Below are 70,612 nucleotides of genomic sequence, written 5' to 3'. Positions count from 1 at the left end.
GATGAGAATGCAGGTTTATCTTTCTTCTCATCTCAGTGTATTTTCTATAATTTAAAGAAGAGAAAAAATCTATTTATAAGGCTCACTACAAGAAAAATGAGTATTTGTGGTGGATTATTTGCGATGAACATTGAGAATGACTATTTGTAATGAAAACAGACTCGTTTTAACAGGAAATAAAACAATTTTTTTGTATTACCTTATTTTCACACACCCAACATAGTACTGCTGATGTGGAAGTTTTTCAAATCAAATATGCTAAAAACTAAGTAGTGTTTTGATTTTTTTTTTTTTAAATTACAATAGATCTCATTATAAATCTTTTATTAACACACCGACTTATGCGTAGAAAAATACATAAAAAAAAAAAAAAAATTAACATCTTATAGGTAAATGATACACTGACAACACTTTAACAACTATTTTTTATAATCTAACCTACAATCAACTAATGCAAGCATACCCCTTCATTAAAAATGAATCTCAACTTCACAAAATAAAGTTGTTATAATTTTATCATTTTCCATTAGGTATATAATTATTATTCCAAATTATTTTGAGAGTCATGGTCTTGAGAAATGACAGAGGATGAGATCAGACATCCATGACATAATTTCCTTTTCATAAGACATTAATTCTAATTCCATCCCTTATCTAGTCATGACAAAAATTTATCTACAAATTATTTTAATGGTAGTGCTTCCACTTGCTAGTCAATTTCAAAACTATTTCTTATCCATCACTTACACATGCATCCATCATGTAGACTTTGTTGCACATACAAAACTTATTAAATTGGGATAGATAAAGATTTTTTTTTTTTTTAAGGCTTAGTTTGGATACAGGAACGGTTTCATCTCATCTTTACAATTTTTTCAAATTTTCACGTAAAATATAATAAACAATTTAACTTTTTTAAATCTTAAAACAATAATAATATTAAAAAATAATATTCTATAATATTTTATTTAACTTTTATTTAAATTATCTCATCTCATCTCATTATCTAAACTATACAAAAATTCTTACCAAAACTTGAGAGTATTGAGTGAGCCCTATTATATTATTTATTGCTCATTTAATACTATTTAATATATATATATATATATATATCATATATGTGTGTTTGCCAGTAATAAATGTTGTAGGGTCTACTTGATATGTTTTTTCTATCCTATTTCAAACTTATAAATGGAATTGAATATATAATGGTTGTAATCATTGAGTTTCCATTCGTTTCTTGATAAGTTTGTGGAATAATAAGAGAGTTTTTCTAGTGCTTTTATAAAAAAATATATTGGTGCAAGAGGGCACTTTGACTTGAGAGAACACCATTTCATAATTTTCCTTTTGATATCGCACGAAATGTACACGTGTATCAATCGGGAGAGCCAAAAATTCAATTTTTGAGAGGTCAGATTATTATCACGATGGGTGTGATTCACATCCATAAACGTGTAATTGTACATGCGAAAAAGATAAAAACATGGGCCATGATCATTGAAAAAAATCCCTTACTTATTTATTTATTTATTTTATTTTTTTAAACTTCTAGCCTTCTAAGTTACGTGCATTTCTATCCAAAATAAATTTAAGAATTGTTTGGATTGAGAGGATCTCTCAACTCATTTCATTTCATTTTATCTTATTTAATTATTATAATTTTTTCAAATTCCTATATATACAAAATATAATAAATAATTTAATTTTTTTAAATTCTAAAATAAAAATAATATCAAAAAATAATATTTTATTTAACTTTCATCTTATTTCAACTCATTATCCAAATCTCCCCGTTCTTAAATTATTTTTGAATTTAAAGACTTAAAATAAGAGAAAAATAGACACATTCAAGTGAGTCATATATCATTCATTGATATCTGTATAAATATTTTGAGCAGTATTAAATGGTAATAAATGTCATAAAACTCATTTGATATGTCTATCACTCTACCACTCTAAGACTCTCTAAGTTTAGACAACAACTTAGAAAATCTTTTGTCATAGCAATACTCTTATATTTATACCATTTCAATAATGCTACTGAAGAGTCAGACAGAATTAAGGGTTTGTTTGGGAAGTGAGATAATTTCATCACATCTTAAAATTTCTCATAATTTTCTTTCTAAATATTACTTAAACAAAAATTCTTTTTAATTTGAAATTTTCAACTTTTTCATCTAATTATTACAACTTTTCCAAACTTCCAAACAAAATATAAAAAGTAATACTACTTTTTAAATTTTCAAATAAGAATATTATTAAAAAATTATATTTTAATAATATTTTAATTTTATAATATTTTTATTGAACTTTTTCTAATCTCTTCTTTCCCAAAACTCAATAAAACATCTTAACTCAAACTATTTCACTAATACTCACAAACAATTTCGCTTCTATTTACAAAGTTCTCATCCCATCTTACTTCCAAGCCTTAATCTTCTTTAAGTTGATTTTCGTACATAATTTCATCTAATTTAAAAGCCTTTCATTTCCTTCATTTTAATTTGGAGTTATCCAAGTATGGTGCATCTAATACATCATTATTTGAGATCCATTATAATTATGAAAAAAAATTAAAATCAAAACACAAAAAATTCTTCATCAGTAGTACATTGGGTGTGCCAAAAAAAATAAAGAAAAAAATACCATGAAGGAACAGGGGAAATTTAAATAGTTAGTGAGACGATTGTGATCAAATTTCTGCCAAAAACATATTGAGATCAAATGATTCGTGCTTTGTGTTGGAATCTTACAAAATGTGATTGTTGTTGACTTTATTTTTTGCATGAAATCTCAGCTTCGAAAGGAGAATCCATGTGGGGCAATTCCACCAGCAGTGAAAGTGCAAGAAACAGAGGAGATAACAGAGGAAGCAGTGACAATTACACTGAGAAGAGCACTAAGCTCCCTCTCCTCCCTTCAGGCCCATGATGGCCACTGGCCTGCTGAATTTGGTGGACCCTTGTTTTATCTTCCACCCTTGGTACTTTTTTTTCCCACCATTACTTCAATACAATGTTTGTTATTCTTTGTTTTTTTCTCTCATTTCGTTTAGGATAAGCATGTATGCATAAACTCTTAAACTATTTAAATACAAGACATATGCTTTCTTTATATAATTATTAAATACTTTTGAAATAAAAGTTAACTGATACTCGCATCTTATAATAAAATGTTATGTTATATAAACAACATTTTTTAAGGCTATGACAATTGTGATTGGACGAGAGTAGCATGTGCCTGTATGCAGGACTACCTAAAAAAGTTACTCGCTTTCTATGTCCCCTTTACCTATGTTAAAACATCTTGCATGGTAAACCAAAAAAGAAAAGAAAAAGGGGACAAAGTTTTTATTATTTGTTAAGAAATAAGCTTATTAACAGATGCAACTACACCTGTATATTTTTACAGCTATTTTTCTTGTATGTTGCTTGACGTACAAATCAACCTGCTGAATTATTTGTAATGCCTAACTTATATTGAAGTTATTACAATATGTAGGTATTTGTTTTGTACATTACTGGAGATCTCCGCAATATTTGGTCTTCAGAACACCGGAAGGAAATTATTCGATACTTTTATAATACTCAGGTGTTGTTTTTTTTTTTTAATATTGAACAATGCTTTGTGTTGAAATATTCAACCAACCAAGATGGCCTAGGAAACTGAAATTGTGGCTGGAAAATCAATATACATTTTTTCTTGTTTGTTTGTTGGACAGAATGAAGATGGAGGATGGAGTTTCCATATAGTAAGTAGAAGCACAATGTTTGGCTCTGCTTTGTGCTATATTGCCTTGAGAATACTTGGAGAGGGACCTGAAGATGGTGAAGACGGGGCCATGGCTAGAGCCCGAAAATGGATCCTTGACCATGGTGGTTTAGTGGCGATGCCATCATGGGGAAAGTTTTGGATCTCGGTATGAACAATTTCTGGGTGTTACCATAAATTCTTAGGAGCCAAATCTGATCAATCAGTATTAAATAAGAATTAGTTTCAATGATTTTAGCAAATTATATCAGATTCTAACTTATTAGTAAATCAAAATAAGTTTCCATCATTTTAGCAAATTGAAACCTTGACTCTAGAGATTTCATGACAACATGTATATGTGGCTAGCAAGACAAAAGTAGGACATATCTCTGATGTCTAGGAAAAAGTATGACAGCTTTGGTTTTGAAAATATGCATTGAAAGGAATTATTTTACAGGTTGTTCTTATACGGAAATAAACTGATGAAATTTAATAAGATTTTTACCATGATATCTAAATCAATCTTTATTGTTCTATCTGTGTAGTGAGCACTCAAATGTCTCTCATGTATAGGTACTAGGAGCATATGAGTGGTCAGGCTGCCAACCATTACCCCCAGAGTTCTGGCTTATTCCTAAATCCGTCCCTCTTAATCCAGGTTTTTGTCCTTACAACATCATTTTGGTTTAAGAAAGTGTGTTATAATGAACATTACTCAAACATTTATGCAGCATTCGGTCTTGTGAATCTGTTGTATATACTCATGGCCTTTCAATATATGAAATGCAGGCATAATGTTATGTTACTCTCGCTTGGTTTACATGCCAATGTCTTATATATATGGAAAGAGGTTTGTCGGTCCAATCACTGAGTTGGTTCTATCAATAAGAGAAGAGCTTTACAACGAGCCTTACTCTCTGGTTAATTGGAATAAAGCCAGGGATATAATTGCAAAGGTGGGCAGAATCTTCATCTTTTTGCCTTTCTTTTCCGTTATGTTCAACTCAGATAATTTCACTGTGCTAACTTAATGAATAGGAGGATCTATACTATCCGCATCCTCTCATACAAGATATGCTGTGGGGATTTCTTTACCATGTAGCAGAGCCTTTCCTGGCACGTTGGCCCTTTTCAATGTTGAGAGAGAAAGCACTAAAAGCTGCTATTGGTCATGTGCGTTATGAGGACGAGACCAGCAGATATCTATGCCTTGGATGCGTAGAAAAGGTCAGTAACTATTCTTGCATTTAAATCATAATGAAAGAAAAAATTATAATTCAATGTGTCCTCAAAGAAATAAATTTGTAGGTGTTATGCATGATGGCTCGTTGGGTTGAAGATCCAAATTCGGAGGCGTACAAGCTTCATTTAGCCAGACTTCCAGACTACTACTGGGTTGCTGAAGATGGCTTAAAATTTCAGGTTTTATGATCATCCCTATCCTCTTTTAGGTACTGGTCCTTTGTGGAACAAGAACTACAAAAGCATAAATCAGCACTTCCATAAATAAGGGGCTATGTTCATGCAGTCATGTATACTCAATTGTCAAGCCTAAAGAACTGAAAAATCTTGGTACATTTGAAATTTAATCTTTTATTGAAATTTCACTTAACAATGCCTGATATATTTGATGTAGAGTTTGGGCTGTCAGACATGGATTGCAGTCTTTGCTATTCAAGCAATTCTATCTTGTAATCTAAATGAACCTTATAGTTCAACTCTTCGAAAAGCACATGATTTTATGAAGGCTTCACAGGTAAGAATATATGTCAAATATCCTTTGCATGGAATGTGGAAGACATGCATCTAATTTGATCATGTTATTTTCTAGGTCAAAGAAAACCCTTCTGGGGACTTCAGAGCTATGTATCGGCACATATCTAAAGGATCATGGACATTCTCAATGGAGGACTACGGCTGGCAAGTCTCTGATGTCACAGGAGAGGGGTTGAAGGTAATGCTTCAATTCTGTCACGATACGTGCACATACTAAAATCCCACATTCTCAAGGTTTATTCCAAAGGAAGAATTCAACTTTTGGCTAAACCTTCTCGTTTGCAGGTTACACTTTTGCTCTCACAAATATCAGAGGACCTAGTTGGGGAAAAACTTGAGACTGAGAGGTTTTATGATGCTGTCAATATCATTCTTTCTCTACAAGTAAGAATTCATCCTATCAATACCCATGCTTCTCTTTTGACACAGTTAATAAAACTAAAAGATCAATTATACTCCACATCTTTGATTTTATAGTCTTTAATCGCACTTGCTCATAATATGATAATTAAGTGGCTTCATAGGAAATGAAAAGTCACGAAAAAACATGACACATCAGCTGCTGTGATTTAGGATAACAAAATTGAGGATGAAGAACAATATTTCTCAAACTAAAAACCTGTTTCTAGTTAGATAATTCATCTCGCTTCTGTAACTTCATTATGTTGCATTTCTAAAATGGTTCACCAGAATAATTAAATTTCTTTCAATTGCCAATGTAGAGTAGCAATGGTGGTTTCCCAGCATGGGAGCCTCGGAGAGCAACCCCATGGATGCAGGTAACTTCTCCAACAATTATAATTAACTCCTCCCCTAACTCGTTTCGACATCTCAAATTTTGCATAAGTAGAGAGGTTTGTTCATACTTATGACAAGAAATCATTGTGCTAGCTCAATTGCACTTGTTAACATAAATTTTGTACATCTTTTTCTTGCAGAAGTTCAACCCCACGGAGTTCTTTGAGGATCCTCTGTTTGAGAAAGAGTAAGATAACTTCACGACAACAGCAATTGCCATGTTAGTGGTCTGTTTGCTTCCTCACAGGAAAAAATGTGTCATCTTATAGGTACATAGAGTGCACTTCGTCAGCATTACAAGGTCTCGCACTCTTTAGGAAATTCTACCCCAAACACCGAAGGAAGGAGATAGACAGTGGCATTTCCAAGGCACTTCAATTCATTGAGAACATACAACAACCTGATGGATCATGGTAATATGTTATTTTCACACATTGTATTCTTGAAAGCAATATTGCTCTTTATGTTACTGTGAACTTTTTCCTCTAATCTCACTCTATCTAGACACTGAAATAAAAGAACCTATTAACGTTATAACAGTAGGAGCTGCATAAGATGTTTCTTTCTTTTGGTTAGAGTTAGTATTATTAAAGGTGGAAACATGAGTATTTACAGAAACTGGCATTTATACAGGTATGGTGATTGGGGAATTTGCTACACCTATGGTACATGGTTTGGTGTAGGGGCATTGGCAGCCTGTGGAAGAAACTACCAAAGCTGTCCCGCTTTGCGCAAAGCTTGTGAGTTTTTGCTATCAAAGCAGCTACCCAATGGTGGATGGGGAGAGAGTTACCTTTCAAGCCACAACAAGGTATTTTTTATTTGTTTCAATTTGAATATGAAAAGAGATAGAGGAACGTGAAAAGAGAGAAATCAAGTGAGTTTCTTTGGGAAACAGGTGTGGACAAATTTAGAAGGTAACCGAGCAAATGTAGTCCAAACCGCATGGGCTGTGTTATCCCTCATCGAGGCAGGACAGGTGATTCTATCATTTTCTGCTTGATTATTTGAGTGATTGCATGTTAAAATTGCTGCATTTACAACTTTGTTATGATTGAGGGTACCAATGTGTCGTCGATAGTGTAGAGTTAGCTATATATAAGTTGGGGAGTATCACGACAAGGTCAGGAATCCAGCAACAATATTGTATGACAGTTACATTCTTGAATAATGCATGTTAATGGAGAAAATAGAACCGTAGTTTCATTTTAGAGCTTGAAAAACGAGTGATTCAAAAGTTTTGTTCATGAATTACTTTATAGTTACAGTCATTGCAACTTACACAGTAAGAATCAAGTTAAACAGAAGCCAAAAGCCACTGGCATGTCAACCTTCTTTTTCTGCATAATTCTGCATGTACTCTAATTTTGGATGAACTTTTGCGACTTCGTGTAGATGCAGTACATTTTAAAGTTGTAGTCTTTATTGTCTGATCTGATTAACAGACGTCTATCTAAAGCAAGTCTCCCATAGAAGACTAAATGAGTTATAGAAAGAAGAGGCGTCATTTCAAAAAACTAAACCAGCATATAAACAAAAAAAAAAAAAAAATACGATTTAAACAATCAGGCTAAGTCAAGGAAGTCAGAACTTAATTGCATGGTCTCAAAATTTTAAAGGCGGATTTTTTATGATTGGTTCGGTTCCGCATGAAATGTTTAGACAACAACTTATAAATAGTACAACTCCACACCTATTATGTAAGTTCTGAATGTTTTTCCTAATTTAGGCTAAGATAGATCCAACACCAATCCACCGCGGAGTAAGATTATTGATCAACTCACAAACGAAAGATGGTGACTTCCCTCAAGAGGTAATTCATGTTTATTCAAAACCCAGCACACTTTAAGTGTTCATCTTAGTTATTTTCTTCCTTTTCTCCATATAAAAAACAGTTCTCTACACACAAAGGTATCATTTTCAAGCATAAAATGACGAATGATTACTTTCAACAGGAAATCACAGGGGTGTTTTTTAGGTATTGTGGACTAAACTACGCAGCATATAGAGACATTTTCCCCCTGTGGGCTCTGGGTGAATATCGAAATCGAGTTCTGCTTCCTTAGTATGTACCTCAATCCGCAATTGCAGAGGCTTGCATATTGAAGTTCACCACCCGAAATAGTTACAGCTTCAAAGGCCATGCTGCCTCTCTTCAATACGCATATAAAATCTCATACCAGCAAGAAACATGGATAATACTTGCCACAAATAATATTATGTATATATATAGACATTCTCTACTGCTTGAAAGATATAAAAGCCTATCAGCAGAAGATGTAAAATGTCATGATGCAGTTCGTTCCTTGTGTAAGCAACTCTTATAAATTACTTCCTCTTCTCAATAACGTAAAGGTAATCGAGTTAGATGGAAAGATAAATAATATTATTTTCTTTTATCTAATTTTGTGAATTATTTTTTGTTTCTAGTTTTATGTCTATAACTGTTTTAGTTAATTTAGTGTGTTTTAGTGTATTATTTTCTAAATTTGTTTAGTTTAGTTTTTACATTTCTTGTTTTTTAAATTTATTTTTTGTTTTTTAGTTTCCAAATTTAGGTCTTGATCTTGATCTTACAACAATGGAAACCGGACCTTGGCTTAGATGAAATCGACTTAGAGCACACTGCTTTCTGGCAGCAAATTCATGGCCTTTCTCTTTAACAAATGAACTCTGATACCCTGATAAAATAGGAAGGGTGCTTGGATCTATAATCGAGATTGATTATTCCTCGTGTGGACCACACTTCTAGTGTAGGAGCCCCCCCCCCCCCCCCCCCCAAAAAAAAATGCCATCGTTTGAAAATTAGAGTCAAAACTTTTGACCCTTGTAGAGGGATTCCTTTTCCCTCCACCAAATCAACAACCAGCAAAAATCTCCTTCAAATTATATGAGTGTCTTTCACACTTCTGTTATCACTGTGGTCATCTAGGTCAAACACATCGTCAATGTCCTTGGGCACAAATCAATCCAATGTCTTTCAATTTTGCCGCAAGATGCATGCTGACTCTCCAGCCCCTCAAAAATCTGAGTTCCCCACTCAAAGATCCCCGACACGCCCAAATCCCTACATGTCTCCACAAAAGACTCCTCTCCATGGAGTAATCCCGAACCACCAATAACCTTCCCACCACAACTTAGAAGTCTCTGAATCTCTCTCCCCTCACTTGTTCTCTGGAATCAAATCAAAAAAAGGTAAAGAGATCATGGATTATCCTTCCAATGTTTAAGTTGCTCACAATTTCCTGACCCAAACACTACTTGAAAACCCTCACCTCAATGATAGCCACCTTATAGACACTATAGCAAATGCCCCATACCTCCCATGCATGCAAGAAAAAACTTCAAATTTCACCGTCTTCCAACGTGACCACCTAATGTCAGAACCCCCAAAACAGACACTTGCATTAAAAAAAAAAAAAAAAATGTCAGCTTTTTCCCCTTTACCCTAACCCAACCTCTCTCTGGCCCACTCACAGAAACACCTTGTCTCTACCTAGTGCAGATTGTCCAAATCCCCCCCCCCAACCAACCTGATCAAAAAAATCTTTTTGAAATATCTCCCAACCCCCATATCTCTACTCTAACCCAGCCCCTAGATTACACATTAAATCCTAAAACACTTAACCCATCGAACTCACCCCCTATTCTCCTGGATCATACCCAAACTGGGCCCACAATCTTCAAGTCTATTATCTCTCAGTTCGACAACCTCCTCAACCCATCTGAGCTAACCCATTCCAATCATAAAGTGTCTATACTTCTTAGCCCATCAGGAAAAGCCATCCTTTCCCTAAGCCCACTGACCAACGACCCCCCACACCAAATAGATCCTCTCTCACCAAAACACTCATCCTCAAATCAGATCCCCATCGAATCCCACATAAACATACCTGAACCCACTCAAACACAGCCTCCCTCACTTACCCACAAAAACTCAACTTCCCTAACTATCCTCCATGAACTGTGACTATCTATCACTGGCAAGCCACCAAACCAAAAAAACAGGACTCTTCTCATCACCAAATATGCTCCAATTTATTGTGTCTCCCTTTCTAAACTCATCAACACCCAAGAATTTGAAGGAGGACTGCAAAAGAACACCTCACAAACACTCTCAAGCTCTACAAAGGTCTCAGAAGAGAACATTACCTTGTCTGCTTACATCTCCTCTTAGAAGAGTAAACCCAACTTCAAGCAACACACCCCTTCAAAGAGGACCAGATTGAACCCGTATCCTAAGCATGGCAAGCCCAAGTCTAATAGTTGCCCATCCAATCCAACAATTCAGTTTTTCTCTATAAATCCAGAGGTCAAAGTGGTAGGCCAGAAGCTACCACCTCCAAAGCCATGAAGCTCCTATCCTGGAATTGCAAGGGTATTGCCCGACCTCGTGCTATAAGAAGTCTTAGGAAAACCATTAGATCTCATCAACCTGATGGTGTATTTCTTGCTGAAACACTTTTGCAATCTATAAATAACCTTGATGTAGTTAACAGATTACGATTTCCTTTTTATGTTCATATCCCCCTTATAGGTAGATGGGATGGCCTTTTGTTCATGTGGAAAGTAGGACTTGATGTGGAAGTTGTAAACATTTCAAGTAATGCAATTGCTCTTCTTGTGTACTCGGATCCTGTGCATCATCCCTAATTTCTAACTCTTGTGTACTGCCCTGCCCAATATAAGCATAAACAAACCTTTTGGGATTTGTTAAACTCTATAATCCATTCTTTTGCTGGTATATGGTTAGGTCTAAGGGATTTCAAATCTATTATTAACCAATCTAAGAAGTGTGGTGACCTTCCTTATTCTTTTTCCTCTAACCCCTCGGTAGGGCTATACACTGACATATCGGCGTCGGTTTGGCTGTAAAACTGAGACCTCACCGACGTGGGAGAAATCTGTTTAGAGTTGGCCAAAATCGGTCAATTGTGGGAGAGAAACCGATCCCATCAGTCTTGACGTGGGTCGGCGTGGTCTTCGGTCTGCCGTCAGCATCTCTATGATGGAGGGATGCCGCGAAGAAAAAGAACGGTGTCTCTGTGAAGGAGGGTTGTAGAAGATTCAGACACAGTGCGCAAAACAAGATGACGCGAGGAGGAAGAAGAAGAGGAGGGTTATTAAACCAAGTTCAAAACGGCAAAGCCAAATGGCGCCTTTCTATATGTTTTTTTTTTTTTTTTAACCTCCAGGTCCCAAAATGACACTGTTTCACTCATTTAAGTGAAACAGTGCCATTTTATAAACATATATTTGAAAAATAAAAAAGTAAAATAGGATCGGCCAGTTCAGCAGTTTCCCAAGGGTTCGAACCGGTGCCAAACTGCCGATATCTATTTTCTCAATTATTCTCTCGCCTGCCGACCTGTTCCTTGCCGGTTCTGTGCTCCAGTGGTCGATCTGATCAGTTACCTGCCGGTTCCGGCAGTTCTTGTACAACCCTACCCCTCGGGTATGTCCTCTTCTATAGACCAAAATGGGCTCATTGATCTAGGTGCTTCTAGCCCCACTTTTACCTAGTCAAATAGAAGACATGGAAGAGCAAACATAAGAGAGAGATTGGATAGAGGTTTAGCAAATAACCAATGGAGAACCTTATTCCCGAATGCTCACCTCACAAACCTTCATTTGGCCTCCTCTGACCCTGCCCCAATCATCCTATCCTCGACAGGAAATAACAACCAAAAGAAACCCTTCAAATTTGAAGAATTTTGGACAATAGATCCTTCTAGCTTTGGATTTGTTAATAGAGCCTGAACCCAATTCTTCTTGGGTACACCTACCTACAAAGTTTGCAGAAAAGTTAGGGTCACAAAACATGCTTTAAAGACTTGGAACAGAGAGACTTATGGCCATATCCAACGGGAATTACCACTCCTAATGAAGCCCTATCCCATTTGCAATCATCCACAGTTGATGTATTTGATAGAACCCTTGAAGTGTACCTCCAAGAAAATCTCAATAAGCTCTTGAGAAGAGAAGAACAACTTTGGAAACAAAAATCTAGACTGATCTAGTTCACCACCACTGACCTCAACACAAAGTTTTTCAACCTTTAAACTATCATCAAAAGGAGAAGCAATTCTATTGACAGCATCAAAACAACCCAAGGTACATGAACAACTGACTCAAATATCATTCATAATTCTTTCATAAATCATTTCAGGACTTTATTCACCACTTCCAATCCCAACATACCTTAAAATTTTGACCTTTTGTTCTCAAACAGAATATCACAAACTCAAAATGATCTCTTAAACTTTTATCCTTGATGAGTTAGAAATCACAAAGGCCATTCAAAGTACACCATCCTCAAAGGCTCCTAGGCCTGATGGATTCACTGACCTTTTCTACAAATTTTATTAGAATGTTGTTCAGCATGATATGATTAAAGCAATCAGGGATTTTTTTTTTCCTAAAAGGCAAGCTCCTCAAGGAAATGAATCACACCCATATTGCTTTAATCCTCAAGCAAATCCCCTAGCTCAGTCCACCATTTCAGACTCATCAGTTTAACCAATGTTTGCTATAAAGTCATTTCAAAAACTTTAGCAAACCGTCTTAAACTAATTCTCACATCTTTCATCTCACCATTCCAATCAACTTTTGTCCCAGGGTGCATTATCCAAGAAAACACAATCATAGCCCTGGAGATCTTTTCCCTTATGAGAAAAAAAAAAACTTAAAAAAAAAAAAAAAGAAAAACTGGACTAATGGCCATCAAAATTGACATTGAAAAAGCCTTTGACTCAATGGAATGGCCTTTCATTTTCTCAGTTCTAAAAATCATGGGATTCAGACAAAATTGGATCACTTGTATTTCTGAATGTATTTCCTCAGTCTCGTACTCTATCCTCATAAATAGTTCCCCCCATGGCCTCATCAAACCATCTAGAAGACTTAGACAAGGGGACCCATTATCCCCCTTTCTCTTCATTTTGGGAAGCAAAGTCCTATCGAGACTAATAATCAAAAATATCAATTCCAATCTTATTGAATGAATCAGATTCAGTAAAGATGGTCCCACCATTTCTCACTTGCTTTTTACTGATGATCTTATCATCTTCAATAAAGCCACCTCTCAATCTGTCCAGGCCATCCTCCATTGCCTCACAACTTACTCAAACTGGTCCAGTTCAAAAATCTATAATAGAAAATTAACCACCCAATTCAATGGCAACACCAATCCATCCCTCAAAGCTGAAATTAAAGCCCTTCTCCCCTTTAGAGCATCTTCTAAACCTAATAAACATCTAGGTCTCCCTTTCAAAATAGGTAGATCCAAGATCTCTCTAGCTATTGGCATTATTGAAATGATCCAAACCAGACTGAATGCTTGGAGCTCTAAGCTCCTTTCCCAAGCAGGTCGCACTACTCTCATAAATAAGTAGTTGCTTCATTACCAACGTACTTCATGTCCTTGAATACAATTCCCAAATCTGTTTGTAGAAAAATTGATTCTCAAATAAAAAAAAATTTAGGTGGGGCTTTAATCCAAACAAAAGATACGATTATACTTCAAAAGCATGGAAAGACCTTTGCCGACCAAAATATCAAGGAGGACTTGGTATTAGAAGAACCTCTGATTTTAATCATGCTCTCATCTCCAAAATTGGTTGGAACCTGGTCATAAAAAATAAAAAATAAATAAAAAGAACCTTGCCTCTGCATTCATTTTTTCCCTCTAAGTATTTGAAGAACTCAATATTTTTGGATGTCTCACCCAAACACTCAGACTCTTGGTTTTGGAAATGTGCCCTAAAGTCAAAATCTCACATAGTTGCAAACTTGTGCTATCAGATAGTGATTGGTGCAAACACAAACGTATAGTCAAACCCTTGGATTCCCTCCCTTTCCTCTTTTAAACATGCCCCAAAAGATCAAAGTATACCAATTGTTCCAGATCTCACAATCTCGACCCTGATGCTAGAACAACCAAGAAGATGGAATGAGATTCTTCTCCATGCTCTCTTCACTCTAGTGACTGTGAATGAAATTCTAAAAATTCACCTGTCTCAAGCAGACAACCTGTATGTCTCAGATGAGCCAATCTGGACCAACCACAATTCAGGAAACTTCTCTGTGAAATCGTCCTATGCTTTGATCTTATCCCAGCAAACTCCCTAACAACCTACCTCATTCTCTAAATCTGATTGGAAGAAACTCTGGCATATCAAGATTCAAGACAGGTTAAAACTTTTTCTTTGGAAGGTATTCACCAACATACTCCCTACTAGGTCCAAACTTCAAACCCCTCCCTCCCCCCCCCCCTTTCAAATGGTGATATTCTTTATCCCCTTTGCCCAATAGAAGAAAAATCTATTGACCACCTTTTCGTAAGGTGCTCTCATTCTGAGATTTTATGGAGACTTTCTCCACGGCCAATGGACATCAACAATTTTGCATCTCAACCTCTCAATGAATGGTTAAAAGTTATATTGGATACCTCTAAGTTTTTTAACACAAACTCAAAAGAATCCCATAACTTCCAACTCTTGTCCATCATTTCTATGGATTCAATATGGTTTCTACGGACTCAGGACATTCATAAAGCTCATTGCCAACACCCTTTTCTTTTGTCAAAAACTGTGAACAAAATTTATCAAGAACACAAGCTCATGTGGAATACAAAAAGTCAACAGCAATCCAAACCTCCTAAATGGATTCCTCCTCCAGAAGATCATTTCTCTGTCTCCTATGACATAGCAATCAAAAGCTCCTCTTCAACTGTGGTTGCAATCTGCAGATGCAACACAGGGGAACTGATTTTTGCTGCCACCAAACTGATTGATTCCACCAACCCAGTTTTCGGGGAAGCCATGGCTGCTAAACTAGCCATTGAAGAGGCTATTCAAAGACAGATTCCAAATATAGTAATTGAAGGTGATTGTCAAGTGGTGGCTGATGCTCTCATCAATCCATATGCTTCCACAAAGTGGTCCATTTACAATGTAATTTTAGATTGCATCTTTCTACTACAATCCTTTCAGAAATGGACCTCTCAGAAAATTCATCGGCTTCAAAATCAATGCGCGCATTTATTAGCGTAATGGGCTGCAACAAACAATGTGCTTGGTTGCAACCCCTCATAAAATTAACTCCCTATCACCTTGATTTCCATAGTGGAAAGGGCCCACCTTATTTTGATCAAGCTTGTAATATTTCTATTTAGTAGTTGGTCTATAACCACTAACTCTAAATTTATGTAAGTTGTTTTTTAATGATCAAGCTTGCTTAGAAAAAAAAAATGATGTATTATACACTAAGCTTATGAATAACATAAGTTATCATCATCTTATTCCAAACAAGTGTATAGCACTTCACACTTCAGCATTAGACACAGCCAAGAAGCAACATCATAAAAATTCATGATACAGAGTACCCATTTTATCAGAAGTTGTTGGCATATTCTGGCTGGAGTTAAGTTTGAATTTGAGACTATCTGAATCTCCCTGTAAACAGCATCCTATACTTGCCACTATATATTCCAAGAAATTTACAACGGAGAAGTTACATGGAGATATTATACTAGAAAAATCTAATCAATTCCAGACATGAGAAATGCTCACTGGGAACCCTTATGCTGGGGTGGGAACCAACTCTACTTTTATTTTCTCATTGGGAAGAATTGGTTCCCCACTTAAGCATTTTCATTACATGATGGAGAAAGACAAGGATAGTTACTCTAGCATACTCTTTTTCAGGGCACATAAGAGGTCCTGCCCCAAAGGGAACATATGTGTAAGGAGAAGGCTTATTTTGTTCAAATCTAATAGGATTAAACCTTTATGGCTCTAAGAAGTATTTAGAGTTCTTTTGGGTTGAACCCACGCTCCAATATATCTAAAAAGAAATAAACAACCTCAATGGAATGAGAAAATCATAATTTGTTAGTTCAAATGAATAAGACTAATTAACCAGGGTGTAAGAATATAGTTTTAAGCGACTAATTCGCATTCCTATCTACATGAGCATTAAGGAATAAGAGCACTCTCAGTGGATTATGTGTAGCTGTATAAAACAATAATTAACTAAAAGCTACTCTACCTAATAGGATCCATTTCGCATTTGGTTTGTATCATAGAATGAAGAGTGTTTGCTCAACAACTGTTAGCTATTTTTAGATTCATATGCATTTTGCTCGTAATTCATCGGGAGTGCGCTAAGGAAATAATTTGATAATTTAACATGATATCAGAATCACTAATAATATACCTTCCACCCCTTGGGAATGATGTAGCCTTTATAGATGATATCCATCTTGGCTTCTCTAAAAGAACCTTGAAGTTAAGTGTTGGGTCAGGCTAGCGCTGATCCCACTCTTCGTCGTGACAGAGGTCAGGGTAGTTGTCGGGTAGCCAAGGAGCTAGACCTGTTCTCCTCCATAAGGGAGTCCTGGCAACTGCAAGGGTTGGGCCTACCTATCACCCCTCACGGAGAGGTAAGTTACCAGGAAGTTTGGGACTTAACCCTCTCCTGCTTGTTGACACTCACGAGAAAGGTAAATGTCGAGCAGTCGAGAGCCTGGCCCGCACTTTGCCACGGGAGGGATAAAGTAGCCTTAAGTGTTACACTCATCGTTTAGGTACCATGTGGGGAAGGTAAGTGTCAAACAGCTGAGCAGCCGGTCCGCACTTCGCCATGATGAGGACAGGGTAAGTTATTCACGCAGTCGAAAGGTTGGACCCGCTCTCCTCCGTAAGGGAGGTTGGGCTACCATAGGGGCTAGACCTGCCTATCTACCCACTCAGGGAGGTAAGTTGTTCGGACAGTTTGGAATTGGACCCGCTCCTGCCCGTTGACATCATAGAGAAGGTAAATGTTAGGTCAAACTAGTGCTAATCCCACTCTTCATCGTGGCAAATGTCGGAGTAAGTTGTTAGATAGTATACAGGTTAGACCCACTCTCTATCGCAGGAGGGAGAAGATGGTCTTAAGGCTCAACTCGCCCTTTGGCGCCTCACGGGAATTGGATAATCAGACCCGCTCCCGCTAGTTGACAGTCAAGTGGAAAGTAAGTTGTCAGGCAACCAAGGGCTGCCGCGCACTCCACCCGGGAGGGATAAAGCAACACTTGGGCGTGACTCATCCCTTTGGTACCCCACGGGGAGGTAAATAGTTGTTGGAGATTTCACTGATGGAGATTTATGTTGGTGGAGATTACGTTTAGGGCGATAACATTGGTGGAGATTACATTGATGGCGATATGGAGTTTACACATTTTATTCCTGCTTTCATTAATGGAGTTCGTACTGTCGACATAAAAATGTAAATTACAAATAATAAAATTTTTATTAATAAAACTCTTGCAGGCGCTCGACCTTCTGGGGGTGTGGCGGCTCGTTCCCTTATAAGTCTCGAAGACAATAGAAGATGGGACGGTTGTTGGTGGTGATCACATAGGGACCTTCATTTGACTTCACCTTCTTAAACGACTGAGGAGTGGACCACTTGCACCCCGCCAGCCCTGGTCTTTAATTTCTAGATGTAGCACTCTCGTGCTAGGACCTGTTCTTCTTGAATTTCTCCCTCCCTAAGAGGTTGGAAACTTTATCTTCAAGTTGTAGGTGGATGTTACTACCTTCAGGTTGTTAAGAGTTGGCCGGTCAATTATGGCATTGTAAGATGATAGGGCTTTTACCACCAAAAAGTTGACCATGACAGAGGTTGTCCAAGGGGCGTTGCCCACCAAGACAGACAGCGTGACGGTCCCAATTGGCTTGACCATCTCTCCAAAGAAACCTTTCAATGGCATGGGAGCTAGTTTGAGTCATGCAGCATCTATCCCCATCCAGGTGAAGGACGCCTAAAAGAGGATCTCCGCAGAGCTACCGTTGTCAAGGTTTTGAATTTCGTTCCATTCTGGCCGGAATTTGCCATTCCGGGGTAGTGTTTGGTACACTTTACCACCTCGTTCCGTTTCGTTTCAAATTCCAGTTATTCCAGTCAAATTCGGGTCATTTCGGCCGGAATTGAGCATTTCGGTCCCTATTTCATTTTGGATTATTTTTGTAATTTTCTTATACTTAGATGGCATTTTTGTAAATCTTAAATCCAAATGGTATTTAATTAATTCTAAAATATAAATATATTTATATAGTTTTAATTTTTTTTATAATTTTAAATATATCCCCTCATTCTCTATTTTTTTAAATATCATTATTTTTAATAATTTATCTATTCTTTTATTTTTTTTCTTTATTTTTGTGTCTTAACTCAATTTTATGATTTTTTTCAACATATATTCATTTTATAAATATTCAATTCTTCTATATATACACATATACATGATACACACTTACATATATATATGTATTTATTTTATTAGTTGTTAGTTTATATATACATATAAATATTTATGTATAATATATAATTAATCCTGAAACAGTACACCAAAACATACCGGTACCAAAATATTTCGTTCCAGTGCCTTAACTGAAATGGTCATCGAAACAATATTCAAAACTTTGGCCGTTGTTGACTAGGATTCTCCTTGTAGTGAAGTTGGCAACCAGCATAGTCACCACGAGGGAGTCATCATGTGGGTAGAGGACCCTCTCCTCCTCGTCTTTTCCAAATGAGATTATGGGGGTCGATTCGCTTCTCCTGAACTTGGCAGGGTAGTATTCGGGCAAGTACACTTCTCTATATCGAGCTTCCCTGGAGTGCGCCTTCCTCCTAGATGAGGCCGTGCCTCTATCGGTGAATCCTCCTGCGATGGTCCTAATTTCTCACAGTGGAGGTCCTTCCTGAAGTGATGACTAGAGGCGACCACGCGAGGCCCTTCCCTTCTTAGATTATCGACCCTATCGTTGCTCCTTTCATAGGATCTTGGCTTGCGAGCAAGAGGATATCTCGGCCTTGGCCAACCCACTTGCTCTCTTCCCCCATTCAAGGAAATGCAATTTTCTGCATTGTGGGTGGTGGATTGGTGGTAGGTAAAATAGCCAAGACTAGTGCTCTCGCAGCTATCCTCTTGGGTGGGCTAATGGTCGTCTTTTTGGATGTTGAGAGCTGATTGATCAAATCGAAGCTCCAGACCCTTCGTAGGGACTTCTTCCCTTATGTTATCGTGTGGCCCTTTCTCCATCTTCTTGCGAGCCTTACCTTTGGCTGGGGCCTTCCCTTTCTTGTTCCCGCGCTCCTATTCCTTCCTCTTGGGCTCGGTTAGGGCACGGAGTATATATCCGGAGTTGATGAAGTTATCAACTTGATCTATGAACTCCCGCAATGTGGCGAGAGTTCTCCTTGCCAGTTCCACCATGAACTGGGACTAGGATCATGCTCCTTATAGGAACTCTGCTAGGTTTATCTTCTTGTCTTGGTCATTTGTCGTCATCTGCTCCTTGTTGAACCTGGATAAGTACGCTTTCAGGATCTCATCTTCCCTTTGCTTGATGGTGAGGAGATATGCTACGAGGCACCTTCTTCTCCTGCTTGTAAACTGCTTGAGGAACAAGTAGGTCAATTCCCTAAAGCTGTCTATGGACTCGAGTGCCAAGGACCTGAACCATACCCTAGCCGGCCCCTTCAAGGTCAGCGGGAAAGCTCTGCAAGCCACCTCCCTTGGGAAACTGTGGATGGTCATATGAGCACTGAAGGTTTTCATGTGCTCGAGGGGGTCTCTGGTACCATCGTACATCTCCATGAGGGGAACCCGAAATTTCAACGAAGCCATTACCTCTTCAATGTAGGGTAGGCCCGTGCTGGTGTGCAATTGGTCTACTAACAACAACATGCCCATCTTTTTTGTCATTTCCTCGTACTTCCCTTTGGGATTACACAACTCACCCTGCATGCTCTTCCTTTCTTCCTCCGTCCCCCCCTCTAACATTCCTGGAGCCTACAACCTCATTGTTGTTTGGCTCTATGTCATTCTCTGGCTCATTAGTGGCTCCGCTAAGCATCTCGTTCTCCTTCCAAAGGGTTACCACTTGTCTACACAGATACTCTAGGGAAAAAATCCCCTTATAGGTAGGTCATAATTTTCATCGTCAAAAGTTAAGAAAATAACTCGTAATGTAAAGTACTACTGATGAGAATCTATCTTGTAAATCATGAAAATGCTGCTCTTTTTATCAAATGTTGCATGCACATCAGAATTTGCACTACGAGAATGAGATAATTAGTATTTCAGTCGGTACATTTTGTGATGATGTTTGCAATCTGTCGGTACGTAGTACTACTCGGTCCAACTTGTGTGACTAAGGGCTTAATTTGTAGATGATTTCGGGGTCTCTTTTTTAGTTTTGAATACATGCATGATAGTGGTGCAAAGTCGCAATAGAACTACCATGCTCGACATGATGTCGATGGAGATAGGCAGGCAGCACACCAGGCCGAGCTAGGTTCGCTCGTCAAAACATTTATAATCTGGCTGCGAAAATCATTTAGCTTTGATCTCTAGTGACAACTTACAAGAAAGAAAACAGGGTCTCCACCTTTGTTCATCAACATATATAAAAAAACCATATCTCAAGTTTATGTTTCTCACTCTCATGAGCACTCTCTGTTACAAAATTTCCTTTTAAATTCTCCCTCTGATAAGAAAATAGTACTGTTTGTTTCAAGATAATTATTACTTTGTGTTTGGGAAGAAAAAGAAAAGAAAAAAACTTGAGAGCTGGGATTCCAAGGTCGAGCTCTCGACTTCACCAAGTCCGTCCTCAACCAAAAGGTACGTACGTATGCGCCCATTAATTCCCTTTTGGAATAAATAATATATATGAATGATTAGAGTCTGATCATCATCAATATTCAACCTTATTTCACTCAAAAACTTCAATTCAGTGTGTGTGTGTATATACACATATAGATTAAGATCAAGCTGATGATCATAAAGAGTATTTAATTCATATTGGTTGGTCCAATTCTGCGTTTGAATTGATGAGAAACTGAACTGATTTTATTACATATAAATTTTTTAATTTCATAATTATATTTCTTAGTTTTAGAGATTTTTTTATATTTTATTCTTGGTGGAGAATTGAGTATTGATGAAATTTTAAGGTGGATACAAATATCGCATTTTTTTTATAAATTTGATAACCTACCCGACATGATCTGCTCGATCGACAGATGAATGGCATTTCTCATCTTAAGATATATGAATTACATAATACATAGAATATATATTATCAAGTTGATCATAGCATATAAATTTAGCACATGAACTACTTTATGGACCAACAAGCTGTAGCCTAAAACGGCTGAGCAACACTAATTCCTAGTATTTTCTTCTTCTCACGAGTGCTTTTGCATGTGTTTTTCTTCACTTTATTTTGTATTTTATCATAATTTTTATGTAGGTAATTGTTTATGATATGCTTCAATATCGAAGATTGGAGTAGTGATCATGATTTTTGGCCAGAAATAGGTGTTTTATTTTATTTTTTTGGATAGAGGATGTGGAAACTAAAGATAGCAGAAGGAGGGAAAGGATTAGTGAGTGTAAACAATTTCATCGGACGGGAATACTGGGAATTCGATCCTGATGCCGGTACTCTTGAAGAACGTGCTGAAGTTGAAAGAGCCCGTGAAGAGTATAAGAAAAATCGATTCATGAAGAAACAAAGTTCTGATCTTTTGATGAGAATGCAGGTTTATCTTTTTTCTCACCTCAATATATTTTTTATAATTTAACGAAAAGAAAAAAAATCTATTCATAAGCCACACTCAAGCACTAGTTCTCTGATCTTTTGGAAGATTTTCACATGAAATATGCTAAAATGTTAAATTGTTTGAGAGAAGAGGCAAATATATTGTTTTTTCCCTTTTTTGTTTGGAGCCAAAGAGTTCTATTATATATTTTCTTCTCTTTTTTTTTTTAGGGGTGCAAAGATAATTAGGTTTAGTAGTAAAATTGACTGCACATCGAATTTTTGTATATATATATATATATCATATATGTGTGTGACAATAATAAATATTGTAGGGTCTTCTTGATATGTCTTTTCTCTCCTACTTAAATCTCTCAAATTCAAATAATTATTCATGAAATTGAGACTACATCTAGCATAAGAACCTTTTACATTCAAACTTAAAAATGAAATTGAATATATATTCAATTGTTTTATGATAACTTTGTGGAATAATTGGAGAGTGTTTCTACTGCTCTTAAAAATATCTTATTAGTGCTTCTTTTCATATCGCACTAAATGTACTCGTGTATTAATTGGGAGAGCCAAAAATTCAATTTTGAGGGCTCAGATGAATATCACGATGTGACATCCATAAACGTGTGATTGTACATGCGAAAAAGATCAAATCCAATTTTTCTTTTTTTTTTTTTTTTTTTTTTTTTAACTTCCAAGTTCCGTGCATCTTTATTTAAAAGAGAAATACTTTAGTTACAAAAAAATTACACAAAAATAAATATATAAACTAATGTGACCTGATGTAGTACGTTAGATTATAAAGTTACTTTTAATGTAAAGTAGATCTAACGCATCACATGAATCCACGTCAGTTTGTATGTTTACTTTTGTATAATCTCTTTGTGTCTATAGCAGTTCTCCATCTGAAATAGATTTAAGGATTGTTTGGATTGAGAGAGTCTCTCAACTCATCTCATCTCATATTATTTAATTATTATAATTTTTTTAAATTTTCATACAAAATATAATAAACAATTCAATTTTTTCAAATTTTAAAACAAAAAATAATATTCTAATAATATTTTATTCAACTTTCATCATATCTCAACTCGCTATCCAAATCTCCCCATTTCCTAAGCTATTGTTGAACTTAAAGACTTCAAGTAAGAGAAAATTGAAAATTAAACACATTCAAGTGAGTCATACATCATTCATTGATATCTATATAAATATTTTGAGAAGTATTTAATGGCAACAAATCTCGTAAAATTTACTTGATGTGTATATCACTCTACCACTCTAAATTTAGACAACAACTTAGATTTCATAGCATTACTCTTATATTTTTACCATTTCATTAATGCTATTAAAGAGTAAAGTAGAATTAAGGATTTGTTTGGAAAGTGCGATGATCTCATCTCATTTCAAAAAAAAAATTATATAATTTTCTTTTCAAACATCACTTAAATACAAACAATTTTTAATTTCAAAATTTTAATTTTTTCAGCTAATCATTACAACTTTCTCAAACTTCCAAACAAAATATAAAAATAATACTACTTTTTTAAATTTTCAAATAAGAATATTATTAAGAAAATTATATTTTAACAATATTTAATTTTATAATATTTTTATTCAACTTTTTCTAATCTCTCATTTCCCAAAACTCAATAAAACATATTAACTCAAACTATTTCACTAATACTCAAAAATCATTTCATTTCTATTCACATAATTTCATCTAATTTAAAAGTCTTTCATTTCTTTCATTTTAATTTGGAGTTATCCAAGTATGGTACGTCCAATACATCATTATTTGAGATCCATTATAATTATTAAAAAAAATTAAAATACAAACAATTCTTCATCAGTGGTACAATGGGTGTTCCAAAAAATAAAGAAAAAAATACCATGAGGGAACGGGAGATTTAAATAGTTAGTGAACTGTGATCAAATTTCTGCCAAAAACATATTGGGATCAAATGACTCATGTGCTTTGTGTTGGAATCTTACAAAATGCAATCGTTGTTAACTTTATTTTTTGCATGAAATCTCAGCTTCGAAAGGAGAATCCATGTGGGGCAATTCCACCAGCAGTGAAAGTGCAAGAAACAGAGGAGATAACAGAGGAAGCAGTGACAATTACACTGAGAAGAGCAGTAAGCTCCCTTTCGTCCCTTCAGACCCATGATGGCCACTGGCCTGCTGAATTTTGTGGACCCTTGATTTATCTTCCACCCTTGGTACGTTTTTTTCCCACCATTACTTCAATACAAAGTTTTTTTCGGTTAGGATAAGTATGTATGCATAAACTCTTAAACTATTTAAATACAAGACATATGCTTTCTTTATAAAATTATTACATACTTTCGAAATAAGCATTTACACAGATGCAAATACACCTGTATCTTTGTTAAGAAATAAACTTATACACAGATGCAAATACACCTGTATATTTTTACAGTTATTTTTCTTATATGTTGCTTGACATACAAATCAACCCGCTGAATTTTTTGTAAGGCCTTTTAGATTGAAGTTATTACAATATGTAGGTATTTGCTTTGTACATTACTGGAGATCTCAGCCATATTTGGTCTTCAGAACACCGGAAGGAAATTATTCGATACTTTTATAATACTCAGGTGTCGTTTCTTTTTCTTTTCTTTTTTAAATATTCAAAAATGCTTTGCGTTGAAATATTCAGCCAACCAAGATGGCCTAGGAAACTGAAATTGTGGCTGGAAAATCAATATACATTTTTTCTTGTTTGTTGATTGGACAGAATGAAGATGGAGGATGGAGTCTCCATATAGTAAGTAAAAGCACAATGTTTGGCTCTGCTTTGTGCTATATTGCCTTGAGAATACTTGGAGAGGGACCTGAAGATGGTGAAGATAGGGCCATGGCTAGAGCCCGAAAATGGATCCTTGACCATGGTGGTTTAATGGCGATGCCATCATGGGGAAAGTTTTGGGTCTCGGTATGAACAATTTCTGGGTGTTCCCATAAATTCTTAGGAGCCAAATCTGATCCATCAGTATTAAATAAGAATTACTTTCAATGATTTTAGCAAATTATATCAGATTCTAACTTATTAGTAAATCAAAATAAGTTTCCATCATTTTAGCAAATTGAAACCTTGACTCTTGAGATTTCATGATAACATGCATATGTGGCTAGCAAGACAAAAGTATGACATATCTCTGGTGTCTAGGAAAAGGTATGACAGCTTTGGGTTGTGAAAACATGCATTGAAAGGAATTATTTTACAGGTTGTTCTTTAATGAAATAAACTGATGAAATATATTAAGATTTTTAACATGATATCTACATCAGCCTTTATTGTTCTATCTGTGTGGTGAGAACTCAAATGTCTCCCATGCATAGGTACTGGGAGCATATGAGTGGTCAGGCTGCCATCCAGTACCCCCAGAGTTCTGGCTTATTCCTAAATCTGTCCCTCTTAATCCAGGTTTTGGTCCTGACAACATCATTTTGGTTCAAGAAAGTGTGTTATAATGAACATTACTCAAACATTTATGCAGCAGTCGGTCTTGTGAATCTGTTGTATATACTCATGGCCTTTCATTATATGAAATGCAGGCATAATGCAATGCTACGCTCGCTTGGTTTACATGCCAATGTCTTATATATATGGAAAGAGGTTTGTTGGTCCGATCACCAAGTTGATTCTATCAATAAGAGAAGAGCTTTACAACGAGCCTTACTCTCTGGTTAATTGGAATAAAGCTAGGGATATAATTGCAAAGGTGGGCAGAATCTTCATCCTTTTGCGTTTCTTTTCCATTATGTTCAGCTCAGTAATTTCACTGTGCTAACTTAATGAATAGGAGGATCTCTACTATCCGCATCCTCTCATACAAGATCTGCTGTGGGGATTTCTTTACCATGTAGCAGAGCCTTTCCTGGCACGTTGGCCCTTTTCAATGTTGAGAGAGAAAGCACTAAAAGCTGCTATTGGTCATGTGCGTTATGAGGACGAGACCAGCAGATATCTATGCCTTGGAGGCGTAGAAAAGGTCAGTAACTATTCCTGCATTTAAATCATAATGAAAGAAAAATTTATAATTCGATGTGTCCTCAAAGAAATAAATTTGTAGGTGTTATGCATGATGGCTCGTTGGGTTGAAGATCCAAATTCGGAGGCGTACAAGCTTCATTTAGCCAGACTTCCAGACTACTACTGGGTTGCTGAAGATGGCTTAAAATTTCAGGTTGTATGATCATCCCTATCCTCTTTTAGGTACTGGTCCTTGATAAAACAAGAACTAAAAAAGCATAAATCAGCACTTCCACAAATAAGGGGCTATGTTCATGCAATCATGTATACTCAATTGTCAAGCCTAAAGAACTGCAAAATCATGGTGCCTTTTCATCTTTAATTGAAAATTCACTTAACAATGCCTGATATATTTGATGTAGAGTTTGGGCAGTCAGACATGGATTGCAGTCTTCGCTATTCAAGCGATTCTATCTTGTAATCTAAATGAAGCTTACAGGCCAACTCTTCGTAAAGCACATGATTTTCTGAAGGCTTCACAGGTAAGAATATATGTTAAATATCCCTTGCATGGAATGTGGACGATATGCTTCTAACTTGATCATGTTATTCTCTAGGTCAAAGAAAACCCTTCTGGGGACTTCAGAGCTATGTATCGGCACATAACTAAAGGATCATGGACATTCTCAATGGAGGACTACGGCTGGCAAGTCTCTGATGTCACAGGAGAGGGGTTGAAGGTAATGCTTCAATTCTGTCATGATACATGTATATACTAAAATCCCACATTCTCAAGGTTTGTTCCGAAGGAAGAATTCAACTTTTGGCTAAACCTTCTCTTCTGCAGGTTACACTTTTGCTCTCACAGATATCAGAGGACCTAGTTGGGGAAAAACTTGATACTGAGAGGTTTTATGATGCTGTCAATATCATTCTTTCTCTACAAGTAAGAATTTATCCTACCAATACCCATACTTCTCTTTTGACTCAGTTAATAAAACTAAAAGATCAATTATACTCCACATCTTTGATTTTATCATCTTTAATCGCCCTTGCTAATAATATGACACATATTAAGTGGCTTCATAGGGAAAAAAAGGCGCTAAAAACAGGACAGCTGATGTGATTGATAATAACAAAATTGAGGATGAAGAACAATATTTCTCAAACTAAAATGGTTCATCTCACTTCAGTAACTTCATTATGTTGCATTTCTAAAATGGTTCACCAAAATAATTAAATTTCTTTCAATTGCCAATGTAGAGTAGTAATGGTGGTTTCCCAGCATGGGAGCCTCGGAGAGCATACACATGGATGCAGGTAACGTCTCCAACAATTATAATTAACTCCTCTACATAACTCGTTTCCACATCTCAATTTTTGCATGAGGGAGGTTTGTTCATACTTATGACAAGAAATCATTGTGCTAGTTTTTCTGTACTCGTTAACATATTTTTTATACATCTTTGAGCTTGCAGAAGTTCAACCCCACGGAGGTCTTTGAGGATCCTCTGTTTGAGAGAGAGTAAGATAATTTCACAACAGCAATTGCCATGTTAGTGGTCTGTTTGCTTCCTCACGCGAAAAAATGTGTCACCTTATAGGTACGTAGAGTGCACTTCATCAGCAATACAAGGTCTCGCACTCTTCAGGAAATTCTACCCCAAACACCGAAGGAAGGAGATAGACAGTGGCATTTCCAAGGCAATTCAATTCATTGAGAACATACAACGACCTGATGGATCATGGTAATATGTTATTTTCACACATTGCATTCTTGAAAACAATATTGCTCTATACATTACTGTGAACTTTTCTCTCTAATCTCACTCTACCTAGAAACTGAGATAAAAGAAGCCTATTATGGTTATAACAGTAGGAGACTGCATAAGATGTTACTGTCTTTCTTTTGGTTAGAGTTAGGATTATTAAAGGTGGAAACATGAGTATTTACAGAGACTGGCATTTATACAGGTATGGTAATTGGGGGATTTGCTACACCTATGGTACATGGTTTGGTGTAGGGGCATTGGCAGCCTGTGGAAGAAACTACCAAAATTGTCCTGCTTTGCGCAAAGCTTGTGAGTTTTTGCTATCAAAGCAACTACCCAATGGAGGATGGGGAGAGAGTTACCTTTCAAGCCACAACAAGGTATTTGTTATTTGTTTCAATTTGAATATGAAAAGAGATAGAGGAATGTGAAAAGAGAGAAATCAAGTGAGTTTCTTTGGGAAACAGGTGTGGACAAATCTAGAAGGTAACCGAGCAAATGTAGTCCAAACTGCATGGGCTGTGTTATCCCTCATTGAGGCAGGACAGGTGATTCTATCATTTTCTGCTTGATTATGTGAGTGATTGCATGTTAAAGTTGCTGCATGTACAACATTGTTAAGATTGAGGGTACCAATGTGTCTTCAATAGTGTAGAGTTGGCTATATATAAGTTGGGGAAGTATCATGACAAGGTCAGGAATCCAACAACAATAATTTATGACAGTTAGATTCTAGAATAATGCATGTTAATGGAGAAAATAAAAACGTACTTTCCATTTTAGAGCTTGAAAAAAGAGTGATTCAAAAGTTTTGTTCATGAATTACTTTATACTTACAAGTTGCAGTACACGATAAGAATCAAGTTAAGCAGAAGCCAAAAGCCATTGGCATGTCAACCTTCTTTTTCTGCATAATCCTGCATGTACTCTAATTTTGGATGAACTTTTGCGACTTTGTGTAGATGCAATACATTTTGAAGTTGTAGTCTTTATTGTCTATATCTGATTAACAGATGTCTATCTAAAGCAAGTCTCCCATAAAAGACTAAAGGACTCAATGAGTTATAGAAAGAAGAGGCATCACTTTAAAAAGCTAAACCAGCTTATATACAAAATATATATATATATATATATGTATGCTTTAAACAATCAGGCTAAGTCAAGGAAGTCAGAACTTAATTGCATGGTCTCAAAATTTTAAAGTCGATTGTTTAATGACTGCTTTAGAAGTACACCTTTGGAAAATTCTCTTTGTAAGTTTACTTATTGATACACCAACAACTTATAAATAGTACAACTCCACACCTATTATGTAAGCTCTAATGTTTTTCCTAATTTAGGCTAAGATAGATCCAACACCAATCCATCGCGGAGTAAGGTTATTGATCAACTCACAAATGAAAGATGGTGACTTCCCTCAAGAGGTAATTCATGTTTATTCAAAACCCAGCACACTTCGTTAACTTAAGTGTTCATCTTAGTTATCTTCTTCCGTTTCCCCATATAAAAAAACAGTTTTTTACACACAAAGTTATCATTTTCAAGCATAAAATGACGAATGGTTACTGTCAACAGGAAATCACAGGGGTATGTTTTAGGTATTGTGGACTCAACTACGCAGCATATAGAGACATTTTTCCCTTGTGGGCTCTTGGTGAATATCGAAATCGAGTTCTGCTTCCCTAATACGTACCTCAATCTGAAGTTCACCACCCCAAATATACAGCTTCAAAGGCCATGCTACCTCTCTTCGATACACATACAAAATCTCATACCAGCAAGAAACATAGATAATACTTGCCACAAATAATATATATATATAGACATTCACTTCTGCTTGAAAGATTTAAAATATGTCTCTCTTTTTTCTCTATAAGCAGAAGTCATAAGATGTAAAATGTCATGATGCATTTACTTGTGTAAGCAACTCTTATAAATTATTTCCTCTACTCAATAACGTGAAGGCAATCGAATTATATGGAAAGATAAATAATACTATTTTATTTTATCTAATTTTGTGAATTATTTTTTGTTTCTAGTTTTATGTCTGTAACTGTTTTAGTTTATTTTCTAAATTTGTTTAGTTTTTACATTTCTTGTTTTTTTAATTTATTTTTTGTTTTTTAGTTTCCAAATTTAGGTCTTGATTTAGGTGTTCTTCTGATGCTAATTTACTTTTCATTTTTAAGTTTTTTTTTTTTAATTTTAATTTTAGTTGTTTCTTAATGTTGTACATAGTGGTTCGGTTCGAATCAGGCGAAAGCAAAGGCATTTGTTATCTTTTAATCTTAATTTTCTATTTTTAAGATTTTGTGCTGCATGACAAGTGACAACTTCTGATTTTATTAAATATGTTGACTCCGACAGTGCCATGTAAGAATTATCGGTACACTTAGGGTACAGGATTCGGGCTACTAAGCAATTATAAGAAGAGAAATGATATTTGCAGTCGTGGTTATGTAAGTGTCATGCAGTCTTTTTAAAAAAAATAAATTAATACTGAATCTACAAAAAAAAAAAAAAACTAATTTTTTAATCGTAGACCTCACTCTTTTTCAAAACGATTGTGCAACGTTTGTATATTTCACGACTGTATATAGTATTACTCTTATAAGAATTATCCAAATTCGAAATATAAAGCATGAATAGTTTTTTTTTTCCAGAAAGTATCCTAAATTCTCGTTTGAATTTTGAAATCAGACAAAGCTGATCTAATGAATAATGGATGAAATTATCAGTTTTTAATATGTAATGATATTTGAATAAAAGAAAATTAATATTACAGTAAGATGTGCAATTCTCACACACTCACTTTATCAAAAGTAGATAAATCTGGGATCCATATAAAAACTATTTTTAAGGCCTTTCTTTTAAAAAGGAAAATGCACGGAACTTATACATCCTAAAATTGTATCTAGCATTACTCTAAAATAAATCTATTTTTAATTTAATATTGTTAAATACAGTTCTAGGTATATAAGTTTGGCACACTCCATTTGAAAAAATAAATAAAATCCATTAAAAAAATAATTTTTTCATATGAATTCTAGATGTACATACTTTCTTCATAGGGAATGTGCTGGAATTACACACCCTAGGATTATAAATATTAGTTCTCTTTGTAATTTTTTTATTGACACGTCAACTACACTGCTGAGTGGAAGGCTGTGACATCGACTTACATTAAAAAAAAAAAAAAAAAAAAAAAAAAAAAAAGAAATGGGAAGAAGAAGTATTGATACTTTGATTCTTATGAAGTATATAATAGATCTTACAGTAAATGATGTATTACACTCCAGGCTTATGAATAACGTAAGTCATCATCTTATTCCAAACAAGTGTATGGCACTTCACACTTCAGCATTAGACACAGCACAGAAGCAGCATCACATTACCAACACCTACACAACATAGATTTCACACTGCAGCAGAAAAATTCATGATACAGAGTACCCATGTTATTAGAAGTTGTTGGCATATTCTGGCTGGAGTTAAGTTTGAATTTGAGACTATCCGAATCTCCCTGTAAACAACATCCTATACTTGCCACCATATATTCCAAGAAATTTATAGAGGGGAAATTACTTGGAGATATGATACTAGAAAAGCCTAATCAATTCCAGACATGAGAAATACTCACTGGGAACCCTTCTGCTGGGGTGGAACCCAACTCTACTTTTATTTTCTCATTGGGAAGAATTGGTTCCCACTTGAACATTTTCATTACATGATGGAGAAAGACAAGGATAGTTACTCTAGCATACTCTTTTCCAAGGCACATAAGAGGTCCTACCCCAAAGGGAACATATGTGTAAGGAGAAGGTCCATTTTTTTCGAATCTAATAGGATTAAACCTTTCTGGCTCTAAGAAGTATTTAGAGTTCTTTTGGGTTGAACCCACGCTCCAATATATCTGAAAAGAAATAAACAACCTCAATGGAATGAGAAAATCAGAATTTGTTAGTTTGAATGAATAAGATTAATTAACCAGGGTGTTAGAATATTGTTTTAAGCGACTAATTCACATTACTATCAACATAAGCACTAAGGCATAAGAGCATTCTTAATGGATTATGTGTAGTTGTATAAAACAATAGTAAACTAAAAGCTACTTTACCTAATAGGATGCATTTTGCATTTGGCTTGTGTCATAGAATGAAGAGTGTTTGTTCAATGATTGTTAGCTATTTTCGATTCATATGCATTTTGCTCATAATTCATCAGGAGTGCGCTAAGGAGACCCGATAATTTGATAATTTAACATAGTATCAGAATAGCTGATAATATACCTTCCGCCCCTTGGGGATGAGGTAGCCTTTACAGATGATATCCGTCTTGGCTTCTCTAAAAGAACCTTGAATAATTGTTCTATGCCTCATCACCTCGTTCACAAAGTTCCAAGTGTATCTCATCTTTTGGATGTCATCCCAACATAGCACTTCTCTTGGCTTCATTAACTCGGTTCTCTCTCTCTGCTCTATCAAACAAAAGAAGTTTAAAGGAGCTATTTTGTTATAGATATAGGCATCAATTTAATAACAAATAAAATTTCATGTGTGATGCATAAAATAAAACAATGTCTAGAATAAGTAAAATAAATAAAGTGAGACAGTCCTTACATGAAAGATTAAAAAATAAAAACAAAACCAAATTAATCAAATACCTCTTAGAACCTCATTGTAGTGGCGAGGCATCTCTTCAAGATATTTCATAGCAAAAGTGATAGTGGCAATAGTAGTATCATGGCCTCCAATAAGAAATGCCAAGATCTTATCTGCAATCTCCAACTCTGTCATGAACCCATCTTCTCCCCAGGGCACAGCAATCATTTGCGTCAGGACGTCCTGTGTTGGAGAGGCCAAATTCTTTGCTAATGCTTCCCTCCTCTCCTTAATAATAAAATAAATCTCTTTCCTAAGAGCTTCTGCAGCTTTAATTGCATGATAAAAAGGTGTCCCCGGGATATTCAAATGTAGGGATAGAATTCCTCTATTTAATGTATTGAAATGGTACAGAAGCTTGGAGACTTTTTCACTATTGTTTTGGCAAGCTAATGTAAACGTGTAGAGTTGTGCCATAGAATGAACCTTAACTTCATCTTTGTTCTCCCAGTGACTCTGCAAATGGGTTCTTGAGATAGAATCGATTGACGCCACCAACTTCTAAGTCTCGTTGAATTTGAAGAACAAAGACATGAACTTTCGGGCCTTTGCAGCATCATGTTCAATGGGCACAAAAGCAACGACTTGCTGTTAATTGAAGAAGATGAATATGTTTGCTGCAGCGCCTGAAAATACGATGAATTTCTCCCCAAGAATGGAAGTTTTGAATACTTTGGAGGAGTACTGTTGCGCCTCTGGCCTATCTAAAAATCACACAAGACGATAGAGAGACAATATTTAAGTGGTTCGGCAACTTGCCTACGTCCACTGAAGCGGAAACTCAATATTTTCAATATGTTTGTACAAAATTACAAACTCAGAAACAAGCTCTCTATCTCTGAAATGATTCCCCTATTCTAAGTTTCCCCAAAACCCATATTTCGCCCAGCCCTTTGCCTTGATCTCTCATCGCAGTGAGGATAATTTACACCATTGCAAATGATCTCCTTTTATAGGAGAAGTCCACCTAACGTAGCCACCATAGTTGACAACCAAGAAATTTCCAGCAGCTTTCCTTGACTGTTGAGGGGCTGTTGCAACTTTCTAGGACTAGTGGGAAGCTTCTTTCAGTGGGTGGGTGGTTGTAAATTCAAATGGCAATTCACACTTTGGGTGTTTCCAACAATCACCCCCTCCACCTAAGTGTGCCATACTAGAATGTTACAAACGGTTGCATCATTCAAATGATTGCACTTCTTCATTGGAAAGCTCGTTAGCCATGAGAGATTTCCGCTACCAAATGCATCTGCAGGTACGTCTTCAAATGGATGTCCAGATGCCTCTCCAAATGCATCTCCAAATGCATCAGCATCGTCTACATCCACGGAGCTTGGAAGGGATTTTCTTTAGAGGAGATTTACAAGTACATTATTGCACAATCTCAACTCTCTAAAATTCTTCTTTCGCTCAAGTCCATGAGTCCGCACTCACGTACACCTTGAGCAAACTGAACTTCGCTAAAGCCACAACCGAGCGAACAATCTACCTGGTGCCTTTACATCTTTCAAACCAGGCTCCATAATCCTATAATCACACCAATCTCCAACTTGGAGACTGGTTCTCAACATGCTAGCCTCTATCTCCAGCATGATCCCTTATCATCTTTACAATTTTACAGCTCATGTCTTTAAGTTAGAAGACTAACTAAAGTGATGCATAACTTTAGTTCATCACGTACAATGCCCTTAATCAACACATCTATATAAGGCAACACATCTCCCACTGCACTGGGAATCAATGGTCTCACACGGACCTTGACACATATCAGAGAACCTGTTGCTGAGGTCTCCATCTCTGACCTGGGCGACTGACTCCTCATCCTGCTGCTAACATATCCTATCTTCAGTCGATGTGTTCATCTTTTGTGCAGTCTCTGCTAACTTCGACTTGCATAATCTCCATTCTTGCAAGATTTTTCTTCATATTGTAATTCACTACCTTCATTCAGCATGATATAGTTTAAGGTAGTAACCACCATAGAGGTCTGATCATCTTGGCAGTCATGCAATCATCAACTTTAGGTGTAGATATCCCTGGAACATCTAACGTTTTGTTCCCATCTCTCACCCCTTTGCTTCATGTCGTGGTCTAGGGAGATTTCTTCAAGTTTAGATGAGGAAAAGTAAAACTGAGTTCTTTTTACTTCCTCATCTAATTCACATGACCATTACCACGAGCCAAGACCAATGAATCATCTGTGACCTTCCACACCCTTTTGAGAAAACACACCTGACTGATTGTTATCTTCAAGCTGTCTTTAACAGTATTGTGCATTGCAAGAAATACGATGATATGTATTTCTTTAGTCACCATATTCACAACATCATTATCAGTTTTCTCCTGATTTTAGCAGTCTTTTGTGGCCTGTCTTGCCACAATTCCTAGCGAGTCATCTGTTGTCTAGATCTTGACTTTTCTCTGCTCTTATTCTTGGATTTTGACTAATCCAAGCTTCTGCCCTGATTATCAACATTCAAAACCAACAAACTTGAGATCTTGCCAGAACCTCTTCTGCGCACCTCCTCATCTAGGATAAGATATCTTACATTAAGAAACTTCGATTTCGACTTCCTTGCAAAATTACTCATAGCCATTCTCATGACCTCCCAACACTTTGACCACAACGCCAAATACTATTAGGCAACAATAGTACCTTCTGCATTTTTTGAAGTTGAACTGTTTCTTCATCTGCACTTTGTTATTTGCAACTGGCTTTTCAAAGAAAGCCACAATGAGATCCGTTGCGGTTCTCCTCTTAATAACATTATGCTCCATGAGTTGTATGACTGCCAAAACCTGCTGATATAACAAATTAATCAGCATTGTCCAATGATCTAAAGTTTGCTCCTCAAACTTCACGATCCCAACTGGCTTAAATCAAGCCCAAACGAACTGAGTCCGGCAACATTAGACTCCAACTGGCTAACATCAAGCCCCAAAACCAATGAGTCTGGCACAACTACAATTGGCTAAGATCAAGCCCAAAACAAATGAGTCTGTCACGACTCCAATTGGCTACAATCAAGCCCTAAACAAATGAGTCCATCACGACTCCAACTGACTGCGATCAATCCAAAAAACATGAGTCCATCACGACTCCAACTGGCTGCTATCAAGCCCACAACTGATCTGAAGTATGAATGGTCCAAATCATTAATACCGATATCGAATCTCAATATTTTCACCGTACGGATGAGTCCATAATGATCCAAATAATTTGTCAGTACTATTTGATCATCGTCATTAAACTCCAACTGACGTTGATCAAGCCCAAAATGATCTGCAACTAGTGGACGGTTCAGATCGAATGTACTGATGGCGAATCTCAACATTCTCACCGTACAGATGAGTTCGGAATGATCCAAATAGTTTGTCAACACTATTTGATCATCACAATTGAACTCCAACTAGCGTAAATCTAGTCCAAAATGATCTGCAACTATCGACGGTTCAGATCGAAAGTACCGATGGCGAATCTCAACATTCTCACCATACGAATGAGTCCGTAATGATCCAAATAGTTTGTCAGTACTATTTGATCATCACAATTGAACTCCAACTAGCTTAGATCTAGTCCAAAATGATCTACAACTATCGACGGTTCAGATCGAAAGTACCGATGGCGAACCTCAACATTCTCACCATACGAATGAGTCCGGAATGATCCAAATAGTTTGTCAGCACTATTTGATCATCGTAATGGAACTCCAACTGGCCTAAATCTAGCCCAAAATGATCTGCAACTCATGGACAGTTCAAATCGAATGTATAGATGGCGAATCTCAACATTCCCACCATACAGATGAGTCTGGAATTATCCAAATAGTTTGTCAGCACTATTTGATCATCGCAATTGAACTCCAACTAGCGTAGATCTAGCCCAAAATAATCTGCAACTATTAAGGGTTCAGATCGAAAGTACCGATGGCGAATCTCAACATTCTCACCGTACAGATTAGTCTGGAATGATCCAAATAGTTTGTCAGCACTATTTGATTATCGCAATTGAACTCCAACTGGCTACGATCAAGCCCACAACTGATCTAAAGTTTGAATGGTCCAGATCATTAGTACCGATCACGAATCTTAACATTCCCACCATACGGATGAGTCCGGAATGATCCAAATAGTTTGTCAGCACTATTTGATCATCGCAATTGAACTCCAACTGCGTAAATCTAGCCCAAAATGATCTGCAACTATGGACGATTTAGATCAAAAGTACCAATGGCGAATCTCAATATTTCCACCATACAGATGAGTCTGGAATTATCCAAATAGTTTTTCAGCACTATTTGATCATCGCAATTGAACTCCAACTAGCATAGATCTAACCCAAAATGATCTGCAATTATGGACGGTTCAGATTGAATTTACTGATGGTGAATCTCAACATTCTCGCCGTACAAATGAGTCCAGAATGATCCAAATAGTTTGTTAGCACTATTTGATTATCGCAATTGAACTCCAACTAGCGTAGATCAGCCCAAAATGATCTGTAACTCTGAACAGTTCAGATCGAAGGTACCGATGGTGAATCTCAACATTTTCACCGTACCGATGAGTTCAGAATGATCCAAATAATTTGTCAGCACTATTTGATCATCGCAATGGAACTCCAACTGCGTAGATCTAGTCCAAAATGATCTGCAACTCTGAACAGTTCAGATCGAAGGTACCGATGGTGAATCTCAACATTCCCACCGTACCGATGAGTCTGGAATGATCCAAATAGTTTGTCAGCACTATTTGATCACCATAATGGAACTCCAACTGGTGTAGATCTAGTCCAAAATGATCTGCAACTCATGGACGGTTCAGATCGAATGTACCGATAGCGAATCTCAACATTCTTACCTTACGGATGAGTCCAAAATGATCCAAATAGTTGGAAACCACTATTTAATCGTTGAAATCGGACTCCGAATGGTTTAGATCTAACCCAAAATTGATCTGCAACTTTTGGACGGTTCAGATCAGTCTTCTGCTACAGTAGCATGTGGGGGCACGTGGGAGAGTGTCTCCCACGCATCTTCTTCCTCCCACCGCGAGTGGGGGCACGTGGGCGCGTGTTTCCCACTCTTCTTCCTCTGATGCGATTTAGGCGCGTCTGTGCACTCTCCAACTTCTAGGGGCGCGTACGGGCTCCTCCGGCATCCGTTTTTTATGCCGTTTATGGCAATTAATTCGTCTTGACGCGAGAAACATAACTATATGGTCAAAAGTTAATTTTGATCAACTTGATTTTTCTGGAAAGTACGAAACCAAAGCTCTGATACCAATTGTTGCGCCTCTGGCCTGTCCAAAAAGCACACATGACGATAGAGAGATAATATTTAAGTGGTTCGGCAACTTTCCTACGTCCACTGAAGCGGAAACTCAATATTTTCAATATATTTGTACAAAATTATAAACTCATAAACAAGCTCTCTATCTCTGAAATGATTCCCCTATTCTGAGTTTCCCCATAACCCATATTTTGCCCAGCCCTCTGCCTTGATCACTCACCCCAGTGAGGATAATTTACGCCATTGCAAATGATCTCCTTTTATAGGAGAAGCCCACCTAACATAGCCACCATAGTTGACAACCAAGAAATTTCCAACAGCTTTCCTTGACTGTTGAGGGGTTGTTGCAGCTTTCTAGGACTAGTGGGAAGCTTCTTTCAGTAGGTGAGTGGTTGTAGATTCAAATGGCAATTCACACTTGGGGGGTTTCCAACAAGTACTTGCTTGTTCTCTTTGACACAAAGTTCTCTACTGCTCCTTGTTGGATTGCAGCCAAAAATTGCAGGGTTTCACCCATAATCGGCCAGCCAAAACTTCCAGGAGGGAGTAGTGTTGGTTTGGTGCCAGGAACATCTTCTTTGGTTTTATAAGTGAAGGAATAAAAAAAAAAATAGAGAAACGGCAAAAACAAGGGAGACTAGGAAGAACGAGGAGGAGGAGAAGGAGAAGACTTACATTGTTGAGTTGTGAGAAAGTGTACTGATACAGAAAAAAATAAAAATAAAAATAAATAAAAAATAAAAAAAAACTGCACCAACACCTCATCAATATAGACGCACCAACAAAGCCGTTAAAAAGGAAAATGTTATCATTGCGCAAATTAAGCACAGCGCCATGATAATAATAATAACTATTAATAAGAAAAAAGCTACTTTGCCGGCTAATGCAATACCTCTAGTCAAAAAATTTTGTCTTTTTACTTAATGATTAAAAAAATAATTTTAAATATATTGGTGTATTTTTTTATTTTTTAAAAATATATAAATACAATATAAATAATTAAATTTACTATTTTTTATATATTTAAGTTTTTAAGAGTAGTGATTTTATTAGGAGTGGATAGTAGGGTGCAGGGCCCTGCCCTAACCCCCCCCCCCCCCCCCCCCCCCCGGTGCACAGATGGGGCGGGGCTCCATGCTTACAAATGCAGGTTAAGTGGCCCTCCCCTCCCTCACGACCCCCCCTTTTTCTATGTCTTTTTTAAGTCTCTCTCTCTCTCTCTCTCTCTCTCTCTCTCTCTCTCTCTCTCTCTCTCTCTCTCTCTCTCTCTCTCTCTCTCTCTCTCTCTCTCTCTCTTCGTCCAGCGTTGCCGTCATACGCACTATGCTATCGTCGTTGCCCACACTACATGGTCGTCGTCCATCTACATCTCCGTCGCTAAAGGTAAGAATCTAATCTTCAAGCTCTTTTTTTTTTTTTTTGGTTAATTTTTAGACCCAGAAATAGCTTTTGGGCTGATGGCCCATTTGGAGGCGAACAGATGGGTTGTCCGCCCCCGCACCCCTATAACCTAACAGTGTACTCCACCCCCACACACCAAGGGCAGGTGTCTGAATGGAAAACCCCACCCCCACCCATGCGGGGGCGGGGTTCGCCCCCTGCCTTGTTGGGTGTGGGTAGCACCCCTAGATTTTACAGCTACCATTGATATAAGAGCAACCAAATCGAGTGCAACATTTCGTTGAAGATAACATCACAACGAGAATTAGATTTGAAATTATAGCGTGAATTTGATTTGATATTATCTTAATTTAATTTTTATAAGAGGACTGCTAGAGCCACACAAGAATCTCATAAAGGATTTCTACAAATTAAGATGGCACAATGCCATATCATCTAAGTTATTATTATTTTTGTTGTTTTTTCTGTTTTTCATTTTCACCCATGCATTCCACCTAGCCTCGAGTCCCCCCTCCCCCTCTCTGTCCCGACCCCCAACTCCCAAACCCGAACTCACCCAGCTTCGCTGCCAGTTCCTATCAACAGCGTTGACACCAAAGTCATTGCCACCCACTTCCACACTGCCAGTTATTTTATTAATACATACCTATCTCTTTTTCTCTTTCATCTCTTCATCGTGTCTCTCTCTCTCTCCCCATTCCATCACTCCTAATTCTCAGACCCATCTTATATATTTGCCTCTGAACTCATCACCAAATTCTAAAAAGTCAATCCCTTTCTTTCCCAAATTTTTTTTTTATTTGCTTTGTTTTTTTATCAAAAAGAAAGTGATTCTTGGAGGGTGGGTGAATTTGCTTTAGATCCAAGATTCGTGGATTGCCTAAAATTCCTAACTTCAAACTAGCTTCGAGAATTGTGGCTCCACAATCAGTAATATTGAATCAAAAAGAAAGGTATGGTTGCAGAGGGGCTTTGCTAGATACAGTCGGCAAATGCAGTCGGCGTGCAGTCGGCTGTACGGAATGAATAAAAAAAATTATAAAAAAAATATTTTATATTCAGGGGGACCTACATGAATAAAAAAAAGTTATAAAAATAATTTTTTTTTCATATAGGTCCCATATTAATTCACTTTTTTCTCCACGACTGCATGCCGACTGTATTTTCTGACTGCAAAAAGTATTTCTCAAAAAATATACCCCTAGGCAAAACCCTTGTAAAGTCTTTTAGCTTATTTGTCTTGCTTACACACTTTTCTGGATAGCCAAGCAGATGAATTCAGAAAGCATCAACCTTTAGACCTTTCTAAATTACAAATATGGAACTTGGCAGCAGCAGTGGTGCGAGATGGTACAGCATCGATGGGGTTAGGGGTTTGGAAATGCAGGGAGACGTGAGGGCGCAAGGGGCTCTTAGGGACAAATGAGAGATGTGGGGCTGGGGGAGAAATTGAAAAAATAAAAAATAAAGTATGTGGCACTGCCACGTTAGTTTGTGGAAATTTTCAATAATAATTAAGAAGAAAAGATGTAGCTTTTATCTCCATCATTTTCTCTTCCCTATCTCTTTTTTTCATGTTTTATATTTTCTTTCAAATACTATAGTAGGCAGCTGCATTATTTCAGCTCTTTCTCTCTCTCTTTGCCCCTAATTTTATATTTATTGGAATTGTTTTGTCCTGACAGAAAAATGATTTTTAAAAATATGATTATTGAAGAAAAAAATTGGTCATTGAAAAAGATTAAGAGAGAATAAAAACCCACTAAAGTATGGATAGTAAAAATAGACAAATGGGATGTATTGTATTTTTTAAAAAAGTTTTATTATGTACAAGTAAAGTCGTGTACTAATCTGCGTATCAATACTGATTACTTTATATTCAAAATTTAAATTAGTATTATTTTTAATAAAATCTACTTTTTGACCAATCACATTAGATTGGTATATATATTAGTACATAATTGTGCTTGTAACTAGATTTTTACTTTTGAAAAATGAGTTAGTGAAATACATAAAATAAATTGTTAGCTAAAATTGGATAAAACTTTTTAGGAATTTGATGTAGATGCTGATCAAGTACTAGTGGAAATATTATTGTGTCCCTCCTTAATTATGTCATTATTTGATAGAGAGGAGAGGGGATTAGATGTCTATGATATTCAAACGCTGGGGATAAACTTTCCCCTTGCCTACTAACCAATTGGTATGAAGAAAAGTTATCTGTATAAGTCTCAAATAAATAAGTTTGTTGTATATCTTTATAAAAAATAAAAATAAAAATAAAAATGAATTCCACCTTGACTTTGTTAAAAATAAAAATAAAAAAATAAAAATCTATTATTTTTAATAGGGCGCACTATTTTATACAGAGTTTACACGAAACTTCTCTATTTTAGACTTCAACCCAACATTACACTCGAGCATGAAATACTTAGATATGACACAAGGTCAATTATTCAAATCCTGAAACATACATCAGTGCAAAACAAAAAGAATGAGCCCTTAGGGCTTAAAAAATCCTTGGTAAGTTACTTGCAGGCCGGGTGACGCAGCAGGTGCTTACAATCATGCACAACTACTACAAGAAAAATTGTTTGTTTGTAACTAGTTATTTTTTTGTTAAAATTATGTTTTTTTATCAAAATAAGTCTATTTTTATCATAAATAATTATTATCATAGTGATATCTCTCAAAAACAAGTTTATGTTTGTTTATGAGAGAGTTATCACCACTTGGATTTCACAGCAAAAAATAAAGAATAATGATAATTGAGAAATGATTCATACAATCTTTCGTGTTTAAGACTCGTGCACTCTCTTAAAAAAAATAAAAAAGAGTAAATCCGTAATTTATGTGAAAAGATTCAATTTTTAATAACAAGTTTTAGTTTTTTTTCAAATGAAGTTGTGATACCCCATTTTTACATGTATTTTTATTGAAGGAGTATTTTAATTTAATTAAAATATTAGTTCTTTTATTTTAAATTATTGTATTTTAATTGAACTTATTTAGTTGTGAAAATTATTTTGTAGAGCTTTCTTAATATTAATTATTATTTTGAGTTTAAATTGCTGTTTAAATTATTTTAGTTGGTTTTTAGATTTAAAATTTTGTTGTTAGTAATTACTAGTTCTTTATTATATTTTAGCTATATGTGATATTTAAATTATTTTATTCGTTTTATAGCTTTTAAAGTTGTTTTCGTCGAATCAGTTTCTGGACACCAGAAGTGAAGACTGGAACTCATTTCTTTTCCTCATCTTTTCTTTTTCTCCTTTCTTTTTCTTTCTCTTTTTCTTTCTTTTTCTTCCCTTTTTCCTCTGATTTCTTTCCCGTGCGCAAAGCCTTCCTTTCCCATTTTCGCTGTTTCCGTCATTCCACCCAACGCCGCCGCCGTGTGGCACACCACCCACTTAGTTTTCTTCCCCTCCAGCTGGTGATCATCCTCACCAAATTTTACCTCCATCTGAGCCGTCGTTTGCCCCCATGAGCTCCTCCAAGCCGCGGCGTTTTTGAGCTACAAAGCCGCCGTCATTTTACCTCCGGCCACCATCTCTTCACAATATCATCACCAACCCCTTACCGTCCTAAACCACCGATTTCTAGCTTTGATCCGTTGCCGGAGCAGCCCCCACTAGCTCAACTCCGTTTTGGCCATTTTTCACTTCTACCGCCATTTCCTCCGCCACTCAAGGCCAACTCTCACTTCCACTAGTTTTATAAACACCTCTAGGCCATTCTTTATCAATCTCAAGCCTTGGATCGTCCCCATTCAAAAGTAGGTATTTTACAACCCACAGCCACTGTGTATTTTACACTGTTACGTTACTTTTTTTTCACCATTTGCAGCTCCTTGATCCTCAGAAATTATTTTATAGCACTGTAAGTATTTTCCAAACTCCATTTTAGATTTAAATATATTATTACTTTTACAATAAATTTATTGACTGGTTGTTATTCCAGACTGAGTCCGAGGAGTCAAGGGTCGGATGGATTTGAGGACGGAATTGTTTGGTTATTGTTGATGTTGAGTTTTGTTGGTTAAATTTTGTCTTGAGGTGTGCATTATATGGTGCATATATGTGCATGTGTTAAATTGAGAAAAATTAGTTTTTAACAACGTAAATGGATTTTCGGGTGCATGTGTATCACGACCTCAAGTCAGGATGGGGTATTATTTCGGTGGAACTCCTCTAGTCACTCGGGAGTAGATAATACTGAGTGACATCTCCTGGGTTGTCACTGGGCGACGACCGGATCACACGATACGATAACGCTGTCGTGTTGACTCCGTGGTCCCTCGGCTGGAAGGGACTAGAGGATGGCCTGGTCCAGGTATGCACTGGGCGCAAGACTGAGCATCGCTCGTTTAGGTGTCACATGCGTAGTCATTATCTGCGGTGTGGCACAAGAGCCAAAGTGTGCAGATGATCCCTAGGGGAGATCATGGTGCATACATTAAATTGGAGCTGGTTTTGGATATTGGATACGGGTCATTTTCTGAAAAAAATTATGAGATTTTATTTGAGGTTATTGTGATCTATTTTCTGAAAAAATGGTGGTTTTTTTTATTTGAGTCATTATCTGGGATAATGGTAAGGACTTGTTTTAAATGTATGTGTTGAGCCAAAATGGGATTTTGGCGTGCGTGGAGAAATGTAGATTTCTGAGACATGTGCATTCGGCATCATTTCATGCATATTGTTAAGTGTAATATATTTTTATTTTATGGCGTTTGGATTATTACTTACTTGCGGTACCATTTTTGATACCATAGATTTTGATGTAGAGGTTGAATAGGAGGAGGCGGCTCTGCCAGATTATTGACTTTGAGTCTTTTATGTTAAAAATTATCTCTACTAATTTTTATGTCTTGTAATTAACTTTGAAACAATATTTGAGACTTATAATATTTTATTATATGTGCTTTAAACAAGTTTGTATTTAAACAAAAATTCTGATACTTAGTTATAATACTTTTATTATCTGCTGCGTAATTTTATTGTATATTTATTGGATGTACACACACTTGACACTTGGCGATGAGATGTATGACCCGTGTTGTCATTATCTCGACGCCTCGATTTCTACGTGTCCGTACGTGAAAGTTGGGGGCATCACATGAATATGTGAGACTTGTATTATACCCATGACTATATCTAACCTTACTTAATTATCTTTTGCAATTATTTTGTAGCTGATTAATATGATATATAGTGTCACTGCACTTAAAATGTTAAGAATTTTTAATTTAAACTTAAAAAGAATCCAGTCTTCATCTTTGATTTTGTCGTCCCAAGTCACATGTGTTGCTATGTGAAATATTTTTAGGAGTTTTATTTGTCACCACTTAAATTAATATTCAATTAAAAATATTATATAAAAAATATGACTGAAAATAATAAAATATAAAGAACGTTATGAATGAAAATTAATATTTTTAAGAAAATTTCCATAGTCGGAAAATGGAAATTTAATAGCCCAACGAGAAACTCCGGAGAAAATTCGGGTCCAGTTGCAAGATTGGGTGCAGTGATTTGGTTGGCGGCATGGCGCTTTCCGCGCCTATTCCTCCAAACCATTGGAACCAAACCATATCGTATTCTCCGTCCTCTTCCTGTCTCTATGTCCCTCTCGCGCACTGACGCACACGCTCTCTTCCCCTTGTCTTCTTTCCTTTTCAGGTCTTAAGGCTTGTTCTTCACGACAAAACTGAGTTTTTCCTGGAGACCTGAATCGTAATCGGGGAAAGCCACAGAAATCCCAGTTACCCATTTCGAGTTTGGACCCATCAGATCGAGTCCGAACCCGTTGGTGGGGGAAACATTGAAGCCCACATTGAGATTTCCAATGTTCTTAAGATATAACCCGAAAGAATCTTGAGTTGGAGTTTGATTTTTTATGAACATGATCATGTACGAGAACTGGGTGTCGTAGAATTGTGACGGGAAGATGAAATGTGAAAGTGGTGGTTCGGGTTGAGATTCATGGGAAATTGTTATAGTATGGAAGAACAAAAATTACACCAACAACGACGACTGCAGCAGCACAAGCAAGAACAGCAACTGCAGTTTGTTAAGAGGAATCAAGGTATTCCTTTTTGGTATATCAAATCAATAATTGTTTTCTTTTTGACATTTATGGCTATAACTAATTTGATTTGATATATTTTTAGTTTTATTTTTATTATTTTGTTGGTTTTCTATTTCTTTCCATTTAAATGCAATTTTATTTTATGGGATCCATAAATGCAATAATTGGTGGTGAGAAAGACTGTGTCAAAATGAGTTTATTTTTGGTATATGGTGTTTTGAATCCACTCTAAACTATCTGCATTAGGTTAAATTATCCTTAATATTACTTAGTTGTCATATTAGTTTTTTAGTATATTCTTGGTGTATACTTGGGTAAGCAGAACTATAGGTTTATGCAATTAATCTTGCATGTTAGTGTTGTTGTCCTTAAAAAAAAGTTGATGTAAGCTAGTAAAAACGGTTGTTAATTGATCTAATTTCAAATGTTAAGCTTAATACTCCGTTCTCATGTGAAATTTCAGTGGAAGTTGGACATGAAATAGATAAATGTCTGAATATGACAGAAAATAGTGCAAGTAGCGCTCCCCAGGCTCCCCGAAATGTCAAAGATCTCCGCAAAAGTCCTGGATATAGTAATGTTGATATCTTCACATACGAGGAAATGACATTGGCAACAAAGCATTTTCGTCCAGATCTAATTATTGGCGAGGGTGGGTTTGGTATTGTTTACAAAGGAGTTATTGATGAGAATGTTAGACCAGGTTACAAGACTGTTGAGGTAGCCATTAAGGAGCTTAATCGAGACGGGTTCCAAGGAGACCGGGAATGGCTGGTATTGGACTTACTTTGTTCTTTCAGTTTATTTATTGCCTTTCACCATGAGGTTTTGCATGGAAAATTGGAATTGTGTATTATTTTTGTTTGAAAAGAGAAATAAAAATAATTACATTTAACAAAACTTAAAGTAGATGGAAGAAGTATCTATGAACGAGAAGGGAATACAATCTCTGTGTATGCAAAAGATAGTGTGTAAAGAACAAACGTTAATCCCCCATTAAAATGCTTTTAAACTGTGGTGCAAGTCATTTCAACTTTTGAAGGAAGCTTTTTAAATCAGCATTGCTTAGAATGGTGGAGATCTCCTCACATTTGGTCATCATAATTTAATTGCTTGTATACATCATATCTTTGTTTGTTTTGCACAGGCGGAAGTTAACTATTTAGGGCAGCTCCGTCACTCTAATCTCGTGAAGCTCATTGGGTACTGCTGTGAGGATGAGCACAGGCTGTTAGTTTATGAGTACATGGTGAGTGGAAACCTGGAAAGACATCTTTTTCGGAGTAAGTATCCAATGAAATACTTAATGTCTTGAGAATTACAGCATAAATTGATATAAAGACGTATGCGTCCATAGAGAAAAACTGAGCACTAGTTAGTTAGTGTTTCATTTTATTTGTTTCTGGCGGTAGGAGTGGGCTCTACTTTAAATTGGTCAAGGAGGATGAAGATTGCATTAGATGCTGCAAAAGGACTTGCTTTTCTTCACGGTGCAGAAAGACCTGTCATTTATCGTGACTTCAAGACATCAAACATTTTGATGGATGCTGTTAGTATTCTTTGCTTTGATAAATTTGCATTTCTTTTATATGAATGGTGCACGTCTTGTCTTGATTGACATTTGGGAGATTAGGAAGACTAACCTCCTGAGCATGAGCTTGGTGAAAATTCAATTTAATCTCACTAGTGAAGCTCCAAACCAGAACTTTGATTTGCTAATCGATCAGCAAAGACAGAAGATGAAAGGGCCACATACTGAAGTTATCCTTTATCACTCATGAAGTTTTTTTCTTCTTTCTGTTTTAGGCGAATAAAAACTAGTGTCAATCTTATCAAACAAAGATAAGCATTCATGTGCATGCACATGCGTAACAAATGATTTTTCCTGAGGAAGTTTGGTTGGCTTGCACAAAAACCTGCAGGATTTTAATGCGAAGCTTTCAGATTTTGGCCTGGCAAAAGATGGGCCAATGGGAGACCAAACCCATGTTTCAACACGAGTGATGGGTACTTATGGATATGCTGCTCCTGAGTATGTAATGACTGGTGAGTCATGTTTTATTATTAAAGGGAAAACTGCAATTATTTTGTCACATAGTAGTTTTTTTCTATCTTGTTTTAAGATTCTGAATTTGTCAACATTGCCAGTTAATGAATATTTGTTTTAATCTAGTTATGACTATAGTTTCCTCATATGTTGTAACTGAATTGAATAACTGCCATTAGAGGATTTGCATAAAAATGTGGACCTTTACAGTTTGTAATCAAGTAGAACTTCTGATTTCTTTTGTTTCTAAGTTGGAAGTAAAGTGAAAGAAGTATATTGGTGTTCATGTACGTTTTGCTCCCTTTAGGGTAAAAAACTGTGGAGGATCTGTGAGAAGCAAAAAATTCAGTTGATTCTGATATTTCTTTTTGGCTTGTTTTCTCTCTTTTTTATCCTTATTTTTTCCTTGCTTCTTCAACTTTATTCACAGAGCCAAACATCAAAATATTAATATTTCCGTACTTTCTGAGCAATTGCATCCTCTTTCAAATAAAACATAATGTGGGTACCCTATTTGCAGTAAATATTTTATCATTAGACCTATATAAAAAAGGCAATTATATGATCATTGTTAATCAATAGTTAGAGGATGAAAACAGTGTTTTTCGCCAATGTTAAAGAATTATAGATTGATGATAGGAAGTATTTTATCCATGAGCAAAGTTTTTAATTGTTTACTTAGGTCATTTAACGTCTCGAAGCGATGTTTATGGATTTGGGGTAGTACTGCTTGAGCTGCTCATTGGAAGGACCGCATTGGACAAGAGTAGACCCAGCCGAGAGCACAACTTAGTTGAGTGGGCGCGCCCACTCTTGAACCATAATAAGAAGCTCCTGAGGATCTTAGACCCTAGACTGGAGGGACAGTACTCAGTTAAAACAGCAATGAAGGTGGCCCATTTGGCATACCAATGCCTTAGCCAAAACCCGAAAGGGAGGCCTCTCATGAGCAATGTTGTTGACATCCTCGAAAATTTGCAGTCAACAGAAAACCACGAGGCAATGCTTCAAAGTGGAGGCAGTAGTAGTCTAACCCTTTATGAGGTTCCAAAGGATACCCGTGTCACTAAGTCAGAGAAGAGACTCCCATATAGCAGCGAGAGGGAGCACAACGTGCAGCGGAGTAAACCAGGAAAATGGAGGAGCAAAAGCGAGCCTCCCACTGATTGTAATCTGTATAGCCCTTCTCCAGATTTTCGATGAGAAATTAACCTCTTCCAGAAGTTGAACTTGTAAAGGATATAGCAGCTGGTGTATCCATTTGGTGTTTTGAGCTTATCATTCTTGTCCCGTTAAGGAAATTGTAGAGTTCTTGCTTGTTCTAGTTCATGTATTATTAGGGAGAAAAGTCGAACCCTTTTGAAATTATTACTGATGTATACATTTGGTGTTCTGAGATGATTAACCCTGGCCTTTTATCCCATTCAATTTTTTCAGAGCTATCATGTTAAGAGTCGTGCCCTCTTTATATGATACCTTACCCATCTCAGCTTTTTTTTTTTTTTTTTTTTTTTTTAACCCATCTCATTTCACCATTGGTCCTTAACCATAACGAAATTTATCCGACCGATGAACTTCCACACAAACTCCCACTAGAAAGTGATGGAATTAGCTCGCCGCTGCTCTTGCATTTGGCTTCATTTGAATGTCCAATTAATGCAAAGCACATGTCTAGCCAAACAAACTATGTAAATCACTTATAATTGTTTTCTATTTTAAATGACTATCCTATCTCATATTGTTATTCCTCTACAAGCCAGAAATCGCCATTAGAATTACTTGGTGAAAGAAACTCACCAAATAATCAAGCACAAAAAGCTCATCACAGATACAGGTCAGAGATTGACTTGAAAACCCCACACGTCATATTTTCCTTTTCGATAATTAATTTAATCTCATCAAAGAGCGGGGGAGCAACCCATTACACAGGAAATAATTGATAACAAATGATTTGTCATAACAGAATGATGGCATTGCACACAAGCATGTTTTGGTCTCCAGAAAAGTAGTCATTTGAACCATGATTGGGAAAACCACACTACATTCCTTCGTCACAATTCTACAAAATTCACTACTTTTGCAGCACATAGACAATGATTTCCTACTCTGAATCTGTGCATATCGTCCAACATTGTAACGATGCTTTTGACAATGTGATAATCACGAGCATTTTCCTACAGACAGAATTTCCATCATTAGTCACAATTCCCTTGGAGTATCACTCTTGCATTGTGCACTGCCATGAGTATAGCAGGATTCGTTTAACAAAGGGGAATGTACATTTCCGGATATAGAGGCAGATTTCACATCATATAAATTAGCTATACAGAATCATGGTTAGGTTTGTTTTCAATGTGCAAGGGTATGATCCAAAACCGGATCTTGCTTCTTTTGTAAGAAAATTAAACTAATCATACTCCAAAAATGGAACAGATTATACCCCTCATTAGAAAAATGGATATAAGAAAAACATCTGCAATTGGGAGAAAACCTTAAAATAGTACCATAGTAATCGGAAACAAACTTCTAAAATGCCAGAGAAGGTACTTGAAAATCACCACATGGTCTTCACAGCCAAAATGCAAAATGTTGCAACAAATTGAGGGTGTTTCAATCATCAGAGAATGTAATTAATAGCTTAACTGTCTGCAAGGACATTATTAGGGCATATATACCACAAACCCTCATCAACTTTGCCAGTATTCAATTAGGCAAAGTTAATACAAACATCGAAATTTTTTCTCAGGAGTCAGGAATAAAAGTAAGAAAACAGCAGCTACACAGCTATTATGTATTCCAAACACAATTATGTAAAATCTTCTTCATAATTTAAGGCTACGCAACAAAAACAGGCACGCAAAAAATAAGATGTCAAATTCCTGGTATGAATACCACTCGATAGATCTTTAGGTTGGCAAACTTGGACAACATGGGGCAACAAAACCAAATTCGCAATTCAAGTCAGTGGGAAAAACAAAAAAATGTCATACATTCTAATGAGAAAAATGGAACACGTAATAAATCACATAATATCTACAAAACCATGCACCATTTTGCCGAGATATAAAATCAGAGGTTAAATCAACAAAACTTATGTTCGTGCACATTCAATCATGAGTTCATTTAAAGTGAATTATAGTTAATACCAGCCATTGGCCCATTTCTTTTTCTCAAAGAGGGAGAGGATTAGTTTTTTAGGGTATGCCTCTACGCCCCCGCATGGTTTTTTTTACATAAATTACCTACTACCGGAAAAAATCAGAAAATGTAAATTTTATGCCAAATGTGGATGTACAAGTCATTAAGAGTAGTTTACCCCATATATGGTGCAATTTCATTGCAAGTTGAGTTACAGTTCTTCTCTCCACGGGATTAGAAAATTCCATGTTCATAGCCTCCTGAATCGCAGACAAGAATTCTCGCCTTGCTTTTGTAGAAAGAACAAGATAATTCGGTCCATGAATAATGCTCAAGTCCACAATCTAAAATGAAAAACAAAAACAAGGACAAGAAACTACTCCCATTAGTTTATTCCAGATAATTTACAATATTAATGATCAAAAGACATGTTCAAAACTGCAATAAGTAGCATCATTAGCATGGAGTTTCAATGGTGCAATCAGAACTCAATTGATTTTCATTGCTGTACTTATATGGTGCATTGGAGTAAACAATACCACTCAAAGCGCTTGGTTTGTAAGTAATGAAAACGTTGCCGTCATAATCTCCAATCAGAGTATAACTATTGATACTCGAAAAGTAAGCCATCAAAACCATGTTTTGATGGCAACAGGTCCCAGCAAAATTTGTGGGGGAGTTTAGTTCAGCCCATAAATGACATGGTATAGAAATCCAGCACCACATCATTATTAAACAGATGCTTAATAAATGCATATAAGAACTTGCCTGCTGCAACCAAGGGATAATGGAGTTCAAGCATCTTTGTTCCAGGAGATACGATGCCAAAGTTCTAAGAACATCACTGACAGTCTTGGGTGACAGATTTTCCAGAACAGGACCAGTTCTATCAAGTAGCTCAACCATTACAAGTTCATCACGGGAACAGAGAGCTTCCATATATGCAGAGTCTAGATCCCCTTCACATAGGAAACCTTGCACACATTTCCAAAGGTTATTCTGACTTTCAAAACCATTTTGCCTGACATTTGTGCTAGAGCCTGAGGCAAAAATAGCATTAGCATTTTTTATTTGACCACACCCAACATTTTGCATTCCCTGACCAGAACATTTCTGCATGTCTTTCCCTCTAGGATTTCCATCAATCTTTACCTTAGTATTTGTCCACATATCCTTCGATCTGAACCTAGCAACTGCACTTACCTCCCGAACATCATTACCCTTTGCAGACAACAATGAAGGCTGTCTATTGTGAATATCAACAGATGGCCGTGGAGTGCAAGTAGAGATTCGGGGAGAATGCACACTTTGACTCTGCTTCACAAGTTTGGAGCTTGCTAAATCAGAATATTTCCCTCCATGCACAAGATCCTGTGCAAGTCTATCTACAACATGTTCTAAACCTACCACCCTTGATTGAATCGAGGTCAAGCTATCCATTATGCCAGTTGTAAACACCTGCAAATGAGATTAATACGTAAGACAAATTATACAGTTGCCTGTGCTCATGGCTAAATGGTATTATGAAAGAATGGCATGTATGACAAGAAGCATCAAAAATGGAATATGAGGCTTCTTAAATTAAAAGAACTAAAAACCAAGGATTCAGGAATCCCAGAAATCGACTAGTTGTTTTTGGTTAATTGCACGTGTTCATATTAAGAACATTCAAATTGGATCGCTTAAGTAAAAAGTCTCTATTTTATGCTCATTATGGATAGAACAGTGGTCAAAGTAAATAATGTTCATATCTTATTGAGAAGCTCTGAACCAACAGTTAAGGTCCACATTTAAATCCTACACTATTTTACCTGTAAGAGATCCATTAGGTTTGACTGTTTGTTTTCAATCTCCAAAAGCTGTTTTCGAATGCAAACCATTTCATTTGCCATTTGTGAGCAACATCCATGGGCAGTTTGAGAACAAGACTCTGTAACAGTAGAATCGAGACTTCTACGATCTCGCATCTTTGATGAATACATTGGTTCATCAATAATTTCTTCAGCTGCAAACTGCTGAGTTCTTCGAATTGGCTTTACTGAGCCACCATCCTCAAGACAATCATGAGAAACTGTCACAAACTTGGTCTCAAAGTTATCGGTAGTAAGATTACTCACAGAAGAACACTCTTGTTTGTCATCCATTGGCACATATTCATACCCAATATCCTGTGGGTTTGTAACATCAGTGCTCATTCTTTCTAATGTCTTGGTAACAGAACTACCCTCTGATTCTTCGATATGAGATTCTGCTAAAGAAGCATTATGGACTTTTGGAACTGCAATTTCAATATGCCAATTATCTCCTTTAGGAAGTTTATTTTCCACATAATTTTGACATGCTTTTCTGCTAGACAAAGGAATCATGCCCTTATTTGAGCTTCTACCAGTCTTCTTGAGGTTGACGTCCTTCCATCCAGATTCACAGGTGCTGGTGATATCACTGTAGTCACCTCCATAGAAATTTTCTGCAAAAATTATATGATGAAGATATGGTATCAAAAGAAGCAAAGAGAGAATGTAAACACATGCCCACATCATAATTCCAAGAACTTGTTTGGTTGAACAAATGAAAGATTCAGTGTGATGGAGTCCAGCAAGAGCACAAAATGATAGGTCTCCACTTCTGTCAACGGATTGACTAGAAAATATATGAACAAGACTTGCCTGACCAACCAAATAAAGGTCAAGTTCACTCAGATAATTGAAACTAGAACAAAATTGCAAAGGAATGCATTGACATGGGTGGGTAAATTTTGAACTTGTACCAATTCATTAATAAAGAGACATGTTGCACACAAAACATAACCTTGGCAAATGCAAAGCATGTACTCACTTCAAGTGATGTTTGATGATGCAAAACCATCATGCATCAATTTTGCAAGCTCTTATTCAATCCTTCTCAATCATCAAAAATCAGATGAAACATACTGAACATCACATTTATATGTGCTTGTGTTTAATTGTCCAAATTCCTCAATCCATATCAATGACCTCAGGTGCATATTTTATCTTAAGCATAGCATGTATAAATTGTCCCCGATTCTAAACTTTCACTTCTTGCATAACTGCCTTAAATTGTCCAAGGTCAGTCTTATGGACCTACTGAACTCGAAATACGTTAACTTGTCCCAATAGGATGCTTTAAGTTTCTGATTCTTAATCAAATTTCCGTTTCTTAAAAAAAACATGAACAAACTCAGAAAACCTCTGAGCAAAACAATGCAATGAACCAAAACTATATGATCGACCTTAAAAAGGAAACAACAAACATAAAACCTATCTGGACAAACATGCCAAATCAATGGGTATCAACCACTAGACCTTTTATGGAAGATCCAGCTTCCGAGGGTTCAGGAGTATCTGGCCCTGGAAGACCTCTCCAGTACTGCAGGGCCTGCAGAACTGCATCCCTAACAGGTTTAACCTGCAAGAAGCACATATAGTACAATCTAAAATGCAGTTAACCCTTTGTAAGAAGAGAAACTTCTCTGAGTTAGACTGCAAGAAACACAAACCTTATCAAAACGACAAGATTCAAGAGAGCGGATGGAGGAAGACCTAAAGGATCCCAAGAAGGATCCACCAGTTGCCGCAATGTCCCCTAATGCTACAGATGCCGCTTTACGTGTCGTCCAGTCACTGTTTTTAAGAGCTTCATGGATGCCAGACATTGCACCTGATAGAATATTTTGTGTGGGAGCACCGCCAACCTGAAGAAGAAATTGCAAAGTTTTATTTTTCTTTAATTTGAAAGTGGAAAGAAAAACAGTGATATAAAATTATATAATTTTAAATACCAATCCTAAGATCATGGATAAATTTGGGATTATGTATCCCAATCACTTCAACCCCTTAAAAGGCCAGATAATAATACACCAGAGCTTCTTTATCTACAATGATGAAATACAAACAAAGAAAGAAATCCTCAATAGCAAGGTCCCCCATACTACATATCATGCCAGACGCACCCTTCTACAATCTCTGGCCAGAGATCCAATACAGAACCCTAGAAACCTCTCCCCAACCCGCATTTATGCTATGCCAAGTACCACACCCATAAGGTCTCCTTACTAAATCTGAAGGGCACTAAATCCCAGTTTCCTCATATCTTACTCAAATTGGAGTCTCCATAAATGATTTCCTTCCTCACCACACCATCACAAGTTCACAACCATTTGCCTGGGATAGCTTGGCTTGAAGGTAATAAATTCTCACACCCCAGCCCACTATATTGTAGAGTACCAACTTGATTTCAGTTCACAAATGAAACATAAATTCCTCACATTCTTCTCAGTAAAAATTCCTGCTGGAACGTCTATGCAGTTTGATATATTAGTTGGGATGGTGAATAACAGTAGAAAATAAGTGGGTGAGCTAGAGAGTGTACTCTTGATAAGAGTATGACTACCATCTGCAGACAATAAAGTTTCTTCCAACCTGCCAACCCAAACGCATAACATGTAAATTCATAGGTAAAGAACCCACTTCACAGCACAAAAGACTGGCCAGCTCCTTCACAACCACCAACTTCACCTATGGGGAACTCACTCTTTCCCAAACATGTCAAAACTCAAACCCCAAAAAAACTCATAGGCAAAGCATTATGTTTGTTAATATATCTGCTAACCAGCACACATAATTAAATGATAAGCTAGCTTGGAATTCATATATTTAAAGAACCAGAACCTCCAAGATACCAACAACTTGAAAAGAGAAGTAAAAAGTATATACAATCAGGAATGCAGAAATTTATGTAAATTGAATTTCACAGATACATATACACAAAAGTACATAAACTTGACTGTTGCATCAAATTTTTTCGTCACTGTAGTAATTCAAATTTATAGTTTTCTTCTATTGCGGAAGGATCATCTACCATTCATGTCATCTCTTGTTTTTGGCAATTGGAAGTACTATAGAAGCGCACATGGCATACCCTAAACAAAGAACAAAATAGTTTTAGCCCTAAAAAATCAGTATATAATTTATGGCCTAGGGAAAAGATATAGTAACAAAATATTGAGTTCAATATAGTCCAAAATCATAATTCATAAAGAAAAATCAATTGAAATTAGAAGCAAATCAATTTATGCAGAAGAGTTCAAACTGACCTGAATAATACTTCTATTTAACTCAATCACCGCTGGTTTAGCCATGAAATGTGGATTCTTTAGAAATTTTGTGGTCCGGGTCAACATCTTCTGCAAAAGTGAGATGGGCGGATCATGCGTGTTATCAATGATCCTCGCCAAACACAATGCTGAACCTGATTGAACCTGCCTGTTCTGTTCACCCAAAGCTTCAAAAAGCGGTTTCACTAACACAACAAAGACACCATCAGTCTCACCCCCATGATTGCTCAATTTCGAAGCCAATACACCTACTGTTTCCACACATGCATCCCTCACAACTGAGTCTGGGTCCTTGAGCCGCTTAACAATGCTAGCAACCATCTTACCAAGATGCGGCCCAACAAGACCTTCATGAACTCTTGCTAATGTACCCATCAGTCGAATACATTCCTTTCTCACTGCACTCTTTTGCTCCGAATCTGTATCCAATATACATGACAGAAATGGTGCAATTCTATCTGGGGCTAAACATTCAGCAGTTTTCTCAAGCTCATCAACCCCTATCTGGTAGGTATCTCTATCTGCGAGCTTGTTTAGTGCAAGAACCACTTTATGTTTTAGCTCAAAAATCACCTGTTGCACATTCACCCTATTGGGTCCTCGCGCTTTCAGTTGCTGCAGTGTCTTCATCTTGATATGTAAATCAAGGCCAAAGCTCTAAAGATGCATATATTGTGCTTTCAAAACTTCAATTGTATACGAGTCAAAATATCAGAGAAAGCTAGACTTAAACCATCAATCCTTGGTACTAGGAACAATTTGTAGAATACGGCCAACATTTTGTACTCCACCTATAACAAAGCCCTATGTTTTCACAAAAAAAAAAAAGGGGCGGGGTCATGGAAAGCAAACTAGAAATTATACATTCACATCAACGCTCCGTTTACATGGTGAGAAATGTAGCAAAATAAAGTAACTTTGTCGAGGAAAAAAACCTAGAACAGAAGTAAAGATGGTAAATTGGAGATCTAAAATGCTTAGAGTTATAAGGAACTTAACAAAAGCATTTTGTTTATCAGTAGGAAGAAAAGCATTAGGATTCACTGAATTCAAAATTTTCCCCTTTCTTTTTAATCTTCTTCTCTCCTTTTTCTCTCTTTTCCTAATAAATACAGATGATCGACGAAATGATAAGCAAAGGAAAAAGCATTTTCATTAAACCAATTCATGCTGACCATACATGAGGTGATATTCAGCAAAACAGGGGGGAAATCTAAACATAAAGCAATGCAGAACCCAAATCATTAATAAATTAACAGGAAAACAAAAAACAAAAAAAGATTTTCACTTAATTTTGTTCACATTTCCCTCAGTTTTCTCGGCAAAACCAAACAGACCCGGAAATGGAAGAAGAAAATAGAAAAGAAAAGGTGAAAATAGCTTAAACAGAAGCAACCGTACCAGAGAGTGGGAGAGAGAGAGAGAGAAGGAAATGAGACGAAAATGAAATAGAATTTGCAGTTCTGATTGTGATTCTGCGATGAAATTAAAGCGAGAATTCGGAGACAAAAAATTTCAAAAATATAATGAATAAACTAATGGGAAGGGAACGAATCTCCGTACCTTTTCCGCAGAGCTCAATGCCATTATGCCAGAGAGAGAGAGAGAGAGAGAGTGAGACACAGTTCGAGACAACACAATACTCTACCTTTAGCATTCAAACTCGCTCACGGAGACGCGGACTGAGGCAGAGGCTCTTTTTCGCGCTTTCTTCTGGGTTTCGAATTTTGGGGAGCGTGTATTCACGTGAGGACCACTTCCCTTGTAATTTTGGATTATCGCCACGTGGTATACCTAAGGAGTTCTCAACCTTCGATTTTATATGCGTTTTTTTTTTTTTTTACGATTCCTGGCCCCGAGAGAGTTTCAAAAACTTTTAAATTTTAAACGGATAAACTTTTTAAAAAATACTTTAAAAAAAAAAAATTAGTATCCTAAACCTTTCGTTTGAATATTTTAAATATTTTAAAATTCTATATATAATAATAAAATAGTTTAAATTAATTTATTTTATTAAATTTTAAAAAATTATAAAATTAAATAAAATTATTAAAAAATTAAATAATATTATATTACCTAAGGAATAGTAACTCCGACTAGAGGTCCAAGTATAAATAGAATTAGAACATGCAACAATAAATTTGCCTTTAACTTCTATTGGGTTATTAGATTTATTGACTTACTTCTATTTTAATGCAATTTATTTAGAATAATATTACATATAATTTTAGAATGTATAAAACTCGTGCAGTTCTTTTGATTTATACACCTTAAAACTGATAAATCATACTTAGGCCTACAACTCGATCTTGTAAAGCCGGTTCTGTACCCGACCCAACCCGCAATACATTATTTTAGAAACTAATCCGAGATGACTCGACCCAAACAAAACCAAACTGGATCGAACCCATATGACCCGACTTTAAAACAAGGGCGTTTTCCACAGAAATAGAAACTTATACACAAACCATGGGAGACGAAGAGACCCACTCCTGCGAGCCCAACCATCCGTGGCCGGCTTCTAGAAACCACCACTTGACGAACAAACTGGTAAAGCCCGAAACCGTCGCAAGCGCCAAGCTCAAGCCGGAGGAGAAGTTCGTGGATATAGGGGACGAGTCGTCGTATGAGTTCAGTTGGTTCAGCGGAGACGACGTCTTCGACAGTGCTCGAGAGCCCCATTTTTGCAGAGAGGAGTTCAGGCAACGCCAACGTGATGAGTTTTTCCCAATGATGGAGGAGGACGAGTCGCTCTATGCCAATATGAGGGAGCTACCGGAGTGCTCCGTCGTCTTCCATGACGTGGGACCACGACTCGAGATCTGCTGACACGTGTGCATCTAGACCCACCCTAGCAAATCCCCTACCCCAAGTTTGTTAAATTGTTTGCATTTCGTGCTTCTGATTCTCTTTGTTACTTTTTTTCACTATTTTCTATTTCGTTGCTTTTCGTTTTTGTGAATTTTTTCTCTGCATACCATTAGCATCCATGTTGGCCAGAAGGACGTGAAGTTGGTCACCAGAGTGCTTGAGGCTGAGTTATTAGTCAGACGAATTGACACCAATTTACAAACCCGTTATTTAGTTAGTTGGAGACCCATTCAAGTAATAACCCGATAAAATCTGGGTTGGTTCGGATCATCATAATTCAGTATGTCGGATGTGAGGGTCATATGCACACCCCTAATCATACTCCTTCCATTTATGCTAAGTCCGTTTGGTTGTTAGAGTATACTGAGATCAACTCAATTCAGTCTAATTTTAAGCTGAGTCTAACATCTAATCACACAATTTTTAAATTACTAAACTCATCTCAATTCAAACCTTCTTACACGAAGGACCCGCAATCTTTTTCAGCTCAACACTTCTTTACACACGGGACCCACAACAATTTTCAATTTTCTATAAACAATTCTAAACACATCTTAACATCCAAACACATTTAAACGCATCTTAGGTGAGCCCTATTAAAATCACTTCACTATCTCAACTCAATACTATTTATAAATAACTCAACTCATCTCAGTCCAACTCAACATTTAAATACAACCTTAAGAGAATTGCAGAATTATGATACTCTAGAGTTCCTCAAAAAATATTATATTCTATTGTCATTTGTGCTATGCTTTATCAGTTAAGAGGAACCTCAAATTAAATAAATCTAACTAAGAAAGGTAAATAATAAAGGAGTGATAAGAAACCTCAGGTGGAGTGATAGTGGTGGGGAGAGGGAAGCATATAGGAAATGAGTTTTGCTATATACAAGCACTGTCGCGCATTAATCTGTGTACCAATACTAATTTATTCATACTTAAAATTTAAATTAATACTGTTTTCAATAAAATCTACTTTTTAACCAATCACATCACATTGGTGCACAGATTAGTGCACAATTGTGCTTGCAACTATATTTTTCCATAGGAAATATGTACATATATTATAAAAATATGTTTTTATTTATATACTTATTATATATATTAATTTAGTTATATAACTAGAACCTATGTACTTAAATTCAATAATATACTAATATGAGCTAATTAATAATTATTATACATGCGAAACTAGGTTACACATTTTGTCTTTACATATTTAAAATTAGAAAGTCCCGCCTTTCTAATTCTAATTAGGTCATGAAAGACCCAAATGGCTAATACAACAATGCTTGCATCGTGAATATTAATTCTTATTTTATTACTTGCTTGTTCTCTTTCTTTCATTGAAAACTATCTACTAGTCTTACTTGTTACTGGACGACAAATCAATTCCTACTAACAGTCAAAATTTCTTTAAATATGTCCTTGAATTCATTCGAGATGTAAGCAAAACTAAGATTGGAGAAGAATACGGTTCATGGGTTTCCTTTATTGGAACTTTGTTTCTATTTATTGTTGTTTCGAATTTGTCAGGTACTCTTTTACCTTGAAAAATCATACAATTACCTCATGGGAATATATTAGTTGATGAATTAGTAGTTGTTGTTGTTGTTTCTTTAGTACCTTTAGTGGTTCCTATACCTGTCATGTTACTTGGATTTTTTTGTTTTTTGTTTTTTGAAAAAAAAAAAAAAAAAAACAGAGCCATTTTATTAAAGACCCTCACTTTTGGTGTTTTTTTTCTTTGAACATTTTATTAAAGACCCTCACTTTTGGTGGAGGAATACCTTTACAAAAACTCAAACAACTCAAAACATACCAACAACACTTAAAAGACCCAACACAAAAACCTCACAATCTCAGATATGGCAAACCCAAAGAATCCAATCTCAACAAACCTCTCACCTCCCTTGACTACTCCTTGAAGCAATCTCACGAACTCGAGATTCCATCCACACCCATACGTGCCAAGAAATCTACCAGACAATTTCCTTGACGATAAACATGTTGCACTCGAAATCAATCTGATAAAGCAATTCTAGAATTTCACTCCAATAGTCTTTCAAGTACCAAGTGTTACAATGTGTTCCTATAATCCAATTAAAAACAACCAAGGAATCAAGCTCCAGCACTACACGGGTTGCTACCAATCTTTTCACCTGCCTAAGGCAATGCAACAAACCCATCATTTCTGCAAAATTATTCGTGCCAGACCCCACTAATACTTATAAAGAAGTTTTGATTATTTAAAAGTAGTATTCAAGCTCTTATTTTTGCAACTTTAGCTGCGGCTTATATAAGTAAATATAGTTATACTATAACATAAATAGACTAATGATAATTTAGTATATGTAAACATCATAGTATTACTACCATATATAATCAAGTATAGAAATAATTTAGACACTAGTATTTAAATAAGTCTAGTATAGTTAGTTAATAACATATATACTAATTTACTAAAGTATAATGACATGTAATTAGACACTAGAAAGTCTAGTATATAATTAAGTTAGAAATAAGTTAAACATTAGTATATTAACATTTAGTACTAATGTATAATAACATGTAATTAGACACTATAGTATAAGTCTTGTATAGAAATAAATTAGATACTAGTATATAAATAACTAATAAGTCTAGTATAATAAGTTAATAATACATAATACAAATTTACTAAAATATTATAAAATGTAATTAGACACTAGAAATAAGTTTAGTATCACTAGAAATAAGTTTAGTATAGAAATAAGTTATAAATAAGTTACACACTAGTATAATATGATAAAATGTAATACTATAATATAATTACATGTAATTAGACACTAAAAATAACATGTAATACTATAATATAATAACATATAAGAAACTGTGTATCGGGTCAAGCACTCCATAATGGGTTCGGTTTTCTTATGAAAGATTACCTGACTTTTGCTACATTTTTGGGAAGTTAGGCCATACCCATCGTGATTGTGGGCATTTGAGTTCATTTGATGAAAAAAATGGGTCTTTTCCATATGTTCAGTGGCAAAGAAGAGCTGGTAAAGAGGGAAAAAATATGGAAACTGCAGCCAGTTGACAGCCATCAACGGAGGAGGGTTCTAGATCAACTGGCCAACAAACTGATGTGGTGGTGGATGCAAATATTGCAGCGATGAAGACTCTGTTAGTTGCAGGAGTTATGTCAAAGACGTTACATGCAAAGGACATTGATGTTGTTTCTGATGGTGATGAGGAGGTTGTTAATGAAGGGATTAATGTTGGTAATCGAAAGGGATATCCGAATAAAGGGGCGGTTTCATTGGGCTCAAGTAGTGGGCCTTGCGATATGGTCCAGATTGATGAAGGTCTTGATATTTTAATGGTTACTCAGTCGGGGCCACAAATGATAAGGGCATTGTTATGAAAAGGACATTGTCTTCAGGTGCTAAGTCTTCAACATCATCACTTTCCCTGTGTTCTGCAAAGCGAAAGGTTTCAACAACGATAAAGGAAAGCTTATCTGCAGGAGGAAAGAAGCTGAAACCGAGTTCTATTGTAGTTGTTGATGAAGAGAAACTCCATCAGGTATGCATTGAACTATCGTCAGAGGCTGGATCCCAGCCCTGCCGACAACCATGAAAATATTGTGTTGAAATTCCTGTGAATTTGGGAACCCATAGGGACTTTGTGATGTGATTTAATTATGATAGAAGATCCCATTTTAGTCTTTCTTTAAGAGACTAATTTGAAAGCCTAGGCTATGGAATTTTGCAAATATAAGCTGGGTTTTGTAAATTGTTTTACTGTTGATTGTGTGGGGAAGAGTGGGGGTCTTGCTTTATCATGGAAAGGGGATTTAATTGTTTGAGTTAATTCTTATTCTAGGCACCATATAGAAGCTTTCATTAAGGAAGTAGATATGCAGGAATGGAAGTTTACGAGTGTTTGTGGTAACCTGGATGCAGCTAGTAAAACTTTCACTTAGAATTTAATTCTTCAACATCATCACTTTCCCTATGTTCTGCAAAGCGAAAGGTTTCAACAACGATAAAGGAAAGCTTATCTACAGGAGGAAAGAAGCTGAAACCGAGTGCTATTGTAGTTGTTGATGAAGAGAAACTCCATGAGGTATGCATTGAACTATCGTCAAAGGCTGGATCCCAGCCCTGCCGACAACCATGAAAATATTGTGTTGAAATTCCCGTGGATTTGGAAACCCACAGGGAATTTGTGATGTGATTTAATCATGATAGAAGATCCCATTTTAGTCTTTCTTTAAGAGACTAATTTGAAAGCCTAGGCTATGGAATTTTGCAAATATAAGCTGGGTTTTGTAAATTGTTTTACTGTTGATTGTGTGAGGAAGAGTGGGGGTCTTGCTTTATCATGGAAAGGGGATTTAATTGTTTGAGTTAATTCTTATTCTAGGCACCATATAGAAGCTTTCATTAAGGAAGTAGATATGCAGGAATGGAAGTTTACGAGTGTTTATGATAACCTGGATGCAGCTAGTAAAACTTTCACTTAGAATTTAATTCGCACAATAAATTCAATTGATGTACTGTGGCTATTAGGGGGCGATTTTAATGAAGTTCTTCATGTGTGTGTGTGTGTGTGTGTGTGTGTGTGTGTGTGTGTGTGTGTGAGAGAGAGAGAGAGAGAGAGAGATTAAGGCCTACTCATCAAATAGAGGCCTTTAGAGCGGTTATGATGGATTACTCTTTGAAAGACTTAGGCGTTTTAGGGCCTAAGTATACGTGGTCAAATGGAAGGGAAGGTGTTGTAGCTATAAGTAAACATTTAGACAGACTCTTGGGTAATAACAGTTTCTTGGAGTTGTTTCTACAGGCTGTTGCGAGGCATGGGGTGGCAGCTCATTCAGACCACTTGCCTATTTGGTTTGATTCAGAGGAACTCGTAGTTAGGGGGAAAAGGATGAAGTAGTTTAGTTTCGAAGCTATGTGGGTGAGGGAAAAAATGTGAACAGATTATGAGAATGTTTGGGCTTCTGGTAATGTGACTAGTAATATGGAGGGGGTTATGGATTTAATTAAAGGGCACAATTAAATGTATGGAATAAATATTCTTTTGGCAATGTGAATAGGAAGTTGTTAGCTGCTAGACAAAATTTGGAGAAGTTATAGGCTATGGCTGCTTTGCATTCTACACTTGTGGGTATTTCAAAAGCTAGAGAGGAGGTGCAATTATGGCTTGAGAGAACAGAAGTTATGTGGAGACAAAGGTCTCGAGTTCAGTGGCTACATGAGGGGTACCAAAATACATGGTTCTTTCACAGAGGGTGCACAGAGGGATGATTAAGGGGGAGGGGGAATATGATTAAGGGTTTAAAAAATGATTAAGGGGTGTATAGCTAAAGGGTGCACAGAGGGATGATCTTATCCTTGATTATTTCCATCAGCTTTTTACTTCATTTGATCAGACGAGACACAATGCAATTTTAGATTGTGTAGACAGCAAAGTTACTAGGGAGATGAATATACAGCTTATGAAACCATATACTGTATATTCATTTCATATGTCACCACTTTTTTTACCAAGAGTATTGGCATATTGTTGGCGAATATGTGACTAAGGCTGTTTTGCAAACTCTTTATTCTGATAAGCTCTCAAATGGCCTCATTCATACTTTAATAAGTTTGATTACAAAGAAGAAGAATTGTGAAATGGTCTCTGATTTTTGTCCAATAAGTCTTTGTAATGATGTATAAGTTGATTTCTAAGGTGATTGTTTATATATTGAAAAGTTTTCTGCCTAATATTGTTTCTGAGTCTTATTGTGCATTTGTGGGGGGAAGGTTGATTATGGATAATATATTGGTAGCTTATAAGTTTGTCAATTATCTAAGACATAAAAACCAGGGGAAGAAGGGGTATATGTCTCTTAAGTTGGATATGAATAAAGCTTACGATAGGGTGGAATGAGACTTTTTGGAGAAAATCATGTTGAAACTGGGTTTTGGTCCTGCTTTTGTAAATCTGGTCATGGATTGTGTTAAAACTGTTTCATTCTCAATTTTGATTAATTGTGAGACTCACGGACCAGTTATTCCTACTAGGGGTATTAGGCAAGGGGATCTTTTATCCCCTTACCTTTTTCTCTTTTGTACTGAGGATCTCATTGCATTGCTAAAAGATGCTGAAAGGAAAGGTGCAGCTAGAGGCATTAAAGTGTGTTGAAGGGCTCCTATGGCGAACCATTTGCTCTTTGCAGATGATAGTATTATTTTCTGTAATGTTGATATTCAGACTACAAATCATCTTCAAGGCTTGTTGGAGCAGTATGAGTTAGCTTCGGGTCAAAAAGTGAATAAAGAAAAAATTGCTATAGTTTTTTCAAAGAATGTTCCAACTGCTACATAAAGAGTTTTGCTAGGTTTGTGGGGTGTGAGTACTTTCCAGCAGTATGACAAGTATCTAGGTTTGCCTAATCTATAGTGGGGAGATCAAAGACTAGAGCTTTCGAAGATATCAAGAGGAAATTGTGGGTTAAGTAGCAAAGTTGGAAGGAAAAAGTATTGTCACAAGGAGGAAGAGAAGTGCTTATCAAGGCAATAGCGTTGTCAATTCTAACATATGCTAAGTTATTTTAAGCTTCCTTTGAGTATGTGTCGTGATTTAGAGGGTATGATGGCAAGATTTTAGTGGGGGCAAAGAGAAAATGAGCAGAAAGTAAATTGGATGAGTTGGCAAAGGATGTGCTTGTCTAAGTTTAGAGGAATGATGGAGTTTAAGAATTTACATTATTTCATTATGGCTTTGTTGGCCAAGCAAGGGTGGCATATTTGCAAAATGTTGATTCTTTCCTGCACAAAGTTTATAAGGCAAAATATTGCCCAAATGCCTCTTTCTTTCGAGCTACATTAGGAGCTAATCCTTCCAATACATGGAGAGGGATTTTTGAGGCAGGGAAATGGTTAGTGGAAGGGGGTTGTTGGCGAGTTGGGAATGGGAAAAGTGTCAAAATTTTGGCAGGATATTTGGGTACCGGGTCATAGAGTGCTCCAAGCTGGATTTCATGGGGCTGCTGGTGAGAATCTTGCTATACATGTGAATGATATTGTGGACACTCTTATTAATCAGGATAAAAGAACTTAGGGTATTCCCAAATTAAGAACTCTCTTCAATCCAATAATGGCTGATAATATTATTAAAATAAGGTTGTCTAGTAATGCTTATATGGATAAATGGATTTGGACAAGTGCGTCTAATGGAAGTTTCAGTGTTAAGAGTGCCTGTCAAACAATCCAAAATTCAAGTGTTAGTTGTGAGGGAGAAAGCTGAACTTGTATGCTGGATAAGAGATTGTTGAAGAGATTATGGCAGATGAAGGTTCCATGAAAGATTAAGATCTTTGATTAGAAATCATGCAAAGATGTTTTGCCTACTTTATATTACTTGAGAAAGAAAAATGTGGAAGTTGAAAATGCTTATTGTTTTTGTAAGGATGCTGAGAAGGATATGGCTCATGCTTCATGCTTTAGTCGTCATGTAAGTAGTATATGGAAGAAGTTTTTACCTGTTTTGCAGCAAGTCCATCTTGACATGAACTTTATGGACATTGTAAAATTTGTTTTGCTTGATTTTACTCTGTTGTTTGTGATTGGTTGGAGCTTATGGTTTAGGCAAAACAAGATGCAACTGGAGAAACTCTTAGTGGAACCATTACGGGTTGTGAATCATGCATTGTCTATCTATAAGGTCTTCAATGTTTTAAGGTTTTCAAATGCTACTGATAGAAAGAACATAGATGTATGACACTTACCACCAACGGGATTTCTAAAACTCAACGTGGATGGGGCAATTTTTGGGAAAAACAGAAAAGTAGGGGTTGGATTGCTTTTAAGAGATGCTACAGGCAAGGTTCTTATGGCTGCTAGTAAAATAGAAGAAGAAGTGGATGGGGCTGCAACTATTGAATTAGTGGTTGTTTTAAGAGGTTTACAACTTTGCATTCCTCTTGGGATACCAAAATTAATCATAGAATTAGATTGCTTATTGCTAGTACAAGATCTGCAAGCTGCACAGGAGTCATCTTCATGGAATGGCAACTTGATTAAAGATGCAAAAGAATTGATGCAAAGGTTTTTAGAGGTCAAGATTCAACATGTACCTCGAGATGGAAATGGGTTGGCTCATAGCTTAGTTAGGTATGCATTCCAATTTGGTGGGATTATGTACCTACTTGTGCTGATCAAGCTCTATGGTTTGATCAAAATGCTTTGTAATATTTATCTTTAATGAAAGTTTGGTTATAAAGAAAAAAGTAAAGACACGATAGTATAAATCTAAAATAAGTTAGATTTTAGTATAGAAGTAAATTAACAATTAATGATGTAGTTTTAATTTTTAATTTTTTTTAAAAAAATGATATTTGAAAGTCCACAAAAAATTATTTTTTAAATGGATTAAATATAAAGTTAAAAAAAAGAAGCCCAAATTCAATTCCATTCCAACTCCTCTTCAACAAATTGGAGTCGGATTCTCCTAAATTGAGAGTCCGACTTTGAAGTCTATTCTCACCCTTAGTAGAGACCAGCAAAACTAAGAACTGTTGACAATAGATGAGGAAGCAAAAAAGTGTGGGTTGAGTTAGAAGGATTTTATCGAAAAAAGGTTGAGAATGAATGAGGAGATTTATGCAACATAAACCTTGGAACTTCGATTATGATAAGAAATGATTGGAAATAATTCCGTTTATAATTATCTATCCAAATTATTCAAAATATGTATTAAACGATGTTATTAAATTTTAAATAAAATATAAATAAATAAATAAAACTCAAAAGGCGGGTCAAAAAATTGATTTTTTCAAAACATTTATTTCGTTTCAGGAAGTAAAACTTCCAACCCGTTCAAGTTGGGTGAACAATCATTCTCCAATTACAGGTGTGTTTGGATGTTAAAAATACCTCAACACTTCTCAACATACTCAACTATTATTTATTACTATTCAATATTCTATTATTATTTTTTACTACTATTCACAACATACTTCAATACTACTATTGAAAAAAATTATGATGTAAACCTTAAAATGATACAAAACATAATAAACACAAAAATTAACTTAAAACTGTCTCTATTTACCTTCACCTCCCTAATTTGCATACGGGCGTTTAATAAAAATGAAAAGCAATGCTTCCAACACTTAAGTCTCGTTTAAAATTTAGACTGAATTTAGTCTAATTTTAAAATGACTATAAAATCTAAACACTTAACTCTCAAGTTATTAAACTTATTTCAATTCAAAATCTCTTTACACGTCGAACCTACAACCTTTTTCAACACACCACTTATTTATATGTGAGACTTATAATTTTTTTCAACTTTCCATAAATATATCTAAATTTATCTTTACATCCAAACACATTTATATTTATCTTAAGTTGACCCCACAAAACTCACTCCACTATTTTAATTTACTACTATTCATAAAAACTTAACTTATCTCAATTCATCTCAATATTCAAACGGGCCGACTTATCTCAATTCATCTCAATATTCAAACGGGCCGTTAAACCAACCATGAGCTCTTTGTAATTATCATTCAAACTTGTTTGTTTTATTTTTTTGGGGTTTTGAAAGGCCATGACGAAGACGGCAACGGTTCCGAATCTCGAGCCCAACAATGGAGCAACATCATATAAAACAAAAACAAGAATTTAAGGATGCCGTCTGGCTAGTGATCTCATCCAGTAGCTTTTAAAATAGATCAAGACTTTCCTCACTTTAAGAGCAAATGGTAGTTTAGGGAGCCTGCAGTACCCGACCGCGGTATTCGCCCAATGCCCAAATAGGGAAAATGTTCCGGTAGGCGGCATAGGTGATCATACAATTCCTGTTGAAGACCCCCATGATTTCCTGTGATAAGAAAGGAATAAAAGTGGATATTGGACAGGAACTTGGCACCGGAAAATATATAGGTATGTTTTCATTAGCATTTTATTTTATCCAGCCAAATAACAATCCAAAACAATTAAACTTGCCATACGGAATAAATTATTGAGTTACCTCTTGAGGAAAGTCTCCATTCTCCATTTGAGAATTTATCAAAACCCTAGCTGCGCGGTGCAGCGGTATTGGGTCTCTCTCATCCTGGTACAACAAAACAATTTCACTCGCAAGAAATAAGACTAATCAAGACGTGTTTATCAGCAGACAGATAAAAATCCGAGTCATTGAATTCTCACAAGGAATTCCAAGTTGAAATGGCTGATATCAGTCATTGGATTCAAGTTCAATGAACGCAAACATGCCAAATTATTCAAACAAGGATTGGTTATTTTTCTCATTCTTTCTTTTTATCTTTTAATAAGTGGCTGAATTTTATGCAGTGCTGACATGGCACAAGAGAGACGTTTCAATTCTGATCCACGGCCAAAGATTGCCTAAAAACACCTGGAATCCTAGCAGAAACTCTAGAGGAGCAAAATCTATTTTAACTCCATGGGGAAACCAATGATTTTCACATGGAGTTAAAGAGGCTGAAGAAGTTGAATGATTCCATACAATAAATCGAGAACAGCCATTGAATCATAAGCTATCTAATACTATGTCAATATAGAAAAGGTGACCATGTAAAACTAGATGGATTGATACCTGTCTAGCATCTATAAGTGCCAACATAGCCCATCCGGTATTTACAACATGAGATCGGTTGCCCTCTATATTCGTATACACCTGCAAAAGAAAAGCACTAAGAATAATGGTGGATACGAACTAGAAAGAAATATGAGCATCAACTATTAAGTTTTAACTCTGACCCAAGACTAGTGGGATTTTATGCAGATTCAACTTATAGAGAACAATTTCAATCAAGTTAAAGTCCATATTCCCCATTTGAAAAAGTAAAACGCATTTTATATAACATCTTCAAATTTGGTTAACAACTTGTTCTCCGTCATCTCGAAAGGCTTAAATAGGTGAAACTATTCAGTTAACTTTATTAACTTATTCTTTTGCCTTAAGATGATATCTTCAGTTTAACCCCAGAAATTTGTTTAACTTGCAGTTGTTTTACACATTCCAGAGAAACCTTTACTAGTTAAAATCGAAGCTGAAAGAAGTAAAGATCAATTAATTCAAATCATGCATGCCTTTGACAAGAAAAGTTATTTGATGTAGCCATAAACTTAACCTTGTTTTGACATGAAAGATAACTCTCTCCCCAGCCACCTGAAGGAAGCTGCTTTGACAGAAGAAAATCACAAGCTTTACGAATGCTGGAGCAATTATTGAAGTTTTTTCCAGCAGCTACCAGCCCTTTCACTCCAAACCATGTACCATAGGTGAAGCAAACACCCCAAGAACCATACCTGCTCAGATATTAGAATTATGTACCCAATAAAGTAAATAACAGAAACATGGGATGAGATCTTTAACAGGGTTGGAATTGCATGGGTGAGGCCTAGGAGGGTGGTGGATTTCCTAGCTTGTTGGAGAGGTCCACATGGTAGTCCCCAAATTACTGCTGTGTGAAAAATGATTACTCTCTGTCTTATGTGGTGTGCATTTGGCTTGGAAGGAATGGTCGAAGTTTAAGATTCCTCTTTGGATGAACTTTTGTTTTTATTAGTGTTTGGATGAACTCTTTTTTTTTATACGTAAGAAGTAATAGTGTTTGGATGAACTTAGATGTTTCTATTATTGCTTTCTTTCATTGGGCCTCCGCTATTGTTTTTTCTGGGGCTAGTTTTCATGATATTTTATATCTACATCAAGCTTCTAATTTGTAACTAGGTGTTCTCAGTTGTATACTCCCTGTATACTTGGCCTATGCCTTGTCACTTGCTTCAATAAAATCTTGCATGCATTGAAAGCAAATCCATATTTCTACTTGAAAGACTGCATGCATTGAAAGCAATCTCAAAGCTGATAAACCAAAAGAGAATTAAGACAAAGGCTATGGATTAATAGATGCGGGAGCAAACCATGAACCATCTGATGCTTGTATCTTTTCAAGGAACATAACAGCTTTTTTGATACACAGCTCTATTTCCTCTTGCCGATGCTTGGGATATGATTTCTTAAATGATACCAAAGCTTGAATTGCTGCCGAGGTACACTCCACATATCTAAACAGCCATTAAAGTCATTAATACATAAAATTTAGCTTAACGAGGGTATATAACAACTAATATAAGTCAAGGCAAGGAGATCTTACGGATAATCAATTACAATGTCCCCAAAGGTCTCTGCAGGGTTGATCAACTGACAATACAAAGAAACAATGAAATAGGCTCATGTTTC

General features: G+C 36.3%; 7 protein-coding genes across 15 annotated transcripts in view; 4 read left to right on the top strand and 3 right to left on the bottom strand.

Moving 5' to 3' along the window:
* Positions 1–8,734, top strand: part of LOC122296515 (lupeol synthase-like) — a 9,947-nt gene extending 1,213 nt beyond the window's left edge. Inside the window, exons 2-19 of the mRNA XM_043106282.1 lie at positions 1–13; positions 2,801–2,986; positions 3,505–3,594; positions 3,725–3,922; positions 4,330–4,414; positions 4,546–4,712; positions 4,795–4,983; positions 5,065–5,178; positions 5,393–5,512; positions 5,588–5,710; positions 5,818–5,916; positions 6,255–6,311; positions 6,471–6,517; positions 6,600–6,743; positions 6,964–7,141; positions 7,229–7,309; positions 8,060–8,143; positions 8,286–8,734. The exon at positions 1–13 is cut by the window's left edge and continues 217 nt beyond it. Coding sequence (XP_042962216.1) covers positions 1–13; positions 2,801–2,986; positions 3,505–3,594; positions 3,725–3,922; positions 4,330–4,414; positions 4,546–4,712; positions 4,795–4,983; positions 5,065–5,178; positions 5,393–5,512; positions 5,588–5,710; positions 5,818–5,916; positions 6,255–6,311; positions 6,471–6,517; positions 6,600–6,743; positions 6,964–7,141; positions 7,229–7,309; positions 8,060–8,143; positions 8,286–8,396 — 2,086 coding nt within the window. The 3' untranslated portion in view covers positions 8,397–8,734. The remainder of the gene's footprint in view (positions 14–2,800; positions 2,987–3,504; positions 3,595–3,724; positions 3,923–4,329; positions 4,415–4,545; positions 4,713–4,794; positions 4,984–5,064; positions 5,179–5,392; positions 5,513–5,587; positions 5,711–5,817; positions 5,917–6,254; positions 6,312–6,470; positions 6,518–6,599; positions 6,744–6,963; positions 7,142–7,228; positions 7,310–8,059; positions 8,144–8,285) is intronic.
* Positions 8,735–20,583: 11,849 nt separating this feature from the next.
* On the top strand, positions 20,584–29,730 carry LOC122295685 (lupeol synthase-like). Of its 4 annotated transcripts, none has more exons than XM_043104772.1 (19): positions 20,584–21,010; positions 21,736–21,933; positions 23,987–24,172; positions 24,482–24,571; positions 24,712–24,909; positions 25,317–25,401; positions 25,533–25,699; positions 25,781–25,969; positions 26,051–26,164; positions 26,373–26,492; positions 26,568–26,690; positions 26,798–26,896; positions 27,214–27,270; positions 27,429–27,475; positions 27,555–27,698; positions 27,925–28,102; positions 28,190–28,270; positions 29,063–29,146; positions 29,298–29,730. In XM_043104772.1, exons 2-19 carry the CDS (start codon positions 21,739–21,741, stop codon positions 29,406–29,408), a joined length of 2,268 nt encoding a protein of 755 aa, XP_042960706.1. In that variant the 5' UTR covers positions 20,584–21,010; positions 21,736–21,738; the 3' UTR covers positions 29,409–29,730. The 4 variants fall into 4 exon arrangements, with proteins under 4 accessions (XP_042960706.1, XP_042960705.1, XP_042960704.1 ...); XM_043104771.1 differs by having other exon boundaries at positions 21,710–21,933; XM_043104770.1 differs by having other exon boundaries at positions 21,642–21,933.
* Positions 29,731–31,335: 1,605 nt separating this feature from the next.
* LOC122296951 (beta-amyrin 28-monooxygenase-like) lies at positions 31,336–32,551 on the bottom strand. The gene is made up of 3 exons (XM_043106747.1): positions 32,386–32,551; positions 32,012–32,199; positions 31,336–31,635 (listed from the first exon to the last, which is right to left on the bottom strand). Exons 1-3 carry the CDS (start codon positions 32,549–32,551, stop codon positions 31,336–31,338), a joined length of 654 nt encoding a protein of 217 aa, XP_042962681.1.
* Positions 32,552–44,516: 11,965 nt separating this feature from the next.
* Positions 44,517–48,635, top strand: LOC122296081 (probable serine/threonine-protein kinase PBL17). 2 transcript variants are annotated; one of them, XM_043105495.1, is made up of 6 exons: positions 44,517–45,162; positions 45,671–45,939; positions 46,313–46,448; positions 46,578–46,714; positions 47,088–47,211; positions 47,895–48,635. In XM_043105495.1, exons 1-6 carry the CDS (start codon positions 45,060–45,062, stop codon positions 48,413–48,415), a joined length of 1,290 nt encoding a protein of 429 aa, XP_042961429.1. In that variant the 5' UTR covers positions 44,517–45,059; the 3' UTR covers positions 48,416–48,635. The 2 variants fall into 2 exon arrangements, with proteins under 2 accessions (XP_042961429.1, XP_042961428.1); XM_043105494.1 differs by having other exon boundaries at positions 45,629–45,939.
* Positions 48,636–49,054: 419 nt separating this feature from the next.
* LOC122296080 (TORTIFOLIA1-like protein 2) lies at positions 49,055–57,207 on the bottom strand. 3 transcript variants are annotated; one of them, XM_043105491.1, is made up of 8 exons: positions 57,048–57,207; positions 55,464–56,288; positions 53,868–54,062; positions 53,674–53,776; positions 52,162–52,817; positions 51,119–51,808; positions 50,529–50,694; positions 49,055–49,386 (listed from the first exon to the last, which is right to left on the bottom strand). In XM_043105491.1, exons 2-8 carry the CDS (start codon positions 56,112–56,114, stop codon positions 49,373–49,375), a joined length of 2,475 nt encoding a protein of 824 aa, XP_042961425.1. In that variant the 5' UTR covers positions 56,115–56,288; positions 57,048–57,207; the 3' UTR covers positions 49,055–49,372. The 3 variants fall into 3 exon arrangements, with proteins under 3 accessions (XP_042961425.1, XP_042961426.1, XP_042961427.1); XM_043105492.1 differs by lacking the exon at positions 57,048–57,207 and adding an exon at positions 56,886–56,959; XM_043105493.1 differs by lacking the exon at positions 57,048–57,207 and having other exon boundaries at positions 55,464–56,943.
* Positions 57,208–57,953: 746 nt separating this feature from the next.
* Positions 57,954–58,313, top strand: LOC122296950 (probable WRKY transcription factor 65). Its single transcript, XM_043106746.1, has one exon. The coding sequence runs from the start codon at positions 57,954–57,956 to the stop codon at positions 58,311–58,313; it is 360 nt and encodes a 119-aa protein (XP_042962680.1).
* Positions 58,314–67,903: 9,590 nt separating this feature from the next.
* LOC122296171 (cycloartenol synthase 2) overlaps positions 67,904–70,612 on the bottom strand; it is a 13,720-nt gene continuing 11,011 nt past the window's right edge. For all 3 annotated transcript variants that reach the window (XM_043105633.1, XM_043105635.1, XM_043105634.1), the window contains 6 exons: positions 70,527–70,573; positions 70,294–70,437; positions 69,501–69,678; positions 68,963–69,043; positions 68,375–68,458; positions 67,904–68,224 (listed from right to left, as the gene is read on the bottom strand). In XM_043105633.1, the coding sequence (XP_042961567.1) occupies positions 68,111–68,224; positions 68,375–68,458; positions 68,963–69,043; positions 69,501–69,678; positions 70,294–70,437; positions 70,527–70,573 (648 nt within the window). In that variant the 3' untranslated portion in view covers positions 67,904–68,110. The remainder of the gene's footprint in view (positions 68,225–68,374; positions 68,459–68,962; positions 69,044–69,500; positions 69,679–70,293; positions 70,438–70,526; positions 70,574–70,612) is intronic.

The sequence above is a fragment of the Carya illinoinensis genome, chromosome 15 (genome assembly GCF_018687715.1).
Source record: "Carya illinoinensis cultivar Pawnee chromosome 15, C.illinoinensisPawnee_v1, whole genome shotgun sequence".
NCBI lineage: Eukaryota > Viridiplantae > Streptophyta > Magnoliopsida > Fagales > Juglandaceae > Carya > Carya illinoinensis.
The sequence above is the reverse complement of the archived record's forward strand: the minus strand, read 5'-3'. Positions and strand labels throughout refer to the sequence as shown.

Coding starts and splice junctions, on each gene's coding strand:
- LOC122295685 (XM_043104772.1), top strand. CDS start 21,739: ATGTGGAAACTAAAGATAGCAGAAGGAGGGAAAGGATTAGTGAGTGTA. Junction 24,572..24,711: donor GATACTTTTATAATACTCAG/GTGTCGTTTCTT, acceptor TTGATTGGACAG/AATGAAGATGGAGGATGGAG. Junction 28,271..29,062: donor CCCTCATTGAGGCAGGACAG/GTGATTCTATCA, acceptor TTCCTAATTTAG/GCTAAGATAGATCCAACACC.
- LOC122296951 (XM_043106747.1), bottom strand. CDS start 32,551: ATGATTGCTGTGCCCTGGGGAGAAGATGGGTTCATGACAGAGTTGGAG. Junction 32,200..32,385: donor CTACAATGAGGTTCTAAGAG/GTATTTGATTAA, acceptor TTTGTTTGATAG/AGCAGAGAGAGAGAACCGAG. Junction 31,636..32,011: donor TCATCCCCAAGGGGCGGAAG/GTATATTATCAG, acceptor ATTTCTTTTCAG/ATATATTGGAGCGTGGGTTC.
- LOC122296081 (XM_043105494.1), top strand. CDS start 45,060: ATGGGAAATTGTTATAGTATGGAAGAACAAAAATTACACCAACAACGA. Junction 46,449..46,577: donor GGAAAGACATCTTTTTCGGA/GTAAGTATCCAA, acceptor TTCTGGCGGTAG/GAGTGGGCTCTACTTTAAAT. Junction 47,212..47,894: donor TCCTGAGTATGTAATGACTG/GTGAGTCATGTT, acceptor TTGTTTACTTAG/GTCATTTAACGTCTCGAAGC.
- LOC122296080 (XM_043105491.1), bottom strand. CDS start 56,114: ATGAAGACACTGCAGCAACTGAAAGCGCGAGGACCCAATAGGGTGAAT. Junction 53,777..53,867: donor AATCTTGTCGTTTTGATAAG/GTTTGTGTTTCT, acceptor TGCTTCTTGCAG/GTTAAACCTGTTAGGGATGC. Junction 52,818..53,673: donor AGCTGGATCTTCCATAAAAG/GTCTAGTGGTTG, acceptor TAATTTTTGCAG/AAAATTTCTATGGAGGTGAC.
- LOC122296950 (XM_043106746.1), top strand. CDS start 57,954: ATGGGAGACGAAGAGACCCACTCCTGCGAGCCCAACCATCCGTGGCCG.